Here is a 60948-nt window from a genome sequence, read left to right as displayed (position 1 = left end):
AGTGCTCTAATGAGCCACCGTCAGCCGGACAACTCCGCTGGCTTAAAACACACGTCACATTAATCGTAGAATCATAGTTGTGTTTGTGTTTGTTGCTACAAGTAAACAGGAAGTTTGAGGTCCGGAAATACGGAAATGACGTCATACGGAAATGATGTCGGTCGCGGACCAATCACAGCCAAGAGCGGTCCGTCGGGTCTCCAACATGAAGACGGATAGTTAGAAAAATCAGACGTGTACGAAAAGCTGTCCGAAGCGCTCGGAGAGGGCGTTTCACGACGGATAGGGCGGTCTTATCTGTCCGTAATAGAAAAAATGGAGAGGCATAAATTGGCCTAAACAGTTTATTGATCATTTCATCAGCAAAGTCTTTTTAATGACTCTTGTTCCATCGCACATGCGGAAAAGAAAAAAAAATAATCATCTCAAGATTCAAGATTTAAGATTCAAGAGTTTATTGATATATACACAACGATTACATTAAGCAGGATCATTACAAGTTATAAAATATCAGAGAACCTAATTTCTACATTGATTTAGAAAACAACAGCAACATTAGTTCTTTCAAACCCATTCATGTCAGTGTAATTATAGATTTCTGTCTTTACAAAGTGAAGACTAAATATCTGTGATGAAGGAAGGTCAGTCAGATTGACAGCTGATCTCTGTGCGGAGCAACAACGTCATGAAGAAAAAGTTTGAGCAACACACATTTTGACAAAAGAAGTTAAAGAGTTAAACACAGAATCTTAATCACGGCTTTTAATGACTCAAGTCTATTTGAGACTACACAACTTAGCTGTGTTTCCATAAGAAACCCCAACTCCAGCATAGAGAGGCTCAGTGAATGTGGTGTGGACTCTGTGGAGGAGAGTCACCATGGTTTTAGAGACGCTGTGGAAGGACAGAACACCTGCACCGTGATCCAGGTACACTCCTACCCTGGAGGACACAGGACCTGACACTCGAGTCTTGATGCTGTTGTAACAAAAGTAATATCTGTTTCCAACACAATGTAACGACCAAGATTTATCATTGTATCCAAATCCACATTCAATTGACCTCCCTGCTCTTCTGATATTCTTGTAAGCGACTGCTATTTCAACTCCTCCTGACCACTCCATTCCCACCTCCCAGTAACAACATCCAGTCAGACTTTCTCTACTCAGGGCCTGATCCCAATAAGTGAATCTGTCTGGGTTATAAGAATTAGTCTGTTTTTCTCTCATTAATGCTACACTTCTGTTTCCCTCAGATAATAAGATGTGCATGTTTGCTGTATTTGGATCCAGTGTGATTTCCTTTGAATATTTTAAAAAGTCAGCTGTGGTCTTGGGCTCTTTTTGTAGCAGTAAAACATCCACTTGTGGCACAATCTGTAAAATCTTTGCCTCTGTCTCAGTCAGAATGTCATGTAGTCGACCTCTGACCTGTGACACAGCTGCTGTCACGTCCACAGAGTACCTCAGAGGACGGATCCTAATTCTGGATGAATGCATAGATTCAATGAGTGGTGACAGTGAGGGGTAGTTGTGTAGAAACTGGTTGTGATCCTGTGTGTGTGAGGGCTGCTTCAGTTCATCGTCTTTCCTCTTCAGCTCAGTGATCTCCTGCTCCAGTCTCCCCCGAAGCTCTCTGACTCGACTCAATCCCCTTTCCTGCTGGGATCTGATCTGCAGCTTCACGTCAGAGCTTCTTTTCTCCACCAGACGGTTCAGTTCAGTGAAGATCTTCTCACTGTCCTCCACTGCTTTATCAGCAATGCCGTTGACGGCCTCTTCCTCCTGTTGAAGCAGCTTCACATCTTTCTCTCTGTCCTGGAGTCTCTGCTGCCTCTCAGTCCTTTCTGTTGCAGCTTTATTTTCATCCACATAGCAGAAATAATAGATGCACTGCTGATAAGTGTGGCAGAAGATCTGCATCACATATTTGTGAAGAAAGCCGATGTTCCCCTTGAGCTTCTCAAAGGGCTCCACTAGCTTGTGCTTCTTAAATGGACGTGATTGAAAATGAGGCTGGAGGTGTTTTTGACAATAAGAGGCCAAACAAACCAAACAGGACTTGAGAGCTTTCAGTTTTATCCCAGTGCAAAAATCACATGCGACATCTTCAAGTCCAGCATAGCAGTGATCAGCAGGAGCAGCTTGGAGCCCAGTCTTCTTCAGCTCCTCCACTAAATAAGCTAACAGAAAGTTTTTCACCAGGACAGGCCTTAGTGTGAAGGTCTGTCTACACTCAGGGCAGCTGCAGCTTCCCCTCCAATCCTCATGGTCCCAGATGGTAATAATACAGCTCATACAGAAGCTGTGTCCACAGCCAATAGTCACCGGATCCTTCAGTAAATCCAAACAGATCGAACAGCAGAATCTTTCTCTGTCCAGTTGATTATCTTGTTGCGCCATTTCACCTGGTGCCAGTGACTGTAGAATAGTTTCACTTCCTCTGAACAGAAACAGATCATTGCTCCTTCTGCTCTCTTTCACTTCCTCTTTTACCACATTTGAAGACACTATTGAAAAGAGCAACAGTATGTATTGTCTTACCTCTACTCAGCAGTGATACCACATTGTTTAGCAGCAACTGCTTTTGATGCCACGCTGATAAAAGGAAGCTTCCTTTGATGCCACTCAAAAATAATTCAATTCAAAAGTATCAAAGGAAAAATTAAAAAAAAGGATTTGTGATGAGCAAAAACAAATGAAATGGGGAATACCTGAAATACTAAATGATGACATTCATTCACTGCAAAGATACAGAAAATAAAAATCAAGCCGGGTCCCTTCTGACCCATGTTGTGTGTCAAAGGGTTAACATGTGAGCAGCTTCTAAAGTATACAGAGTTGCTTACTTATTCCACATCCCATATCGAACAAAATTAAAGCACCTCACCTGACCCAGCTAAACTAATCCAACAAATCTGAGACAGCTACACTTTTCATTGACTTAAGGGACAGGGGACATGCAACTACAAAGGCGTTATTGGGCACTAACAAGGTTGTGTAAATAAAGCCTTTAAAAAACTGTAATTTACTGTATCTGATGACCAGCAGAGGGAGCACTCTGTACTTCACATTGGGCCCGACAGAAAAAGCAGCATCAGTTGCTGAAGTTACCAACAGGTCAAAGGTCAGACGTCAAAACAAAAAGATCAAAGCAGAGAGAGGAAACTTATTATGGACAAATATGTGCACCTTTATTGACATGAATACCTGTAAATCATGATACACGGTAATTATATTTACCCGCTGACATTTATCATGGACGTCAGACTATTATACATACATAAATGTTCACTCTTCTTTATTACATTGATGCAAGACACATGCTAAGAGGTCAAAAAACAGGGTTGCACAAGTCATATAAATCTATACAAACAGCAACTGAGGATCACCCATTCTATTTTACATCAATCGCACAAAAGAAATACCTGTTCAAAAGAATTGGAACTTTGAAGTAAAGAAGAGCTTCGTATTAGCTACATACAGATGAGCCCAATACTCACTATTCTTTGATTATCACAGTGGTACTGATATGCTTTTTTGCTGGGCTTTAAACTTGTAAATGAACATAGCTCTAGACGTACTTTAGAAAGGTACGACTTATGTCTATGATTTTACAGTAGGTTGATGATAGCAGAAAACAGTCACAGTCACATGTGTAGCGAGAGCGACCACTTGTAAACAGTTGTAAACACTTGTAGACTACACCATTCTTATCAAATAAAAGGACAATGTGACAGCGGATGCAATTAATATTAGACAATAGCAACAGAAACACAATTTCAATGGCTGCATCCTGTGGTGGTCGTTTCTTGCACAAACCCTTTATAGTGTATTTTTGCCATTATTGCTTTAGAAACTCCATATTGATGTGTTGACATGTATTTATAACAAATGTAACAGAACTCTCCCTTAAACAAGTTCTGAATATATATTTAAATTAGAGTTACCCATCATTAAAATACAGCTCCTGTCATATTAAAATAACATTATACAGATACAAATAAACCCAGAGGAATGAGTCTGGGATTTCTGGATTTGTAAACTCTCAGAGATAAAACGTATAATTTCTTTTGAAAAGTGTGACGGACAGAGCATAGTAGCACACACACAACATCATGCACTTGAAAAGTCGAAAGGTATAACAAACACAGAGCAGTTTTTCCCTCCACCGCAGAGGGCAAACCAGTTTAAAAAAGTCTCTAAACAGTGAATGTCGATCACCAAGCACAGACAGAAAGCGTCACTAATGTGTTTCAAACTACAAGAAATACAACATTCAGCAAACAACAATTCTGAAAGAGGATAATTTTGATAATTTTGTACAACACCTAACATTACTTACTCTATCTACAGTGGTCGTCTTCTGACACCTTTTTGATGGCCATCTTTTTTTTTTGCACAGACAGTTTGATAACAAACTGAGCATAGACTGAAGGTTTACTCTACTCTCCTCTCCTTTCACCCCGTGATTGCCCTGGTTTATTATGCCGAAGTGCCACTTGTGAAACGAAAAGGCTCGGCTACATTTGATTGGAGTACGAGGTGGGACCTCCCACCCGGCTGTACTCAGATGGCTGGCCGAGGTCTCCCTGGATGCTATGGCTCCCTGTCTGGTCAAAGCTTCCCTGGTTGTAGGGCTCCTGGTTAAAGGTGCCGGCCTGTTTCTCAGACGCCCCGCCTGCCAAGCTGGAAGCCCCCTTGTGCCAACCAGTCTCCTTAAAGACAAACCAGATATTTCCAGCCCATAGAACAAAGTTGAGGAACCCAAATACCTGAAGAGAATCACAACAAGGAAGAGCAATATGAAACACTGGCAGATGAGAAATCTTAGTCAGTGATGCACACTCTCATTCATTCCAAGCGTTTGGGACGCACATTCTGACATTCTGTAAACATACCACTGAGGTGTTGAGCCCAGACCAGCGCGATCCGTGCACTGAGCCACACCTGTTGGTCTGGTCTTTGCAGGCAGAGATGAGGAGCTGCACCTCATCTGGATCAGTGGCCAGTTTCACATCAGACAGAGCCTTTGCCCAAGCAGATGAACTGACCAGCCACATGAAGGAGAACACCACTGTCACCACAAAGTCCTGATGGCGAGGACGAGAGAGGAGAAAAACGGCAACAATTCTTTTAACAGTCACTTTGTCAAAAGATCCCCGGTCAGAGGCGATTGTATACTCACAATGAGCGGTGCTCGATTGTTCTCGTGGTATTTATTCTTGAAGAAGATGTATACTATGTTCGCCATCAGAGAATACAGGAAGGCAAAGACAGCAATGGTGACGAAGAACTCTGCGGAAGATGAATAGTCTCCAATGAGGAACACGAGTTCCCTCCTCATGCCCTCACACACGGGTGCTTCGAAGGACACCTGGTACAACCTTGCCAACACAGACAAACTTGCAGGGGTCAATTTCAGCTCATAATATAAATGGTGTACCATTCTATGTTTTACCCAAAGTGTTCTTTAAGTTTATTCTCATCAGAAATATCAGCACATTTCAACACTGGAAAGTAAAAATGTTTTAGCTGACTCAACAAACACGGCGTGTCAAAAGTCTTATTTTTCAGGCACTTCTCTCCTGAAAACTCAGCTGAGATGTCTCACCAGTAGTTACCTTCTTTACTGATTGCAGACAAAGGGAATTGCTTCCATTGCAATTAAGTTTGCTAATCTAACTTCAGGGAACTGAACAGAATAGAAGAGTAATTTTTCTCCATTTAGAAAAAAACTTTCTCAAGTGTTGCTTTTAAACCAAGGATCCGACATACTCCTACATACATTATTTAAAAATGCATTAACTTCCTACATGTTGACAACCAATCCGGAAGTAAACACATTGCTTTCAGTTATATTTGCTATGATGGCACCATTAATATTTATTTAAATATTAAGTTGCTTTATTTGATGCTGAAGTCGCAAACAATAATTTGCCTAAATTGCACAGAAGTATTTATGTTCAAAAAAGCTCTACACACAGCCCTAATCAACAACAACAAATTTGTCGTGCAAGCAAAAAAGACATTGAACACTGACCGCATTTACCTATGTGACTGACATATTCAGGTACTGTGTCAGTGCCAGACACAGGTTCATACTCCTGCCACCACACTTTGAAGACAGATGAACCCCACTCACCTGAAAGGATAAGCAAAGTCGATGCCGATGCTGAGGTTGCTGCTGGCCTTCTCCATGCAGTCCACACTAACCCGCAGCTGCCCAGAGTAGCCCCCACATGTCGCAAAAGCAAAAATGGCAAAAAGCTGCACAAAATAATACAGGAAAAATCAGATTACTGCTACAGTACAACTGGAACTGAGAAGAAAGAAGACTTTATGCAAAGCATCGCTACACTGCCACATTATCCACACAAAACATCATCTTTTCGACACACATTTTTCAACACACTGCTACACACATGAGCTCCTTCAGAGCAGAGCATCAGCTCTACTGAAACTATTGATAAGAGCATGAGCACAGTGCTGGCTCTCAGTTTAGAGTTTTGCAGAGCAGATATTGATCTGACTCATTAGGAGGACAACAGGCCAAAAAACTACTCAGATTGAGATTTGTTTTAATGTGATTACCACCCAGTCCATTTATCCCATAAGTATAGTATATCCATAATGTAGAGGCCTTCTTAAACAAGAACAATGGCTGAACCAGAGGAACGAATACAGCAAGTACAATAACAATTGTTTTTTTAAAACAAGTATAATTTTGAATCAAGTAAATCAAGAAACCAAATGAGTTGGAGATATCAGCCAAAAATAACAAAAGAAGGTAAAAAATCTCCCTAATCTACAAGAAAGACAAAAATCCTCACTATGAAATAAAGAAAACTGGATTACTGAATATCTGCAGACAAACAAAATCCAACAAAAGAGCTCATGCTGGGAGACAAAATATCTAAAAAACGAGAGGACTGGAAGTGAAATTCCCAGCGAGGCGTTGTCTTGCTCTGTGAGTCAACAGTGGCCTTTCTCACTGCCCCTCGAACCCCACCCCTCTCATCAGGTTGATTGATGGTTTTCAGGTGCAGCTCCACCCCTAAAGAGACACAGAGTCTAATGAAAAACCTTCTTGGCTCTTATAGAAACAACACTTTTAGTAAAAGATATAATTGTGTTCGAATAAATAAATGTGAAAACATTTGCACGCATCTGCATGTCTGTAAACACAGGTAGAACATGCAATCTCCAAACACACAAATACACCAACTGAAACATTGAACCTTCTTGCTGTCCACAGAAAAGGTTCTGGCCCAAACTAAACTAAATGATGAGCTGTAAGAGGCTAGACACTTTGTATAGCTGAGCTAAAAATTCGATCTATAATTAATGTATTTATACATATATATTCAATGCATGAAGTGTTTGACATCTCAAAATAGAGACACAGGCAGAATTCAAATTGTAACTAGAGTGGCAAACAGCAAGGATCAGCAGTCACACCATTTAAAGACTTTGCTCTTGGCCATCTCAACAATCTCTCTGCTGTGAAGCCAATTTAACACCAACTGATAGTGTTTTGGCCACATCAGCACATGGACGACAAAAGCAGCAGGGAGCGTGTGGACAGGGCGGAACGAGGACAGAAGGAGTCTCCAAAGTTTCTGTTTGTGCTCCCTTCGCGGTCACATAGGACTTCACCAACCAATGTATACTAAGTTATTATAAGGACACAAACCCACACAAAACACAGTCTTTTACCTGAAGTGGACTTCACAGTTTAACTTTTATTATACACTGTGAATACTTGAAGTGTCGGTTAATGTCAAAAACAGAACATATTGAATAATTGAAGTAGCTCTACATTAGATCCACAAAAAAACATGTGAACAAAGTGGAAAAAATATAACTGTACACATAAAAGAGGGTGAGAGTGTAGAGTTTAATCCAGCTTGTATATGCTACAGGTATCCCAGAAGTATTCTGATTACTAAACACAAGCTGGGAGAGACAGCCCGAGGAAACACTGTGTGTGTGTATGTGTGTGTGTGTGTGTGTGTGTGTGTGTGTGTGTGTGTGTGTGTGTGTGTGTGTGTGTGTGTGTGTGTGTGTGTGTGTGTGTGTGTGTGTGTGTGTGTGTGTGTGTGTGTGTGTGTGTGTGTGTGTGTGTGTTTGTGTGTGTGTGTGTGTTTGTGACTAGTATAATGTTTACTTCTGCTAATCTCAAGTACCTTCAGACCTGGCTGTTTCTGCCACCTTTGTGATTATCATGAGGTGAGAGAGAAAGAAATACAGAGAAGGCAAATATGAAAGATGGAAAGAAAAGAAAAAAAATAAGGAGCAAGAAAAATCCATATAACTACAGTATAACTGACATATAACTGAAATATGTCGACAGTGACACAAGAACTAAACAGAGTGGAGGCTGAGACAGGACTGTGTGCAACATGGACCACTTTCCACGAAATATCCTGTTCACATATAAGCATTGAAGTATTAGCTCACTGGCTTCTCGGTCAAGACACTTGAAAACAGGCAAAAATATTCTTAATTTATTATGGTAAATATGAATTGAAATGATACAGGGCCTTCAAGAGACATCAATATATTCTGAGATTATTTGGAAAAAAAGGGAAAGACCATTTTAAGTACATTTAAATATAGCTATAAATAAAAAGGTTGAGCGGTTTAGTTTTCAACAATGAAAATATTTTATAAGATCACAGCAGGCCTTGTCAAATTAGAAACTATTACAGAATCCAGTGATTCAACATTTCTTTCTGAAATGTGATGGAATATAAGTATGAAACAGCATGAAATGGAAAAGTAAAGTTAAATCAGATTAAATACATGTCCATATGTGGTTAGGGCTGAGGTTGGGTTAAGGTTGGATGTTATTTTAACTTGACTGGAGCCAGTCAGGACCATGCTCCTCTCTCTCTCTCTCTCTCTCTCTCTCTCTCTCTCTCTCTCTCTCTCTCTCTCTCTCTCTCTCTCTCTCTCTCTCTCTCTCTCTCTCTCTCTCTCTCTCTCTCTCTCTCTCTCTCTCTCTCTCTCTCTCTCTCTCTCTCTCTCTCTCTCTGCCCAGTTTTCCATATAAAGCCACTCTTGCCTCAAGAGTTCTCACAAGCATGATCACCATAATCTGACCTGACGCCTGGTTAGCATGAGCCTCCCCTCCTACAGGCAGCTGGATGTGCAGCTTGCCAGCAGCTGGGGGGAACATTTGTCTTCAGCCTCAAAGCGCCCCTTGGCCTCGGGAGGGCGCAATGAGATTGTTCAGCTGTACTCACACGCCTCCTGAGAGATGTGTGTGAGCATGTTCTTGAAGTGCGAACAGATGACAGTGTGAGCATGCCCGTCTCATGCAAGTGTCTACATTCACAGTCTCTGAGGTGTTTGATTAAAATTCATCACAAATCTGAGGCAGCAAAATGTGTACGTGTTTTGTGTGCCTAGTGTTTGAAGCAACACAGCATCGGACAGAATATACAAGACTCACAACTCGCAGCATATAGAATGTAACACTGATACACCACAGATCAATGTGTATGCTGATATCTCCATCATAGTGACCATGTATTATACACTTAGCTAGTATAGCCCTGTCATTTTCATATGCAGTGGTCTCACTCTTGCTTTTCTGTGTGATCCTTGATTTAATATGTCTCTCACTCTCTGGTACATGGTGTGGCGGTTGATTCTTACCATGACTGTAATGCACTTTGGAGTCATGATTATAAAAGTGCAACATCATATTATTACTGGTGCATTCATCTTAAAAATATGACCAGTTGGATTGATTTAATTGATTTAATGCTGTTGTAATTTGTAGTAAGGTCAAATATAATTATTTTAACAGATAAATAAATCTGAGGCAACACATAAGTAGTTGGGCCAATGACTGATTAAAATATTATAATAATTAATTATAATTATTAGCACTTACAACTGCTGGTCATCAAAAATGTTTCTACAAAACAAGGCGGCGTCATTTTTAGCCAGATAAAAAGTCCTCAGCGGGATGCATGAAAGAGACACAATAGTCGTCTTTTACTACAGGTTTAGCATTAACATCATGTAACTGAAATCTCATAATTACTGGGGTTAGTGTCACATAGAGGGGCGGGGCAAGTGTCAATCAGAAGCTCCCCCTTGGACACGAATTCTATGAATAATTTACATTTTCTTAGTCATTTTTTCATGCTTTAAAAAAATTTGTAATATTGAGTTTTGCATGCAATGAGCAGGGTGATTTAGTTTTTTTTACGCCTAATATAAGTGTCCCAGATTACAAAGTGACCTGTCCCAAGTTTTCAAATATTAAATTAAATAAAACACAAAATAAAGAACTCAGTGTAAAAAAATGATCAAACGAATATCACAAATCACAAGGAAAATAAGGTACAAATCCATGAAAAGTGTACGCTACATTACAGTTCACAAGAGTTCAGAGGGTAGAATCATAACAGTAAGGAGGAGTTTGCACTTCTCATTTGGTCTGTGTTTTAACAAAAAAACATTTTTTCTCCTTAATCTCAGTAAATTACAGGAAAAATCCTGCCCTGTTAATTATTTTCATTTGTATTGAAAAATTCTCTGGTACTGCATATTTTCAGGAACTCATCATGGGGCACAATCTGAAAGACACGATCAGATAATTTATCCTATGATCTCCATGTGTGTCAGATTCAAGTGCAGTGTCTGCTAGTTATTTTCTGATAATTGCAACCTTCAAAACAAGCCGACACTCTGTTCACAGTTTTTAAAAATAGATTACCATAGTCTGTCATTGAACAGCTGTACAACGAAACTGTGTAAAAGTGCAACTCCTCTCAGTGGTGCAAAGAGACAATAACAGTAAAAAAAGAAAACAAAGATCAAAGATGGAGGATAATAAGATGATGCTTGTGAGGCTGATCTGGGTCACAATGGGCTGTTTGGGTTAATGAATAGGTTCAGCCAAATGCTGTAAATAAACCAATAAGTGCAATTCCCACATGCTTCCTGCAGCCTCGGGCCTCAGGTGGAGGTTGATAAAAGCTTATCTGTGGCTGTCATTGTGCACAGCTGGAACATCTGCAGGGAAATCCTCACTGGAGTGTTTGTAAGTGATAGGTCACAAACAAACACACAGAGAGGTGCTACACACACGCACGCTTAACAAATTCAAGTATGCATCTGAATCGCATGCAGCTCACTGTGCGTGCAGACTGTTGCATGTGCGTATCTCAACAAACAAATGGTAGAAGAAAATTGACCAGAATAAATGCTCCCTCCTAATTATCACAAACAGTCCCAGATAAACCTCTCTCTCTCTCTCTTCCTCTCTCTCTCTCCTGCAGCTGCCTCCTCTCCCTGTGATTTTCGTTTCGGGTTTAGCCCCTCTCACTTCTAGCTAAGGCCTTTGAACAGGAGTGAGCGTGGCATTGTGGAAGGAGGGTGGGTGCTAAGCCCCACGCCCCTGTGTGTTTATCTGCCTCTCCCAGCTGGGCTCCTCGGGGAACAAGAGATACAGAGGGAGAGAGGGAGGAAAGGCAAAAAGAGAGAGGGGGACAGATACAGGGAGAAATGCCCGAGTGCAGGAATGAAAACCGTCTGCAGCGCAATGAAAACTCTGAAACATCTCCCTGTTTGCCCTCCTCTCCAACAAACACTGAGGAGCTTGGTGCTCATGTGAAGATCAAAGTTTGCATCCAAAACTAAGGCCGATTTGCAATTCAGTCACATATGTAACAGTACAACTTGTGCTATATGTGTTGTGGCTGTGGATGAGGTTGCAAAGATTCTGTCTAAGATGAAGTTGATGCCTCTTCTGACTTGATCACCAGCAACCAGATGTACTGTCTGACTCCATTTTAAAACTAAAACAATCTCCATATCAGTCTTTTAACTCTGCATCAGTAATAATCCCAGTCCAGGATAACAAATCTGAAACTGTACGTCAAGTGACCATTCATGTACATTGGGCATGTGCGTGCGGCTGTAAACAGGAAGCAGATTGTAAATGGTAAATAGTCTGTATCTATCTGTATCACTCTTGATGACCACCCAAAGCTCTCGCTATTCACCAATTCACACACAATGATTCAGTGCATCTGTGTGCACTTTGTCTTGTTAGTTTCTTGATTACAGAAAATACTACAAAGTAAGAGTAGGGATTTCCTTTCTTGGACCGAGGATGAGGTGGCCCCGTTTTGCATTCACAGCTGGTAGTCGAGTCATGACTGATAAGAACAGGAGGATGCCTGGATCTGCGGAATGAGCAATAACAGTAAAATATTCAAACTAACAATAAAAAACCGAGGGCTGTTCGAACAAGAGGACGGGATAAGAGAAGAGGAAAGCGAGCGAGGTAGAGCAGAGAGTGAGGAGGCGAGGATCACGCCAACTGGCAGATGAGCTAAAAGGTGCATTCACTGATGAGCTGCATTTGACATTTCTGTAAAACCTCCTCGCAGATGCAAACACACACACACACACACACACAGCACAACACACACACACACCGTTCACCTGCTCTATTCAAGTCAATAGGAGTCCTTGCAGTGTCAAGTGGCTGCCTCAGGGAATGAAAAAGGCCTCAGATGATCAGCCCCTCTCTGACTGAGAGAGAGGGAAAAATCTAGGACACTCTTTGTGAAGACAGAAAATAAGAGACGGATGAAACATGAGACAGATTGAGAAGGGAGGCATATGTCTTTCAAAGTGCTTATCCTGCAAACCCTATAACCGAACTACTAAGTATGTCCAAGTTTTTTTGTTGCAGTAACAACAATGTCAACAATTTTAAATCAATATTCTGATATTTTCTAACAAGGCTCAGAAGGCAGAGCGAGTCGTCCACTAACCGGAGGGTCGACGGTTCAGTCTCTCCCATTCCCTGTGCCTCACGACTATACTGTACTGTACTGTAATAAATGTTTTTGTTTTTGATACTGCAGAGGAATAGGCAGCTGTCTTTGTTAGCTGACAAGTTTCCCCATAAGTAGAATCCAGCACAGTTATTAACAGCAGTTGGTCCAGGAGACCAGAGTTTGATTCAGAATCAGAATCAGATAACTCAGAAATTGTATGTTTTCTAAGGTGTTTGAACGGGTTATGCATTTTCTGAATCGCTATGACATAGATTGACCTATAGGGGAAAGGGCCACAATGATGAGACAAGATGGATCTCAAAAAATGACTGTACAGTGGAACCTGACTGTGCTGCTAAACACTACATGTGTGTGTTTGAGTGTTCAAGGACAGAGATGATAGTGTGAGCTCTGTCTGTGTGTGTGTGTGTGTGTGTGTGTGTGTGTGTGTGTGTGTGTGTGTGTGTGTGTGTGCTTGAACATGGAGTAAAAATATCTCGCTCTCTCCACTCAGGTAGAAGCAGAAGCATTAGAAACACACACAAACGCACACACACACGCACACACACGCACACACACAGACAGAGTGGGTTTGAGTGAGAAGGTTTACTCCCCTTCGCATGCAAAAAATAAATAAATCTGCTTTTTTTTTTCTGGGGCGGAGAGTCTCTGCACATTTGATGGCATTTATAAAAGTGAAGAAGACAAGCACACGCACACGCACGCACGCACGCACGCACGCACGCACGCACACACACACGCACACACACACACACACACACACACTACCCATGAGGTGCCCCTGTCCTGTCAGTTGTCTTCCCTCAAACTAGTCATTTACTAACAATATTTTATCAAATATTTATGGCCCCTGATTTAGAAAATCCTAGATCAGCCGCTGATCTGGTGATATAGTACTTCAGTGAAATTGATCTTGGCTGATAATCCCACATCTTCACACAAAGAGGTGACATCCTGGAGCCTTCATGTGACAGCTAAATTCAGCAGCTCATTTAGCCGGGGCTAATCCCTGCGCAAGGAGCGCTTTTTGCCCGGTGCAGCCCACATTCATATTTCCCTCTCTCTCTGCTTCTCTCGCTCTGTAAGCTTGACTGACTAGCAAGTAGAAAACAAGCTCCATGTATTTTTGTGACAGTGCCCCTTCTTATTTCTCCTCTTCCCCCCATGGGGTTTCCGTGGCTGCAAAATCCGGTGATACAGCTGGAACCCGCTCAGGGATAGACACCTCACTTAAAAAGTGGGCACACCCAATGGAAACTTAACACAATCCCAACATGTGTGCGTGTGTGTTTCTATTTATGCTATGATTATAATTCTGTGCGAGAATCCACATTTTGAGACTATTATGTCAGATCCTAACTCGCCTTGAAAACAGATGGAAATCACATCCATGTACGTTGATTTTGTGAAAGTTCCAGTTCTACATGCTGTTGTCCATGTTCATACTGCCTCTCAACACCTGTTCTCTCCTATGTACTGTGCTTGCAGCCATGAGGTGCGTATGCGCGCGTGTGTGTGTGTGTATTTGTGTTGTCTTATTTGATCAGACATGTCTACCTACAGGAATAGACAGGTTAACCTTTTCCCTGTCCGAGTCACAAATGGCGGACCATCATCTCAGGGTTCAGAGGGAGATAGAGGTCCAGCTCTGAACTGATGGGTCAGGAAAGGCCACGTCACATAGAAAGTGTTCATCAGCTACAACTCATACCAGATATACAACCAACCCCATCAAGCGTTTTGTGACATCATACCATTACAGGAAAGATGAGGTTACAGAAACCTCAACAAAGAACCATTATGGCACTTAATGGGCCAATTATTTAAATACCAACTGAAATAACAACTCAGAATTCTGTAGTCAAGGTAACTGGACTGTATTTAGGTGGCACTTAGTCTTATTTGTCTGTTTCAGACTCTTCATTCACTCCTGAAATATTTTCATAGAGTCACATTCAGTAGTTCACATGAAAGGTGCGACAAATAATAACAAAAAAGGGTACAAAAGAAAGAAGATCCAACCCAGTGGAATGAACAGCTGGCCAATCATGGGTCAAATTCGCTGTAAAATGCACAATGTGTGTGGGAAAGTTAGAGATATGGTCACATTCTAATCCAATACTGGAAAGAAAAGCCAAGGCATATTTGGAGAATTGAAAGAATTATTACCATAGACACAAAACTCCAAAAGCACAAATCACAACAGAGCTGAAGTGACAGATAAGACTGTAGACTCCCGCTCGCTGAGAACTGCATGCCCATCATGGGAACACACATCTACAGCTGAAGCTATGACAAAGTCTGTCTGCCTCTGAGAAGATTAAATGGAAGACCAAGGTGGTGGGCAGTGAATTAATGGTGCAAAAGTCCCTTGACCATAGGTGAGAGGCTGGGAACATAAAGAGAAAAAATATTCTTACTCACATTTACGGTCAATTTAGAGGGTCCAATTAACCTCGCACCAATCTGCAAGTCTTTTGACCATGGGAGGAAGCTGAGTACCCAGAGGAAACACAAACAAATGCTCTATACTGATTATAAAAGTCAGTGCTCACAGTCACCTGCCTGACACAGGGGGACAGAGATGTTTGTTTTAATGAATAGTCAAAGCTCGATGCCATCTTTTGAATAATTTAAGAGGAGTAGTGTTTTCCCTCAAGCATCAGCCCTCTTGTCAAAAAGAGATGAGTTATTTCAGATCAAGTGCCTTGCGATCGCTGTCAGCAGCTGTCGCCAATCTCTCTGCATCTCCCTCCTTTTATTTATTTTGCTTTGCTGTGTGCCTGTGTGTGTGTGTGTGTGTGTGTGCCTAGCACTCTGTACTACCGTTATTGTGAATATTGTGCAGCCCTTTGTGAAAACTCCTTGTAGCACATTACTAAGGTGATAGGTCAATAGCAAAAACACAAAATGTGGCAGAGAAAGAGAGAGTGATTGTTTTTTTCTAAGAAGACATAAGAAGAGATAAATCTAATTTAAGAAATAGCACTGGATCAAAAATCTATTTAATCTGTGGTGTGTTTCACTCATGTGAGTGTTTGACAAACAATTCTACTCTTGCTCGGTTTATAATGTGTTACTGTTACAGTATAGAGGTATTCATTTTGTGTAACGTTTGAAAATTAGGGTTCCATGCACAATGTGAATTTGCTTTGTAAAACAAAAGATGTCTGTGCTAATGAGAAAAATATTATATATTTCATGATGAATAAAGTAATAGGTCTCACATATTTACTTAATACAATGTTGTTATAACACAGCACATCAAACAAAAACAAAAACATTGTGAAACTGGTGTTGTAATCAGCTGATGATTTATCTTAGGAGGAGCTGCTCTTCTGTGGAACTAAAACCAGTCTTAATGATTTAATAGTGGTACCGTCAGTTGCAGGGAGAGAGAACATCAACCAGTGCAGCTGATACTGACTTTAATAATCTAAGGTTGATTTAATCTAGTGACGGTGGCAATGGTCATTTAATCCAGAGAAAGCAACCGTCAGCGTTGGCTGTCAAGTTGTGTTAATCCAATCTCACCTGCATGATTTAAGCATGGTCTTTGCAAACCAACTCAGGTCCAAACTGTGTTGGAAACCCTTGTGACAAATGACCTTCTATTGTGGTACAGGTTCATCTGGCACACACACAAACAAACTCTCTGCCCACCCCGAGCAAACTAAAGCGGCGTACAGTAGGTACTGAAGATGACATCAGAAGACAGTGGGTCAGTCGTGAGTTTGGGATGAGAGTCAGATCTCATGTCAGACTCATTGGTTGTGACTCATCAGTCAGAGTCTAGTACAGGAAGCCACAGAGTCGATACAGTGCTAGCTAATTTGCACTGTGTGAGATGATACAACGGCCACGACAATGCTTCAGTGCATAACAAATGCATGTATACTATTTGCATCATGTGCTCAATCAACTGAACAATTTTTGCTCTCTCTCTCCTTCCATCCCTCTCTCGAACACACACACACACACACACACACACACACACACACACACACACACACACACACACACACACACACACACACACACGCACACTGGCAGTGAAGAGTTTGGGCACATCTCAAAGGACAGCTTCTGCATGAGTTGGTACATGGTGGAGATGAGGAGACCTTACAGCTGTTTGGAGCAGAATATGCCAGCCACTGACAGTGTGCCAAACAGGACAAGAACGGCACACACAGAGAGAGAGAGAGAGAGAGAGAGAGAGAGAGAGAGAGACATGAAACCCTCCGAGGGAACCCACTCGTCTCCTGCAACATCCTGACCAAAGTTAAACAACCTTTTTCTGCCATGTTTGTCCACATGACCAGTCAGCCGCACAGACGAGGGTTCATTGTTATTAGCAAGGTAAATGTCAATCGTCGCCGGAACAAAAGCCTTTAGTGCTTGGAGCCGTGTAAACAAACCACACGGACAGACATGTGTTTTTCTTTGCTGGTGATGGTAATGTGGAAAGAGATTCACTGCAGGCCTTTAGGTAATGAAGCATGATTGTTATAAACCCACAATACAATGTTTTCATGGTTTCACAGACTCTTCAGTCTGAGTTCAGCTGCATGTATCTCAGGCTGTTTGAATGATTATCTTAAAAATAAACAGCGATAAATTGGTTCATATATTGATACATTGTAGGGCAATGTGATATTATGTGAGACTATCAAACACATCATTATATACGCCGCTTTCAGACAGAAACACTGAAGTCCGGACTTTTTCCTGAAATCTTCCATATGTTAGCACGCAGATGTCCGAAGCAGATGCTCTGGACTTCTCCGGCCAGCCCCTTAGTAAAATGTCCAGAGAAGGTTTGAATGAGCCAGTGTGAGAATTCAGTAGGAAAATGTCCAGAAAGGTACAGTGAGTAGATGGGCTGATGATGAGACGCAAAACTGAAAAAAAAGAAATCTCAGTGCCTATAATCTCCAAAAAGTTACGATTGATTGTGGACATTTTTTTTGGACTACTTCCTGGAAACCTTGCCTGTGTGTGCTGCTCTGTTCGCCAACTCACTTGTCAAACACACACCTAAATTCTGAAGAGTTCTCCTGTATGTTGGAAAACCCTAGTTATTTTGCCTTCCTTGCTCATAACCACTGTTTCTCCTCTGCTCAGCATCACCTGCCTGCTGTCTACGTTTTCCTGCCACACTCGAGTACTTCGGCTGCATTAACCCTGGAATTCTGGGACACCCTTGTTGTTTGTATTAAACTTTGCTTGATATATTTAATAAGATATGATTATGATGCTTTTAATGAGCTGCTAAGATAATATTCCCTTCCTATTCCCATACTCCCAGCATAGTCGGATTGTGTCTCACATTAATATTACAACTTGTTAACACTCAAACCCAGGGCCGCAATGTCAATGTTGAAAAAACCTGTGAAAACTACAACATGATGTTATAATGGGATTGAGACGTACAAATATAATGCAAGTGTTGGAAAAGTCCATGTGTCTTAATTAGGTAATAACTTACTGTGAGTATGATCTTATTCAGGTTATGGTAATACCAAAAAATGTTCATGGCAGTGTTTTATTTTCTCACTTCATATAAGAATAATGGTGTCCATGTTAACGTCCATCCAATGTCAGACTGATAACCTTTAAAGTTAAGTATAAATACATGTCTTTTACTTCAGCTTGTGTGAATGGTTGCAATGCTAAGGTATTAAAATTAGGTTCTCACATATATTTTTATTTTCATTGCAGGATCATCAAAGCAGGAATACTGCAACTCTTTTTCTAGAAATGGCCCTGCACCTTAGTGAGCTCTGTCAGGTGAATGATGGATCAGTGTGTCACCAGATGTCAAAGGACAGTGGGCAGTCATGCTCATACAATCACACATGCTGCCCTCTGCCACACACACACACACACACACACACACACACACACACACTCGCACACACACACAACATGAAGACACACAAAGGGAGCTATGAACGAGTGTTATCTTCATCATACAGATGGTGCTCTGGATCGTCCGCTTTCTTCTTTGGCTCTGATCCACAAATATCACAGCAAATCTGGTCATACACACAAAACAGATGCACTCGGGAGCTCACCTCACTTACAGACATCTGCCCCATCTCAGCTAAAATATCACGTGTCTGATGACAGTGGGTTTGAGTGAGAAGGTTTACTCCCCTTCGCATGCAAAAAATAAATAAATCTGCTTTTTTTTTCTGGGGCGGAGAGTCTCTGCACATTTGATGGCATTTATAAAAGTGAAGAAGACAAGCACACACACACACACACACACACACACACACACTCACACACACACACACACACACACACACACACACTCTCGCCTGCCCACACACACACAAACAAACACACACACACACACTTGTTTGTACGTATATCTTAGTGAGGACACTCATTGACTTAATACATTCCCTAGTCCCTTACCCATCCAAACTAAATGCCTAACACTAACCCTAACCCTTAACCCTGAAAAGGTGAGGATGTGCTCACTTTCAAAAAAATGCCTTATCCTTAAAATTGTCCTCACAAAGATATAAGTACAGGGACAGAGAGGGAGAGAGAGAGAGAGAGAGAGAGAGAGAGAGAGAGAGAGAGAGAGAGAGAGAGAGAGAGAGAGCGAGAGAGAGAGAGAGAGAGAGCCGAATACCCTCTATGGCTAATTTCTCTAAACTCACATCAAAGAAAATCACTTATCCCTTTTTTTCCTCAGGCGTCTCTGCACTGTACAATAAACACGAGAGTCCACACACGTCACCCACACAGACAGAGGTAGTTAAGCTTTGATTCAGTCAGTACGAGGACACCCCGTTCTCCCAGTTCATCCCCCCTTATATATCGTTTCACTCGGGGGAAAGTAGGACAGTATTTCTTGCTGGACTGGCACACAAAACGGAGGGGGTTTAGCGCAATAACGCATCCAAAATACCCACAATTGAAACGCTTCATAGCGGGTTTCCAGTGCCATCTAGTTCCCATGGAGCTGTGGATCCTTACATACACTTGAGCCATTTCCTAATGGTGAATTTGATTGCGGGAATAAGGCGCCCACACCGTGAGGAAGGCGCACTAACAACGCCATTTACGCGCAAAAGCCAGCAGATGAGATGAACTTTAAATTTCGCCACAGAGGTTCAGGAATTTATCAAGAAAAGCACTTAGACATTCATCACATCATATACGTTATATTATATAATGTGATTTCTTCATGTATTTACATTGCACAGTTAAGTTATTCCATGCAGAAAAATCGGAGGTTCAACTCACCAATTCCAAAATCCTAATAAATCCCAGAGGTAATTTCAGCACCTGGAACGTCCCCACGGATACAAGCTGCAGGAGACACAGAGGGAGGGAAGCAGCGCTCTCATTTATATTATCAATTAATGACATGTTGGCCAATTTAGCGCATAATTACGCACATCTCTGCGTCAAAACCACCTTTCATTAGGTTAAATTACGCACCTGATTGGCGGTGTCCATTTCAGCAGGATGGTGACTTCTGTTCCTCACTTGGTTGACTGAATGTAAACAATCTCAAACCAGAAGCCAAGACCAGATTGACGAGGAGACCGTGGCGCGTAACAGAGAGGACGCTCTCGGCTCTGTTTCCGACTCTGAGCGGAGAAAGCCGAGCGCTCTTCGTTTTTTCTTCTTCTGGGGGACAGACTTTGCTGTGGACACAGGCTCGGATTGTCTGACGTTTTCATGTTTTTTTTCCAGTGTGAGGGAACAAATTTGTCATTTTATTTTTGTATCTGTTTGAGTTTTCAACTTCCAATACATCAGCATGATATTAAGCTCAATTTACTGTGCCTATACCCTATGCCCCTGTTTGTCTAAAGGCTTTAAAGTGTGTTGTTTTAAAACAATAAATCCTTTGTCAGCTCAATGGGTCATATAATAATAACAATAATAGTAAGAATATGAACAACAATAATAATTATTATTATAATAAATAGCTAGTAATATTCATAATGGCTGCAGCCAGAAAAAATCCACTAAACAAAAAGAATATTAATTTAGTATCTTTTATGCAAGAGTGAGATGACTACTTGCTCACGACACAGAAATAAGAAAAAAGAGTTGTGTCTCAGCGATAAGAAAGGCCTCTCGTTGCATTGCACTGAACTTTGAAAAAATGTTTCAGAATTCTATGGAAGGAATGAGCTAAGATTGACAGCAGAATGTGAAGATTTACAAAGATTATATCACAGATATTTAGCACCGTGTTGCAGAAATCTACCAAAATTACCATGAAACAGAAACTTGGACTATGGGCAGAAAAGGTCTCTGGTTCGTCTCTGGTTCGACTCCACGGAGAAACAACAAAAAGACGAACCTGGATTGATCTGTCCAAAAATCCAAGAGGATTCTCCCTACCCTGTCTAGTGCCCCTGAGCAAGGCACCTTACTCCCCCAACATCTGCTCCCCGGGCGCCGTACATGGCTGCTCAATGCTCTCTGTGTCCTGCACCAGATGGGTTAAAAGCAGAGGTTAAATTTCCCTCCTTGCATGAGTGTGCTTGTGCATGTCTGTGCATGTGTTTGGGACAAATAAATAAATGTATCTTAATCTTAATCTTAATCTTAACACCACTGTGAACCTCAAGAGCTGATAGCTTATCAAACAGATGTAATTTCATGTGTAAAATATTCTGGCAAATCTGTTTTTAATTTGTTATTTAATGCTATCAAACGTGCAAGATGGCGGTAGACATAGCCGTGATATTTCAGCTTTAGTTTTGTAGAATGAGAGGAAGTGGAGACTTGTCATCCATCTTTATTTTGTCTATGGTTTGGAAACATGTCAACAACATAAATTTCAGGATGTCCCTAAATTTACATAGCTATCTGTTACTGACACACACACACACACACAAACACACACACACACACACACACACACACACACACACACACACACACACACCTGCACGCACGCACGCATGCGCGCACACACACACACACACACACACACATGCACATTCAGGTAACTTTGTAGGTCCCCCTTTGATTGTATAGTTGTTGTTTTTGTTCAGATTCAATAGAAGCTCAGTCAGTTAGTCATCTAATGAGTTTGTCCAGGCAGAGAGACAGAGACAGAGAGAGAGGGAGAGAGAGAGAGAGAGAGAGAAAGAGAGAGAGAGAGAGAGAGGGAGAGAGAGCGAGAGAGAGAGAGAGAGAGAGAGAGAGAGAAAGAGAGACTGGATCTCACTGCAGGCAAGATCGAAAGCGAGGGGGGCTTCCTTGAGTCTGCTACGCTGATGACAATTCCTGTCGAGCCAAGTGCAAACTGCTCTGACAGCGTGACTAATTTTACAGCATCTCCCCTATCGCCTCTTCATTTATACTCTTTCATTTCCCCCTCTCCCTCTAATACATACACACATACGTACACACACAAGTAAACACACTCCCTGCCTGAAGGGTTCTGTCCATGCGATTAAGGAATCATTGATTTTGATTGGCTAATATTTTCACCATAGGAAATCAGGATCAGAGCAAGAAGAACGAGTCTCATGTGCATTTCATCTTTTTACTTAGGATCTGATTCCGATAATGAGCCGAAACACTCTAACTGGATTTCATGGCCGCCTGTCGTTTGACCATGTGAGATCATCAACATTTTACGCAGATAAAAGACTGTAGAGAAATAAATCTTTGCTATTTGGTGACGTGACCTTTTTTGTCAAATTTAAATGGACCTTCGTATGCCTACCCTAGTATGCCAAACTGATATAACATGATCTTATGAGCATTTAGGAGACTATTGGACTTTTACCAAACAGCAGCTACTATAGCAACATGTGCCAATTACAGGAATATAAAACCTCAATAGTCACCTCATTAACACAATTATTTTGATTCCGTTCCTGTAATCATTGTGAGGTGAACTGACTGAGAGCAGGTGACAGGGGAGTTATGACATGTTTGCTTCTTCTTTTACCTTTGTAGGGCTAAATTGATTGATAGCCCAATGTGAGAATCTAGCCTGTGATGCCAGGAATCAGCATGTCTAGGCTGAACAAGTCCACATGGTGGTGACTCAATGTTCTTCTCACAGATCATATGTCATGGTCTTGCCACCAGACTCTCGCCAGTGAGCTCCCCTCCAGGTCTGGCTCCAGGAGAGGGACCTGCTTTTTCCAATCCGGGGGAGGTTTCACCTGTTTAATCAGCATTTTTTTTCCAAAGGAAGTGTTACTCCTTCGTGTTGAAAGGCGGCAGTTGAGGTCTTCTGTTGGAGGTCTAACTGGGACAAGACCCTGTGGTAGACCCAGATCTCGCCTGAGTGACAACATATACCATATGGCTTAAGAAAGCCTCAGGATCATCCAGGAAACGCTGTGAAGCAAGGCTAGGGAGAAGGACACCTGGGATACCCTTCTTGGGCGGCTACCTCTGGCCCAAAACCCGGGCCCTTAGATGATGTAGCTAATCATCTCTCAACCTTTCTAACTAAACTTTAAAATAGAGTTTCAAAATATGTACAACTGGTTCTTAGCCGCAAAACCAACTTCCTGTCCATTCCCTGTCACAAGCCTGTCACTGAATGTGTATGTGCTGAAGCAACCTATTTTCCTTGCTTGAGGGGGGAAACTGGGAATAACCTGTCACTTACAGAGACTGGTGTCAAAATGCATTTCAAGAAACTGAATGTGTACTGCAGAGTCAGGCAGGGACACACCTGGGTACTATAGCTAAAGGCCTGTGTGTGTGTGTGTGTGTGTGTGTGTGGGGGGGGGGGGGGGTGTGTGTGTGTGTGTGTGTGTGTTTGTGTGTGTGTGGAAAAGACAGCGCACAAGAAGAAATACAGCAGTGGATAATAAGCATGGAGGGTGATGCAGAGTACGGTTGAGGACGCATATTATTCCTGCAGGACATGCATGCATTTTGGCCCCGAGGCCTCATCACACACATCCCAGGGCAGCAGAGCAACAGTATTGGAGCAATCACCATTCTTCTTCTTCTGGTTAAGCCTCTTTCATATTGTGACACACAGAGGAACTATAGCAGAGATACTAGGTCAGCCAATTATCCATCTCATCCAACAATGCAACACGCCGGGACCCCACAGCAATTACTGCTGAGCTGGAGCTGCTGCCAGAGCATGTCCACATCCTCTGGTGCTGATGCAGTTTCAAATGCAACATTGGTTACAAATGCTTTGTTGCAGAAATGGTAATATATCCTAAAACATCCATGACAAACAGAAATGCAGACTTTTGAATCTTTATAAGCGCATGAAGAGACAAACTTATCCTTAAAATGTTGAGATAAACAAGTCATTTAGGTGAACAACGACAAAAAATATGTTTGAGGCTCAGGCAAACCTGAACATGCTCTGCTCATTACCCTCAGTTAAATGTCACAGTTGGCCGAATTTGGATGGATTCATATATTTCACACTCGTTCGTTAATTAAACGTATCCTTCTACGTCTCTGACGACCCAAAGCAATGAAACGTGATTAGATCCAGGAACAAAAGACGAGCTTTAGAAATATTTCTGGGTAAAATGGCATTAGCACTGGTCTCATTCTGCACCGGTTAGACAGCGTACATAATCAGGATTAACTTGAGCATGATAGAGAGAGAGGGGGGGAGGAGAGAGCATCATGGGAAGAGAGAATTCATCCACAAAGTCACTTTTAGACAGAGACAGATAGCAACACCGGTGTGGTTGTTGTCATGTGATGAAGACACAAGAAGCACTTTTGTTTTCCATGACAAATGAAGCTGCTTTAGTTCGGTCAGTGGCAGCAGGGTTTACCAATACTCAGACGTCTGTCAGTAGCTGATCTGACTGGATGAGGGATGAGAAAAGACCAAACTGCATCCCCAATGTACACCTGCCACCTACCCCCTCTAATTCCCCATGGCTGTACATAAGAACTCAAGACCTCTGTTTATTTTCTGAGGTGTATGTAATGAAAGTTGCTCGAAAACAACTCTGCCTTCGTGCTACAAAGATATTGAACAACTCCGAGATAACAAACGTTCTCATCTGATCACAGGTGCTACTACCTTCGCCGAGGAGGTGATGTATTAATTTTATGTTTAGACATTTAGGCCAGAAACGTGGTGTAAATGACGACATTTTGTGTCGAATATGAATGTCGGGACTTACTGACACTTGGATGACACCACACAAGCAGTATGGAGGCATTTTATTTCTCTTCTGTCGTCTTTTTTTTTTACGTTTAAGGATCTGTCACCAACTACTACGATTGCATTGGTTTTGGCTACAATGCTGTTTACACCGGAAACTCCAAAAGTGTTTTGTGGACTCAAACACTTCACCCATAGATCCATCGGCAAAGAGGTGACTAGATAATGAGTGCATTTTATTTTTTTGGTCAACTATCCCTTTAAGGGCACGGTAGGGCCTTGGCAGACGTATGTGCTCTACTGAGTGTCATTCTGCTGTTGTGATCGACCTTACAGTTGTTCCTCAACACGGTGGCTCTCTGATCCTCTTCACACCTGGTATTCACATGCGTCTTGGGTGACTCCATATCTCCACATGCGTCTCCACTGACCACTTGTAATATATCTCGCATCCTCAGTCTATATGCTTATAAACAAGAACGTCAATTGTGTTTGCAATCCAATTGTAATGTTGTCTTTATCCAGTCTGACTATGAGAAAGGTAGCGGGTAAATGAGGGGATATAAGTGCGTCAAATACATAAAATAACTCCAGAAAGTACAGTAGTAATAAACAATACATATAGTCAAAAGAAAATTGTGAAAATCATCCAACAGAAAGGCAATGAAAATGTTCTGAATCAGGGCCACAACTTCAAAAGCACGATCACCTTTAGCTTTTTAACGGATGCATGGGGCAACCAGTAAGCCCTGGTCAGAGGACTTGAGTGACCTACTTTGGCTGTAGGGATGGAGCAGGTCAGCAATGTAAGCAGGGGTCTGACCATGCAGTATCTTGAAATTAAATGTACATCTGATGGGAAGCCAGAGTACGGATGATACGATGCCTGGGTGTGATGTGAGAGGACCTGGGGGACCCGGACAACATTCTAGCAGCAGTGTTCTGGACCACTTGAAAATGGTCCACAGAGGATTTACTGAGGCAGGATAAAAGGGAATTGCAATCATGAAATAAAGGGGTGAATGATCTGCAGCTCTGCTTGTAAAAAAAAAATGATAATTTTAATTATAAAAAAGAAAATCAACATGTGACAGCTAATGTTGATGTGGCTTGTTTGGTGCTTCGAGATGCTGACCAGTTGGAGAAGGTTGTATCTATAAGCATGCAGCTGTGAGCATATTAACAAATGATTTATGGAAAATCCCAGAGGTGCAAGTGGCTGTAGACACTAAGTCTTGCTTAAACCCATCTACTTCGAGTTCCTCACACTTTGTGGAAGTATTAAGTAAATACGAACCACTTTCAATGGCCAAAGGAGCCTGCCTTTTGTCTGACGACGCATGTAGGGAGAATTTCCAGCTGTTACAGTGGATGCATGTGAAGCAGCTCTCAAGAATTGTTAGATTAACATTGAGGAGAACTGGTAAATATGGTTGGTATGACTGTGCTGTAGATTTTGTCCTCTGTGTTGTAACGGACAGAAGGGTTTTTCTTCACGCTCTCACACGTTGGTGTCTGCTGTTAAGTGAGAACGTGTTCAAGCTCACAAGGGCTTGAATACATTTTCAGTCCAGAGTGAACTGATCACAGCTTGTAGGCAATAACAGCATCTTTCATATCCAGTAACACAGGCTAATGTATAAAGCACAAGAATGCAGGAATAATTAGGCGTTGACACACACTCTCCTTGGTGTTTAAACCAACCACTGGGATGGTTTAAACATCACCGGCCCATTTTACTGCCCAGGATCCATTGTCCGTCAGCAGTTGGAGGACAAAGGGAAATTAAGGATGATAACAGACTTGTGCAATGTGTTGCTATGCAACTAATCCAGCAGGCACTGGGTAACAGGCGCTGTATTTTTTTGACAATGACGGCCAATTATGGGATGCCTGTACTGTAGTGAATGCTTTCCACTCAGTTCACTGTTTACACGTCTCGATTGCTGCAGTGCTGGTGCACAATGTTTACTGGTGCACAGCGTTAACTGGATGTGAACATGAATCACACTTTCTCAGTCTGCATAAAAAAACAAATCCAACCCATGAGCAATGTTCATACCTTCAGGCCGTCGGTCAGAGGGGACTGACGTTACATAACATGTATATGCGCTGCTGTAAGTTTTGCCATGAGTAGTTTTTGTGTTCTTACATTAAATACAAACCTGTATCATTATAGTATCTGAGGCTCTGACCAAATTTCTTTGCACATACCATTATGAACTAATATGTTATTTATAGCGCCCTCTGTAGTCACTTTAAGAGCCTTACACTTTATATATATATATATATTTACAATAGTAGCACAATAGCATCCATTTTACTTTGTCTAACAATGCACTAGAAGTTAGAAATTAAAAAGCACCTGGAAAAAAACAACCTGAGGAAGATACTGTGCAGTGAACATTATGAACTCAAAGAAAACGAGAAAAGCACTCTGTAGAGTGGATACATCCACTAAGGGCCAACAGTCCCCTCAAGAAACCACCTTCAAATCCTGCAAACTAACAGAGACAGAAAAATAAAAATGTATTTTTATCAATACAGTTATGAAAATATACTGATGTAAACAACAGCGACTTATTTTCGTTCTGTATTTATGCAAGGAAAGCTGCATACATAATCCCATCTTGATTATGTGAGATCACAAATCAACATATTTCATGCATTATTGTAGTGATTCAGTCAAAACAGTTTGTGTCCTAAAGACAGAGTAACTGTGTCATATGTTTTTGTGATAGCTTTTGTTTTAAACAGCCCAAACAGTTAAATAAACATCTTGTACCTATACTACATTGTAAACATATTAAAAACTAGAACAGTTTTCTAATAAATAACAAAGACACACACATTAAATAGAAGGTACATAATTTATTCTTCTATGAATGTAATACTAATCAACATTTGACATCTCATAATAAAAAATAGGTCTGCATTTTATTACATTTTAAAGTGCAGTGCTGTATATACAAACTAAAAAATAATATTTTTATAAGCTCTAATGCATCATTGGAAATTGGATATTAAAAGGGAAGATCCACACAGACAAAAGCTGCACACCGCGCTTTCATTTAACTTTAATATTCAAGCATTTTTTGCTCTACAGCTGGCTCCCTAATCACTGTCATCAATGTGGGTGTCCTCCATCTGCTGTCAAAGGCTGCACATATGTTGTGACATCGTTAACTGGGGTGCTGTCAGAGAAGCATCACAACATCCCTGTGAGTAAATGTATTTCATTGTTTTAAGCTATACAAATTAACTCCTCTACACAAGACAGATTTAACCAACCAAGAGCAAGGTCACAACAATAAAAAACACCTGGAGGGCACCCTTTGAACTGGCTATCCTTTGCTTATAAATGTGTTTCACTGCTCCATGTCATTGTCATTCTGCAGAGTTTTCATTGCCAGGCCCCACAGTGTCACGCTGGAGATAAACTGCCCCTCAGTGGACCGGTAGGAGCCACTACTGGTTCTGCCCGAAGATGTAAGTGAACTGCAGTGATTGTCCGGAGGAGGCAGGTAGGGCCTTCCCGCCAGATCTCTGCCCATCTCCAACGACATATTCTCATTCTCCACATACGGACCGTACACCACCTCCTGAGACAGGTGGTGTTTGCCCAGCTTTGTGTGGTCTGCGGCAGCCAGTGCTGTGTTTTTCTCATGGTGGTTGGAGGAGAGGAGGTGATGTGGTACCAGGGAGCGGAGCTCTGGAAGGGGGGTGGGGGTTGAAGCTGGGCTGAGTTGCATGCTGGGGGAAGGAGTGTCGATATGTGGTGGTGACGGCTGTGGTGGTGAAGGAGGAGGTGGTGAGGGTTTGTCGAGCCCTGCGTGGGGCATCATGGTGGAGAAATTCTGCTCACTGGCAGAGGCAGGAGATTTACTGTGGCCGTCAGGTTTGGAGAACGAGGCTGCTCCGTCTGAGCTACTCGGCGCCTGCTCAGAGGTGTCTGTGACCGGGCTGTCGTCTGGAGCACCCTTGCAGTGCATGTTGCTGTGTCTCCTCAACATGGCAGAGCGGGTGAAACTCTTGCCACAGGCGTTACAGATATAGGGTTTCTCCCCAGTGTGAGAACGTATGTGACGCTGCAGGTCCCCTGAGCCAACAAAGCATTTCCCTGCATTGAAGATACAAATAAAGTTTAAAACCCCTTGCACACTTTAGCTATGGTCCATACAGAGATACGTATTAAGAGAAAGTAGGCGGTGAGCATTACAGGGTGAGTTTAAAATATGCTCTCAATCATTTTTACTTGAGCCCGACGATACAGATTTTTTGGGGCCGATGCTGATACCAAAATTAGCAAGTAAAAAAATGTCCAAAACTCATATATCAGCTGGTATTTATATATAAGAGAAATTGGCAATGATTCTAAGATATCTCAAATGTAACTGAGGTTTGATATTTGACATGTTAACAATAAACATTAAATCTAATATATAGGACTTCAATTAAGAAAATATGTATTTTTTTCCATAAAGTGCAAACATAAATGCACATATTTTTAGCATTTTTTATTCTGTTAAATCAAAGCGGATACCAATATATCTGTGAAAAGCTCTTATTTTTAAACTCTCAGTTAGAAAATAAACCTTTCCTGTGACACCAATTTATTAAGAATCTATAAATGATTGACCCTATTGCAGGAAACGATTAAATATCTGAAATTCATATCTGGTGGCCACAGGTTTCTCAAACTTCTTGGATAAATATGTTTCAAAAGAATAAATAACTTCAAATAATACTACATTTATGTTCCTTTTAAGCTATTTTGACTTTAACAGACCAGTATGGGGAAAAAAGATATGAATGAATAAGAAATAAGAATAATGTCAAACAGAACAGACTAAGCCATCATAATAAGTTAAGGCTTTTGAACAAGGTTATATTTTTCAATCCTAAACAAAATGATTTAATGTTTTTAACACAACTACGTCTCTATTAGAACCTGCAAAATCAAGACGTGAAAACCAATTTTCCACTAGAAACAGACGGCTCCTTACCACACGTGGCACAGCTGTGTGGTTTTTCTCCAGCGTGGCGCGTCTTGTGCTTCAGAAGCTTTCTGTGCGTGTTGAAAGATTTTCCACACTGGTCACAAGTGAAGGTCTTGTCTGTGGCGTGAGTCCTCTTGTGCTCCTTGAGATTGCTCAAGTTGTTAAACCCTGAGGGATAAACATGTTGCAGAGAGTTTAACATCAATCTCATGAACACAAAATGTTTCGCAGTTTTACAGATAGCTGAAAATTATTTAAGTTTATGGTTTATCTTATAAAAAAGGAGATGAGTTATGTTGAGAGATGTCACATACCTCGACCACATATATCACAGAGATGTGGCTTCTCTCCTGTGTGGACCACTTTGTGACGGTGGACATCACCTGATGCTGTAAAGCTGAACATCACAGATAAACATTATGTTAAATAAAATATCTATACAGGTGAAAGGGGAAATGGGGGAAAATGGAAATTTAAATGAGAAAAGGAGATAAATAGGAGATTCTTTACCTTTTTCCACATAACTCACAGATGTACGGTTTCTCTCCAGAGTGTCGCCGCAGATGAGTCTGTAAATTTCCAGCCTGTAAAGCAATAACTTATATCAATATTATCTGGGCACCTAAGAATATCTTTGCAAAATTTTAATTAGAATAAAACACCAAACTGTACCTGTGAGAAGTATCTCCCACAAACATTACACTGGAAGGGCTTTTCACCTGCAAAGACAAACAGAGACTTCCGGTCTAAAAATATTGATACGATAAATCATACAGAATCGTTGGCTTAACTGATATATGCTATTTTGTAATTATTAACTGTAAATACCAGTATGTGAGCGCTTGTGCAGTTCCAGGTTGCTTGGGTGCTTAAAAATCTTCCCACACACGTCACAACAGTACTGCTTGTGTCCCGCCTGCTGCTGCGGCTTCAGATTTTGCTCTTCTAGGGTCACAGGTGGAGGACTGGGTTGTCGTGGCTCTGTCGCCGTCTCAGGAACCTTCCCCTCGCCTGCAGTCACTTCCTCAGTAGGAGCAGCTGGCGTCTCAGTCTGGACAACAGGCCCCTCTTGATGACTCTCTTTTGGTAGGCTGAGGACGGGCTCGCTGACAGACTCAGCACACATCTCCTCCAAAGCTTTCTGAGACCTCAGGTAGTTGTATTTTTTCAGGTAAACAGCCTTCTTGGGGCGCACTAGCCCGTTGAGCATGGAGTCTGCTGAGTCACAGTTGGGAGCATTTAAATTGTCTGAGGGTGTGAGAGAGGAGACGGGGTTCTTCTCCACTGCCACAGATGTGATCGGAGGATTAGGCTGAGCTGTGTTTCCAGAGCATACAGGTGTGTTGTTGCCTCCCTGGTTTACCCCGAGCTGACCCTGCTGCTCCTCCACCACCACCACCAAAGGACCTGGGCCTTGATTTGCTGCATTAATTGTCTGAATTGCGCTTTCTTTGAAGTACTGTTTACTGTAGAAGTTACGGAGCTTGTAGCCATGGACTAATTGTTTTTCTACAGGTGCCTGAGTGACACCAGCTGTGTAATAGTTAGAGCTGCTATTAGGCCCAGAAACTGGCAGCCTTTTGGGGTGGTCCAGGTCAGTGCCGAGGCCAGGCCTCTGGGATTCAGAGGGACAGTGGAGGTCGACATCGTGAGGAAGACTGCTTCCCAAGAGGCAGTCGTGCTCAGAGCTCAGCATGCCTGGGAGGGAAAACGATGGGATCTCCACTGGTGGAGGACAAGGCTTGAGGAAAGTGTTGCACATGCTCTGCACGTTTGGAACCTGTAAGCACTGAGCAATGTCCAGGAGCGCTTGTACGTTATCTTGATTGAGGTCGAGGTGAGACGTGTACATGTAGTCCAATATGTGGCCGATGCCACTGACATCCTGGATAACCAAGTTAAACACCTCGTTCTTTTGACTGGGGGAACTTTGGAACAAAGACCTGAAAAGATCAGACAGTGAAAAGTGGGTATTCACACATATTCAGGTGGCAGGAGATTAACTATTGAAGGTGCTCGGAGCTGGTATTAACATCCATCCTGAGAAATCAAATCACAAGAGGACAGACTTCCCACTTGGAATTTAAATGACTCCTGAATGTGCCTCCTGTAACCAATTCTGATCGGATATAACTTCCCACTCTTTATGCAAATAATCATGTATGTAATTTCTGATTGAACACCAAATGGTTTACTTTTAACCCATTCTGAACGTATAGATGTGTCAGAGTGAGCAATAGATACAGGGAGTGGCTGATTTTTACTGTTGAATAGGATACTACCCATTTGGGGGGGAAATAAACATAATCATGTGTCGATCAGTGTTGATATTTTGTAGATATCAACAGATGGACTATGAGAAGAGTAAAAAACAAGTTGTACTTGTTGTGAAACTGTCGCGGTTCATATGTGGCTCTGGATGCATTTGCATTCACACAGCTGAAAAATGTGACCACTCCCGAATGTGGTCTGAGAGATCGGGTCTCGAGACTCAATGAGGACAAGTTTGGAGTGAGCTTTGCTGTGACCACTTGTGATTGGATCCCTCAGGAAGGCTGTTGCCACCAGGCATGAACGTGGTCATATAAACGCACCTGAAGTAGGAGCTGAAAGCAGCCAGGACATTCTTGTGGGCTTTGAAGCAGACGCCTTTGACCACCAGCGTGCAGTCACACAGCAGCCCCTGAATCCTCTGCTCCTGGAGCTGCTGCAGGAGGTACGAGCTGTGACTGGACACAGTGTCCATGGTCCCTCAGCTCCGACTGCTCCATCAAAAACACACACACACACACACACACACACACACACACACACACACACACACACACACACACACACACACACACACACACACACACACACACACACACACACACACACACACACACACACACACACACACACACACACACACACACACACACACAGTTATTAATTATCCCTCTGATCTGCTACCTGTTTAAATACAAACTGGTAAAAAGTCATGCAAAGAGTTCTGCCAACATTGTTCCAAAAGTAAGTGTTCAGAGATATACTATAAATCATACAGGTCCTACAGCCAGGCAGAAACCTGTGTCTGTGCTATGAGACCACCCATGCAAAAATTGGACGAATGTCCCAAACAGGCGAAACACAAGCTAAGCTAACAAACTAGCCCCAGGGATGAGAGATGTCAGTCTAACTAAGAACTGTCTCCCCCCCACTGGAAGTCTGATGTTGTTCGTTCACATCAGTGACACAGATCAGCCCAGACCCGTGTCCAGACCTGTGTTGGAGCAGCAGCATTTGGTTTCCACCTCTTATTTGGATGATGGGTCACCTCTCGAATGCGAGAATTTGGCGTCACTTCCGGGTGCAGCTTCTTTTTCGAGCCACCGAAACACGAAACGGGGGCGAAAAAAACAACATAGTGTCGGAGAATGATTGTGTGACGTGTTTTAACTTCACAAGACGTGGCTAACCTGCTAAACGATTGTGTACACAACCTTTCAGTGAAAGGGCGTTTGGATGGTATTTTACTTCATCGGTCTCAGAACCTTTCCTTGATTGCGTTTGCACACGGAAGACTATTAATGCGGCCACAGCGTGTCCCCGCCGTCACGTGTGTTTTGGAATGTTTCAGCCGTTGGAAGAGAGCAGGCGTGTCGCAGTTTTAAATGAGATTTAGAAGCAAAACTAGTTTAACGCAGAGACTCGTTTATATATGTTAGCTTAGCGTAACACTCGTCAGCTTTGGATAACGATACTCGTCTTTCTGTGGCTAACTGTAGCTGAAACTGTTGCGGACAGAGCGGCGTCGCATGAGGATAGCACCGGGTTTGTTTTGAGTCGGGATCATCTCGGCCTATTAGTGGCGTTAGAAAATGGTGTTTTTCACCTGTAACGCCTGCGGTGAGTCCCTGAAGAAAGCTCAGGTTGATAAGCATGTGAACATGTGCCGGGGCTGCCAGGTCCTGTCCTGCATCGACTGTGGAAAAGATTTCTGGTAACGACCGAGTGTTTCCTGCCTCCCGCCTGTTCCTGTTTACTCACCACTCACATTGTTACAGAAGCAGTTTCATGTGTGCTCTGCTGTCTCTCTGTGAACAGGGGCGATGACTACAAGAACCACCTTAAATGCATCAGTGAAGATCAGAAGTATGGAGGCAAAGGCTTCGAGGCGAAGGCAAACAAGGGAGATGTGAAGCAGCAGCAATGGATTCAGGTGAGAGAGGCACAGAAATGATTTCCCATCTGTGTGATGAAATAATAAAAGTAGTGTTTGTGTACGTGCGATTTTTAAATCTAACTTGACATTTTTCTTGACTGAAGAAAGTCAACGAGGCCATGGACAAACCCGATATCAGTGCGAAGCTAAAGGACGTGCTCAAACAAGTCAGCGTGTACGACAATGTCCCAAGAAAGAAGGCCAAGTTTCAGGTCAGAGTTTCTTCCAACTACACCATACATTACTTACTTCATTGAGGTATCTGGTGGCCAGGTGCGTCATGGTTTTCATGTTGTATCTCTCCCTCAGAACTGGATGAGGAACAGTCTTAAAATATCCAACACCAACCTTCACGATGAAGTGTGGAACATCCTTTCTGCAGCCGACAGTGTAAGTTCAGCTGCTTTAAGTTTTCTATTGTTGTTGCTTCTATAGCTTATTACTTGTGCATATTTTTTCTGTCAGCATAGTAAGGTTCACTGATCAAATCCAGTTTAAATGCAACAATTGGCTCTAAAATCAATATAAACATGTCGCTTAAATATACATTTTTTTGCATCAAGGTAATATCAGATGTTGGTTGATAGTTAAACTCTATTGGAATAATTTTCCAATTTGTAAATTCACATGTTGCCAAAAATAATATGCATGACAGCCATAGTCTCTTTACAGTATTTAAAGATGGTTGATACGTAGTTTTGATCTGAAGCCATTAGATAAGGAAACGGCATATCCTCCTTTATGTGATTTTCCTTCTGTTGTTTGGTGCAATAAGTTATCTCAAGATATAGAAAAAATAAGATTCCAGTGTCTTCAACCTCTAAGTTAATTTTCATTCCCAACTCACAACCTGACAGGCTCCAGAGGTCCCCCGGCAGACTAAAAAAGAGGAACAGGCAGCGCCTGAAGTCCAGATGCAAACTAATGGGAATGAAGAAAAAAATGGAGAGCCAGGTGTTGAGAAGAAGAAGCTGAACAAAAAGGAGCGTAAAGAGGCCCGTCAGCAGAAGAACAGGAAAGCTCAGAAAAACACTGAAAAAACAGACACACAAGATGGAGAGGGAGACCAGACAGGCAAAAATAAGAAAAAGGACAAAAAGAGAAAGCGCAGCAATGAAGAAGATGAAGAGCAGAACGGGCACAACGCTGAAAACGAGACGTCCAACAAGAAAATGAAGAGTAAGTTGTCTGTGAAGATTCTCAGTCATCCAGGTCATGGTTATTCAGGAAGGGTTGAAATGAGGGCAACTGGCCTAAAACTTCTCCTATTTCACCTTTCGTCCGAGAGGCTTCTTCGAGTAAGTAAAGGGAAACACTGAATCCTGCAACAGAGGACAATGTCACATAACTGCCTACACCACTTTCCCTTTTCAAGGAGATTTGTAACCATTCCTTGATTAAGATCCCATAAAGAGGTTAAAGTCCTTGGGCCCCCCAGCACCCAGTCAGAACTCAAGAATTATTTGGATGAGAGGTGAAAATCGAAAACTAAATCCAGTTGCCCTCAATTCAAGGTTTACACATGTTCTGTTCATTTTACTGTCTGCAAATGCTGTATATGGTTGGCAATGTTAACATATAGATATAAAATAACATTTACAGATTAAGTTTGAGCCTCCAAATGTAGGTCAAGAATTAAGGTCTTAAGGAAACGCTCAAATACTAATGTCCATCTGTAAAAATTGGGCACTTTTGATTATGTATTTAAAAAAGTTTATAATTGACACATTCCTCCTCACCAGTCTATGTTTGAGTTGACGTGTAGGTTTGTGTATTTCAGGATGCACTTACAACACAACTTTTCTTCCTTCTCTTTCCCAGTTGTTGAAACAGCAGAGTCTGCTGAGGCACAAATGTCAGAGGACACTGAGGACCAAAAAGCCCCCAAAGGTAACGTGGTTTGGTTCATGTTTTTGAACAATGCCTTGTTAGAGATACATGATGGTGTTAAACAGTGAAGCCACCAGGTGTCAGTGTTGTTGTTTCTTTGTTTGAGAAATGACCATCAGTGAAAACTCTCCACACTAGAAGACAATTGATGGTTCTGATCATCTTACAGGCAAATTCAACTGGAAAGGGAATATCAAGGCTGTGCTGAAAGACTCCGTTGACCAGGAACTTCCAGTGAAGAAACTCAGGAAGAAGGTGAGACTTGTGAGACATGGGTGCATTCCGAAAGTCCAAATAATCTCCTTTCCTAACCACTTCCTTGACCCTAATGGAATATGTCAAGAGGTCAAGGAGAGATGGGAAGGAGAAGCTGTAGGAGTCGAGAAGAACCACAATGCAGAGAAAATCCGATAGATTTTTTTTTGAGAACAACTTTATCATAACAGAAAATGCACGCAAAATGTACGGTACTCTGCTCTAGGCTGTGCACTGACGATTATAACAAAGTTTCCCATTAAAACAAAATAACACGTCTTGAGAAAGGAGGTCTTCAGTTCATATAGAGGGAACATTTAAATCATCTCTTACAGTAAAAAACAACAAAACAGATTTGATAAAGAATTCAAATGAAACTAACAGGACTGAAATGTAGAAATAATGTGAGGGATATAGTGGAGAAAACCTTGTATAAGTAGAGAGAAAAAATATTGTATCCATTCCAAAGTCGAGGGATTGAGAAAACATTTATATTTAATACTAATGAGAATATAGTAATCAATCAGCTTGTTGATCGTTGTGACTCTTGACTTGACAATTGTGACAGAGAAGAAATCAGGAGCTCATACAATCATGTGAGGATTCACATCATTTCTGGATCATGTCATGAGAACATGGGTGTTTCCAGGTGTAAATATAATGTTGCATTGCTATAAATGTTGCTGCCGCAAAGAATTGCAGGACGGCATTTTCTTTCTTTCCAATCCTTTCATAAAGGATTGTTTGATGTTTCCTATACTTAAGAGAGAATTTGAATAGCTCTTATAATGATGGTCGCTGAAATACCTGATCATTTCACTCAGTTAGGAAGGCTCCTATGCAAAATGGACGATTCGAAAGCACCCATGGAGTGTTTTACTCTGTAATTCTTTGTTTGCATTGCATCTCATCTAACTTCTAAACCCTGCATGTTCCTCTGAACTTATCTTTTGGTTACATTTTTTTTTTGTGTTTTACACAGATTGTGGCTGCCTACTATTCGTTCACTGCTGATGGAAATTTTAAAACTGAAGAGGAGGTTCTGGCACTATTCAACAAGAAGATCACTAAAAATCCCACGTTTAAAGTTTTGAAAGACCGAGTTAAACTTGTAAAGTAAACTTGTGTATCTCACACCTCTGGCAAGATGTTGTTCATAGACTTTTAAAATTTAAAGGAGTTCCTTGTCTGTTATCCTCCTGGGGATGTTTTTATACAGATGGCATAATCTTGAAGATTAAACCATTTTATAAGTGATAAATGCGTCTTGTTTCTGATTTCAGTGAAGCCGGTTGGCTTTACAAACTATCCCAGAACGCGTCTGTGTTCTTTAACGTATAAAATGACAATTGTGATAGACAATGACTCTCTTCTACATTCCACGGCCACAGTAAGGCTGGGAAATGGCACCTTATCTGTGGGATTGGATGTTGGAGTGGGGGAAGGGAAACAGGAGAGGTGCACCCAAGGTGAATTTGACTCTCACACGGGACGAAGCTAATGCACATTCCTCGGCACCCCGAACGGGGTTCACTTGGCTGTGGACACAGAAGCTCCATAGAAGCAAGATGTTTGGTGTCAGCATCAGGTGAAGTTTTAATGCTGTCTGATTTTCCACCGCTAGAATGGGCAGCCTCTTTACCCTGTACACACACACACACACACACACACACACACACACACACACACACACACACACACACACACACACGGAGCTACAGGAGGAAATCTGCCCAGCTTTATGAAGCTCTGCTAATCCCAGCAGGTTCAACACTGATGCTCATTCATCACACTGCTTACCTGTAATTGTATATTAGATACTTTGGGTATTAGTCAAGCTGTTACTCAGGTTTGCTAGTATTAAAATGGTGTTTTCTAGTCTACCGTTGCACTAATCCAGACCCCACAGGATTCTCAGAAAAACTGAAACTGAGCCTGTCTCCACTGTCGCAAAACAAATCTGGGTCTCCACAGCAGTCTCATTTCCACCATTAAATACGTCATGATGAACTGTGACCACTAACTTTTGTTATGAAGGGTCAGTTTGATCCTTGAGCATTAAACTTAATGGCAGCCATAATTATTTGAAGAATGACTTATCCAAGTTAGTCGGTAGGCTACCTGGGATATTAAACCCAAAACAGAGGCATTATAGCGTCTGAAAGAAACTGTCTTTGAAAAGAAAAGTTTGATTAATAAGAAAAATAACATGCTTGCATAGCTGCTTGTTGATTGTCTTGTCTGTGTAACCAGTCCTTGCTACTTGTGGAACTGTTGGCATCAACAATTATTGAATTGAATGAAAATGGATAGCATTATGTAGCTAGATTTACATGTTCTCTGTTTGCCATGTAGTTACTCAACGGTTATCATCCTGCCATTGTTGTCTTGGTTTGTCTCACTGTACTGTTGACTTAACACAACTGAAAGCTTTGTACAGAGTAAACCTACTGGGGGCTGCTTGTGCTCTGATCTGGTTGTGATACAAATTATCATGTAGTTCTGCTCCTATGTACCGGGCATCTATGGATGAGTTTTATCTGGTACATCTGCTCTGGAACAAGACCCCGTCCCTGAGTGAAGAGTTACTGATGACTCAGTTGCCTCCACCTGTTTGTGGAGCAGGAGTCACATGTTTCCTTACAGGTGAATACAGAGAAATTAGTTGACCCCATTAATATAAAAAAAATAGTCCAATAACAATGACACCTCTCAGTGTAAAAAAAAGAAGAAGCTGAAACTTCATTATTACAGGACTGTTATATTACTTTACAATTGTTTTGTATTCTACCTAATAAACTGTTATAATAATAATATTATTATATTATTATTATAATAATAAAATAATAAAAGCGATCAGCTGTTTAGCTGTTGACAAGTGAGGGATCAACCTCCACTTGAAGTATTATTCACTTTTCTTTACCACACACATCTTGCCTTTACCTGGAAAGTTTTTAATTGGGAGTAAAGTGGGACAAAGGTATCGGCAGTGTCCGATTCTTGCCAGCACTGTGTAAAGGTAGACGTTGGAGATAAACTCTGGAATGGAGCCAGCTACTATGCATTCTACAAAGTTGATGAGGAATGGGAGCAAATAGACTTGGGCAGACGTCTTTTTTCTGCAAATATCCTCAGTTACCCTTTTAAGCTTATATACATTTCCCCAGCCTAGTGGTACAGTTTTGTAATGCTGTTGGTATCCACATGATTCTTTAAGACTATAAATAACATTAACTGTTGGGACCTGATTGAAATGGATTTTTGGGGCAGATACCAATATGTCATCTGACATATGTTAAAAAATGTCAATGATTAATGTCAATATCAAACCCCAATGACAAAGACATTTAACTGAGGCTTGATATTTTACAGTTTAACCATAAACTTCATGATAAATAACCACATATAATCATGCAACACAAATAAGACCAAACATATAGAAGTCTAATTTATATAATGTTTTCATGTCAGAGCATATAAACAATAAGCTGATAAAATATATTATCGACCATGCCTTAATTGAATATGTTCAAATTACTAGTTACTGCCTTGGTTATTTATCTCAAGTGACTGTATTTAACATGGTTTTGTATATTAAAATTTTACTTATTTTCACAGGTAACAAATATAGATTTGCACCAAATGATTGGTATAATGAAAATACGCTTAGATTTCAATACATTCTGAACTCAAACGTTGTGTGGACCTCCCCTTTACATTTTAATATATAAATATATGTCCTATTGTTTGTAAATAAATAAAATGTTTATTTAATTAGGGCCCGAGCACAGACATCAAAGGTGTCTGGTGAGACCCTATTGAAATTGTAAGGATTATTAGGGCCCGAGCACTGATCAAAGGTCAGGGAGGAGCCTATTGTTATTGTAAGGATTATTTATTATTCATCTTCTTCTTATTATTATTCAGGCAAATGAATTGGCTTTTTGAAGGCTTTAACATGCTCAACTTCTTACCAAAATTTTTCAGAAAGTTAGAAAGTGGTGAAAATGTACGTATTATGAAGGAATTTTCAATGGGCGTCGCAAAATGGCTCAACGGTGCCCCCGAGACCCCTGGAACGTGTTCACATTGACCGGTCTTCACAAAAATCAATATACAGGTGTATCATGACCAGACAAACAAAAAAGTCTTTAGGTGCAATTGGAAAAACACAACAGGTAGCCTGCTATCTTGCATTTAGTGGCCATTTTGGCCATATTCCACATTTTTACTTTGATGTACTTGTACCAGGGTTTTCATCGGATCAACGTCAAATTGAGATGAGTGTCATCACAACAAGATGGAGATAAAAACTGACTGACGCATTTTTTTTTAGTCACACGGTGTGACCGTGGCGTGGCATCAAAGCTTGATTACACGCCATGAAAACACGATGTTCTGGCTATTAAAACACGATGTCCTGTACATACATCGACCATGAATCCTTTGATGCTGAGCCGGTCAAATATCAAAGGAATCTTTGTTTTTATTATTATTTTCAGGCAAACGCATGCAACGCTTCAAAATGCATGTGCTCGGGCCCACTCAGTGCTGCTTTGCAGCCCTAGAAATTTTAGTTATTATTATTATTATTATTCATTATTATTACACATTGACCGGTCTTCACAAAAATCGATATACAGGTGTATTTATTATTATTATTATTATTATTCAGGCAAATGAATTGGCTTTTTGAGGGCTTTAACATGCTCAACTTCTTACCAAAATTTACAGAAAGTTAGAAAGTGGTGAAAATTTACGTATTCTGAAGGAATTTTCAATTGTTATTGTTTTTCTATAACTAAATTTGTATTAATAAAGAGAAGAAGAAAAATACAACTGTTGATGTCAAGTGCGTCATAGAAAGGCGACTCTGAATCTAACAGGAAGTGTCTTCAAGTGGTCCCTTAGCTTTCAGGGCTGATGCTAGTTACTGATAGCATCAACACCATGTTGAACGACAGTGAGCTGTCAACACTGCGGAACAGGTTCAAGAGAGATGCGGAGCTGCTTATGCAAACAACGACAGCGGGTGACGAAGATGAAAAGAGTAAGACACGTGTTGGCTGACACTATTAGCCGGGTTTTCTGTCAGAGCTAACGTCATAAACACAGTGTTTACTGACGTCCCGACTGTACATGCTAAACACAGCCTTCTGACTAACTAACAGAAATGTCAACGGCTCAAACTGTTGACCGAACAGTGTGTCGTCATCACGGTGTGGAAACAAAGTGACCGTTTCCCTTCACGAAACTGTAACGAGCTGCAACTAGTGATTCACTCAGAAGTCAGTTTATTAGGAACACCAAGCTTAAGCTAATGCAGCCTGATGCAGGAGACCTGCAGTGAACCACAGTGTGATGAAGGATGACATGTGTTTGTGGAAGCTGCTGGATGTGTTTCATGGTTATAGTTTACTGTTATCAAGCCTGTACCCTCATTGTTACAAAATGGGTTAGACGCAATAATGGAAAGACTTTCAAATATAACACAACACAAATCAACAGCATCACACACACTGTATCCTTCTAAATAACCGTCAACACTGAACAGTCAAAACAAACCATGGACATTTTAATTTTAAAGTTTTGTTCACGGTTGGACTCCTTCATTAGTTTTATCGTGGCGTATTGTGGCTGAGTTTAGCCAATAAACAACAGACTGTGTGACTGCAACATTTTAATTCTAAAAGCGGTTTGTATGCAGCTTGTACAGTGGACGATTGTTCAGCTCTGAGGCGTCGACTGGCAGATACCCAACAATTCTTGATTCTTTTGACTGTGAGCTGTGTCAGCCCAGCCTCATAGTACAAGGGAACTCTGCTCCTACGCTGTCTCTTGTCCAAGGGCCATCTCTTTGCCAGTGAAAACCGATCAGTGTAATACAAGCAACAGACCAAGCATTTGTTGAGCGGTCATCCCTTTCATATCAGCGTCTACGATTATTCCAGTGTGCGCCAGTGGTCTTTCAGGTGAGCTGGCTTGCTATAGTATATCTTGTAAACAAGATGGACCACTGGGCAAACCTTTCATTAAAGATGCAGGTCAACTATTTGTCTGGGGCACGGAGGCATGGAGTTCATTGTGAACTCCGCACAGAGCAGAGCAGCACTTCATCAGCCAGCAACAAGCTCTGATATGTTTAATTAACCAGTAAATTATAGAGATTAATAGCCCTTGGAGAAGTAAGATTATCTTCTGGAAAAGTCTCAGATTCACCTCTTAAGCTCCTGAAATTCGAATGGTTGGGATTTGGCATATTCTATTGAAGCAGGACAAGTCTCAGTTTGTAGTAAATAGTGAACTTACTGTAATTCTTTCACTGAATACTTTAATTTGAATTTAGTGTGTTTTGTTACATCATACTACTCTGCTAACTTTATATTTTAACCATCTAATCAATGGTAAAATAATGCAAGACTGTCTAAAATTGAGGGCCCGTGGATTGTTGAGGGCTAATTAAACGTGATAAGCTATGAATGCATTTCCTATGATCTGTACTTAAATTTCTACTTTCAAAGTTGTCATGGATTCAATTGTGCTCTCAAAGTGAACACATGGATGAAGCTCCAACTCTAAGACTTTATGACATTGTTGTTTTCGATTATCTTTCAGGTCCGGAGGAAAAAGATGCCAAACCTCTTCCTCGCATTAACAGACACAACGTTTTCTGGGTCGTGGCATCTATAGCTGTGACCTACTATTTTGAGTTCCTCCAAAACATCATGGAGAACGATGATATCAAAAGGTGACTGAGTTATGCAGACGACTGATGAAACTCCCTCCCAGATTTCATTCACACGTCTCTGTACCCTACTTTATAAACATACAGCTAAGCAGGTAAAATATGACATGTATGAGGTCAATTGCCTACTGTGACTTATCCTTAGTTTCGTTACTTTCTCTAAATAACCTTCACACAGAGAGCCTAATCCTCTGTTGCTGTTGAAGGTGGACGCTCATGTTAAAAAAACAAAGTTCACATGTTTTTGTTTTAGTTTCTCAGTAAAAGATACCAGTGACATTTGATACAAGTGGGAAGTTTGTGTTTCATTGTTAACTTCACCATTTGTAGTTGGACAGCTTCAGTAAATCTCAGCAGATTAACTTCTGATCTTCAATAACCTCCTCCCTCTTTCTAAACCCTATTTTTTCCAGCTGGTGGTTCTATGTGGGTCTGGTACTCCTTGGGATCTGCCTGTCGCTGGCCATGTTTTGTATTGTATACCTGGAGTGGTTCAAAGGGATCCAGAACTATGACCAAGAATATCCTGCCATTCCTCCACTCGCCACCGCCGCCTTTATTGCTGCATCATGCAGGTAAAACACACAAAAGACGTAACTGTGAATTGCTTTAACAAAGTATTTTATCCTTTTAGTTTATTACCAGGTAAAATAAAGGACGCTGTATTTGAAACCAAACAAGAAGATCAGCATCAGATGTTTATCACAACATTTGATATACTATACATCTCCCTTTTTGAATGTGATAATCTAGAAGATAACGTTGTCATGACGAGAAATAATGTAGTTTGTTGGTATATGCCCCATAATCCAGTATCTCACAGGCTTCTAGCTGTCATGTTGAGACACAAAAGTAACAAACAATTGTCTAAAATTGTATTAAAATGCTTAAACATCAAGATTTTGTTTCAATTGAACTAAGTAGTCAAACCAAACCCATGCCAAAACAAGCTGAGACTGTAAACCATGACAGTGTAGGAGGAGGCAGCTGTTTTTTTTGTGTTTCAGTATTTGTGTGTATTAGTAAGTAACATGTGTCCTTCTCTCTCAGCTTTAACATAGCACTGTGGCCAGTGTGGTCCTTCTTCACTCCACTCATCCTCTTCACACAGTTCATGGGTGTGGTCATGCTCATATCTTTGCTTGGATAAATGGGAAAGGTGAGGACAATACTTTTTTTTTGTGTGTGTTCTCTTTTTAATGACAACTTTGCATTTGGACATACATTTTTGGACTCATACGTGGCATAAAATTTAAACTTTAATTTTATTCTTGAATCTCAACTCATAATCTTCTCTATTGTTTTGCAGCTGAGGATTGACACCATGCAAACCTCAATACTGAGTTGTGTTTTTATACTTTTCATCCCTTGCTTACACATATTTTATGTTCAACTCGCCCATATCTACACTCCCAGTTTACTGAACCTCACACTCTCTCTTGAGAATAAAACACTGGTGGCAACACAGGAAACACACCTGTATTTTAACAACTGGCCTTTTTCCACAGCAAACATCTTGACTTCTTACAGTAGCGAAAGCACAGGTGCTGGCCAATGGCCGTAACACTGACAGTATATGATACGAAAAAACAACTAAATGGAATTAAACCATAATTCATTTTACTACACACACCTGTTATTTCCTAACAGATACATGTCTTCTGCGATGTTTGCCTGTTGTGCCAATCTGTATAGAAGTGTGTGTGTGTAAGCATTGAAGAAAATCTGTTGGACCATTTATAGCTGTTGAAAAGTAAAAAAATATAAAACAAATTGTCAAGCAGTTTGTGGTGAGTTTAATAATTTCTGCTTATCTCCTGTTAAAATGTTTATCTTGAATAAAGTTATGTAAAAAATTTCAATATCTGTAAAATTGTTGCTCTTCATGAAACTGCATCAAACATGCACCAAGCATCTGGTATGCACACAGACAAATCAAATCAAATCAAAGTTTATTGTCACATGCACCAATGACAGCGTCATCGGAGCAGTGAAATTCTTGTGACCCGGCAGGCAGCATCTACTTAGTAGACGGGCTTTACAAAATAAAAAAATAACATACCATATAACATATATCATAGCAAAATGAAGCAGCAGTTTACCGGGTGAACGAGTGGAGAATATTAAATTAAATAATATGAATATATGTGAAGTAAGTGTATTTGTATGGGTAGTGGAGCAGAATGTACATGGTTACTGTTCAGAGGGTCAGTGTTGCTGATTCAAAAGCCTTACGGCCTGGGGGAAGAAGCTGTTTTTGAGTCTGGTAGTCTGTGCTCAGATGCTCCGGTAACTTCTGCCAGACGGCAGAAGTTAGAACTGTGAGGACTCCACAGCCTGGATGGTCCTTGATGATCTTCCGTGCTTTTCTCAGGCATCTTGTGTTGTAGATGCCTAGCACGGAAGGGAGATGGCAGCCGATGTCTTCACCACCCTGTGCAGGGCCTTGCCATCAGCAGCAGAGCAGCTACCATACCAGGCAGTAGTGCAGCCTGAGAGGATGCTCTTGATGGTGCACCTGTAAAAGTTTGTCTGTTTTTGCAGCCATGCCAAACTTCTTGAGACACACACACACACACACACACACACACACACTTTCTTTCTCTCAGCGTCTCCCTCTCTCTCTCTCTCTCTCTCCCCAACTATGGCTTTAACCACTGTCTCCAGCTCCTTGGTTTTTTGGAGGCAGGTCTCTTTCTCCACCTTCTCACTCCTGAGCTGATCCTCCAGAGCTTCCCAATAAGGCCCTAGTCAGTCTCACTCTGCTGGATCTGAGTCTGCATGGTCTCCAGTTTTTCCGTGAGCTCAACATTCTTTTGCGAGTCCCCCCGCAAGTTGAACCACTTCTTCTCCGTAGCTTCAAACACACTCTCAAGCTCCTCGACTCTTTGAATGCAGACGTCTTTCTCCAACCGCTCACTCCATCGCTGCTTCTCCAGAGCCATAATCTGAAGTTGGTAACCATCACTGTTCTGCAGGATCTCAAATTGCATGGCCTTCAGTTCTGTCATGAGCTGATTATTCTTAAAGGCCAGCGCGGCCTTTGCACTTTCAAAAGTGTCTTTTCGTTCTTCTTTTTCCGAGGTGACAGCCTCAACCTTCATCCTTAGGTCAATTAACTCCTCTTGCATGTTCTGCACGTCATCCTGCTGCTTTTTGAGGAGATTGTTCAGGAACTGTATAAACTCTGAGTCTTCTTCCTGCATCACCTTGGCCTTCCTCAATTTAAGCTCCAATGACACAATTTCCGCCTGCATCTGTTTAATGTAATCATTCCATCTGAACTCCCTGCTGTTCATCAGGGCCTTAAGAGTAAGGTTCCTGCATTCCAGCTGCATATTGTCAAACTCTGAGTCTCTGCTGTTCACTAATCAAGTCTTTGTTGCAGTTGTTCTGTCACAGGGTTTCTGTTCCTCAGTCTGTAGAGTATGACTGTAAGTCACTTTGTTGTCTTTGATGTCTTTGATGTTGATGATCTCTGCTGCAATGTTGCTGATGCCTGGAAACATGAATAACTCTCAAATCCTTTGATGTAATCCCTTCATATGTCTTTTAAAAATTATATTTATATTTCAATATTAAACATTAACTATGCCATATAATAATAAAACAACATAACCTATATTAGTATAATAAAATATATCACACAGTATGATGTAATATATACAACCCCAAATCAGAAAAAGTTGGGACAATATGTTACATTTAAAATTTAAACTGAGAACAGGGATTTATAAATTATCTTTGATCTTTGTTACAATAAAAACAATGCAAAAGCACATTATTTGATGTTTGACCTCATGAATTGTATTGTTTTTTCAAAATTCACATCTCTCATGTGGGTTTTTCATTTTCATTGTTATTAACTAAAAATTTGGGAAAAATATGGAAGTACTGGATCATTGAATACTATATATTATATTACACACTACCTTGAATAAAGGAAGAGGGAAAAATTAACATGCCGCTTTTATAAATGTCTCTCTCGAACCGGCAGCAAGCACTAGGTACACATTAAAAATATCTCGGGAGGAATTTCCTAGTTTACCAACTACTACAGCAAAGTACAATATTAGAAGTGTAATTGCAGCTTAGGCCTCCGTTAAAACCAGAAGCTAAATCCAACTTCGTGACTTAAAGCTTATTTCAGACTAAGAGGACATTTTAAATATTCTTCATTTTCTGACCTCTTTTCACACAGTAATATCGTTCAGTAATTTCTATTGGGGTGACTCAGGGAACAAACAGTCCTTGCAGGTGAGAACCCATCATAACCAATCAGCCTTGGAAAGCTAAGTGATTATGTGCAAGTTCAGTAACCAGATAATCAGTTTAAACAGACAGTGACGGGCTGTATTTACCAATAACTCCTGCCTGACAACTGCAGACCATACATCTCTTTAGTTTATCTTTTTTTAATACTTCAGCAAGTCAGGAAAGGCATATTTCCCCCATTTAGAGAACTTAAATGACATAGATGTCCTAAATTAGCCAAAGCATGATGTCCCACATAATCAATCATACTTGATAGAGTGGGACAACAACAAAAATTTCAAACAAATTGTAAACAATTCAATGCATCCATGCTAACTTACAGTGAAAGTCTGTTGATTAGATTTTGATTGGAGGGGGAAACAAACATACTGGAGTTTTAGTGTAAAGGACTTAATACATCAATTATTACAGTTTTACTTTGGTAATGCAAAACAGCACACTCATGCTGCAGTATTACATTACCACAGTAAAACTGTAATAATTTATGTATTAAGTCCTTTTGCGCATTAATATCAAACATTTGCAGACCGTATTAACTGAATTTTAAAGGCCTCTTAGTGACAAAAAACATCTTGTCATATTTATTTATTCTTCCTCATAACACACAGAAAACAGAACAACTTATGTTGGACATAAATTAGAAAAGGTTCTGCCATTTATATTATCTCCTAAAATCCGATAATAGACGTTCAACATATGGTATATTTAATCCCAGTTGTGGATAAACCTTACATATTCCTATGAAACCTAACATGCACATTAAAGGGTGTCCTGAATTTAAAATACATCTCCAGATTTATCATGATGGAAAATTAACTAATCTAAAGCAATGATGCCAAATGAAAGCTGACAGTGTTAGCTTTCATATGTTCTAAGTTAGTATTACCACTGCTGCATCAAGCATTTAAATCTGTAGCTGTATTAAAGTGAAGCTGCATGGACTTATCTTAATCACATATTTCATAAGGTTATCATTTGTTTGGTAAAATCTTCAAAGTATCTTTATACTGTTAGTTCAATGTAATGCAATATGTAGTAAACACATTTCCCTCTGTAAAGGAATACAACGAGATGGAAACAGTTCTCCATCCATTTCTTTTACATAAAGCTCTTATACAGGGAGTCAGGGTGTCAATGATTTGCCATCAGTGTCTACTCAGTGGGGCTTGTTGTGATGCTCCTCAAACAGGGAGGTGGGAGGATGCTTCCAAATGCAATCAAAAATGTTCAGACTTTATCAGTCGCCCATTAAACTTATTTGATAACAGGTAGATGAGAGACTACTTTCTTTATCGCGCTGATTGTCTGTGATCAAGACATCGATACTCAGCGTTGAGATGAGCTGTTAAAGAAACTCGATCAATGATTCAGTGCACGTGATGGTGGTGCAGAGAGATACGCATGGTAAACAGGCAACCCGTTCGCACCTATCTTTTTTTTACTTCATATTTGCGAACGGCTCGTACAGGGGATGTCTGGTGTCTGTTGTAATCGTCCGCGTGCAACTGAAGGAAAATAAACCGATTTGATGTTTGAATTGTTTTTTGAACAATTAGAACAGAATGTGTTGAATGTCCGGCCTGTCGTGGCGCACAGTCATCCATAGCGCTCGGCAGATTGAAGGCCGCCTGCAACACCTTTAATACTCCTCTGTTAAAAAAAAGAAGATTTTATCTCATTTTAAACTCAAGAGACCACAGCAAGACTATACATGTATCTATTAAAAAGGGCTTGTTCAAATTAAATGAACATGTCGGTCTATTCTTCAAACTTTTAATCTTTCTACCAAATTCAACAGAAGCTGAAAGCTGCCCCAAATGTAGTGATGCAGATTAAACAATCTGGACTGGTATCTTTTAGCTTTTCCTTAGATGAATCTAGTACTTTAGTGTGAAATACATATTAATAATATGAAGTATTAGTAATAATATATACGATATGTTACTAAGGGTAGTGGCATTGATAGACGAACGTGTTTTTCACATTAAGATTTAACAGTTTTTTGTGCTTTAATTAACATCTGAAAACCTTTTCCATCAACTTGCCCCAACTGCTTGTAAACGTGATTAAAACACTGCTCGAGCAGGATGCCTCAGCCCTCAGGACTCTGGAGGGGACCGCTGCAGAATATAGGAGCTATTGTGAAGCCATTACGCTTCATGTAAGCCTATCAATGTCAGTCTTTATAATCAGTGTAGTTTTGAAATTGATTTTAACCATAGGCCTGTTAATCTATAAAGGACGTGCCTGAAAAGGCCTCCGATAACAATCCACTTCACACTGATGACGTGTCAATCTATGTGAGCAGACTTTCATATGCTGATTGTTTTCATCCATCCCTGGCTATTTATTGAATTACATCCCCTCACAAGAGGCCATTGTGAATTTGACCATTGAAATCTGATTCTCCTTTTTTTTAAGCAACGTATTTAACCATGTCTCCACCACAGCTGGACAGAAGGATTTGAGGAGGTGGCACTTGGATTTGAGGCGCACTGAGTCAGGACAGGTCACTTCCCTCCAGTCTGCAGAAATCGCAGATTTGTGAAATGTCATCCTGTTTTTTATCTAGACTTTAACATCCGATAGCCACCCTGGGAGGATTTCAGCAGACTTGGAAAGACGCGCTGGCAGCTGCTCTTAAAAGGTGGATTTAGGCGCATATCAGGTTTTTTTCTGTTATTGTGGATAATTCCGTGCTTGGTGTTTTTGCTGCTTTATGCGGTGAATGGTTGGCACGTCGAGCCCAGTGGTTTCTCTGAATCATATGGGGGTTTCAGGAGGACGGGGGCCTGGGATCACCGAGGACTGAAACGCAATCTCCCATTTTCAGTGACTCAGCGAGGCGCACGACCACATATTTCAGTTTCAGGGTTTCAAGGTGACAATGGCATCTATCAAGTCCATCCTCGGCGAGGCCGGACACTGAAACTATGCATGGCCACTGAGCCGAACCTGGAAGATTGAATGAACATGTTTGGCACGGTACCTGTCCGTCTGAATCCCCACCTTGTGGCAACAGGTTACGCACCTCAAATGCACATATAACGCGCCGCTTTGACTCTCCTCTTCTCTCGGTTCTGTGATTTTTCTACGTCTCCCAGCATGGTGGAACACAGCGGCCTGGATATCATGTGTCTGAACAAGTACTGCCACAGTTCCTCCTCGTCCTCCAGCTCCGAGCAGGACAAGAAGACCTTCGCCAAGTTAAAGCTCAGCTTGTCGGGGGACTACCCGAGGAAGAACGCGGAGATCCTCAGCGGTCAGTACGGGACCAACCTGCTGCTGATCGGGGCCGCGCTGATGCTGGCCATCGCGCACCATGACCCCTTCGTCAAGGAAGAGCACTTTCTGTCCTTCGTCACCTGCCTCATGAGCCTGCAGCTGATGTGGATGATGTGGTACATACTGGTGCGGGACAGACAGAAGAACACGCGGACCGAGAAAGACGTGCACGCCACCACATGCTGGATAAGAGGTGAGGTTGTGCCATTACGCACGGGGTCTCAGCAGTAAATGCGTAAAATGGCCACAATTATTGTACTATCCGTGTGTGTGGAGACTACAGAGGTGTATTGTAGTATGCATAAGTCCAAAAATCGTCAAGTGCATGTGATTTGAAAAAAGTCCCACATAAATTCGATTTTTTTTGTTATTAGTGATGGTAATAACTTGATCTCTACATCTTTTTTCTTTCGGTAGGTGGTTTGACTCTCCTTGCACTCCTCTCACTTATTATGGACGCTTTCAGAATCGGGTATTATGTTGGCTACCAGTCTTGTGTGTCGGCTGTGCTCGGGGTATATCCTGTCATCCATGCAACTCACACCATAATGCAGGCAAGTTTACAGCCCCACTTTCATTTCAATAATGTGATAATCTTTCAGCAGTATTGGACACTGTGTCTTTTTGTGTCCGCGCACTGCTTAACCAGGTAGGTCTATGGATAATGTGCTCTTTGTTTCTGAGGCGAGGACCGAGCTGCTGCAACAATCTAATCCTATCTTTGTCCCTGTTATCAAGTGAATGTACTGCATATGATAAATCCTGCTGGTAAAGGGACTTAAATAGCTAATAAGTGGGTTATTCTGTTTACCAAACATGTTTAAATGAGTTATTGTTTGGGTAATGTTTGTTTTTGCCTCTTACATTTAAGTTCTGTGTCTTGTGTTGGTGTTCAGGTGCATTTTCTATGGTTTCACATCAAGGATGTCATCAAGAGCTTTGAAACATTTGAAAGGTATGTCAGTTTTTTAATGAAACAACACTTAAAATAAATCTTACAATAATGAACATTGGTTTCAGAGTCCTGAAATGTGTAAGAAGTGAAAAAAAAGTGCAAAATATGAAATGTACATCCACAGGCATACAGACTAATGTAATCAGAATACTGCCACATGCCAACAAATGATGGGTCATCAACCTTGTTTGCAACTCTTTGCTTCCTCAGGTTCGGTGTAATCCACGCAGTCTTTACAAATCTCCTCCTGTGGTGCAACGGTGTGATGTCAGAGGCCGAGCACTTCTTGAACAACCATATGAGAAGACTTTCTGCCCTGGGCTATGGAAACCTCACTATAGGTAAGGGGCCAAGGGGTCGATTGCTGGCTTGTACCTGAAGGAAAAGTACGATAGTCCACTTGAGCTCTCACGTCAATGGATAAAAGGAAAAGGAAAGAGAGGAGGGTTTGCGAGGGGAAGGGAGGTTAGCACGGCAGGCCCGGCAGGTCTTGTTTTGTGTCGAGCATCTCTCTATTAGGTTTCAGGAAAACACTGAGTGTTGCTAGTGCCGAGGCCCCCTTCCCGGCCCTTTCCCCACACTTCAGCCACCACCACCCTCCTTGGCAACCCCCCACTTGACCTCAGACGGCTTTGTCCCCAGGCTGCTTAGTCCCAAGGGTGCTGCAATTACAGTAACTGATACATCTAAGCCTAGGGTTGGGGGGTTCGCTTGCTCCTCCTCATATCCGGCTGACTGTGAGGCTGGCTGCACCCTGACTGTTGTTCCCATTTTAATTAAAGGGTGCAGGACCATAGCAGAGGGGAGGGGAGGCAGGGTTTTGTTGAGATGGTCTCTATAGGGCAACAGCATCACTATCATATGTTGGGTAGAGCTTTACAAGGAGTGAGTAAGAATAAAACATGTATTGTCGCACATGTCTAAGATGCTCAGGTTTTCAGCTAATGAGGGAAATTTAAATCAAGAAAATATGGCCAATGATTACTGACCCCCGTGGGATAGAATAAAGGTTATTATGGAGTTCTCTGCTGCAAAAGAGAATCTATACCTTTATGATTTAAGTTGTAAAGTTTCATTGAACAAAAAATACTTTAAATTCAAGTTTTAATTACAAGTCTCCAAACATATCAAATAAATAATAAGTCAAGAATCATTTCATAAATACCCCAAATATTCCTTAAATATGTATCTTACGGGCAGGAATTAGTAGTATTTTTGATACATTGAATTGTCCAAATACAAAAACAAAGTAGTTAATTTTGATACATGGCATGGTAGCTGTATTTTGTAGTACAAACAGGGTATTCTGTATTTGATTTAAAAATACATTTGGATGTATCTTTGCCCATCCCTGCTTATAGAGCATTCCTTTGTTTTGAATTTAGTTTTTCGGCTTTATTTTTTGTGTTGATCCAAATCACTGGGATGGCATTAATGTAGAGCAGTGGTGTCCAACATGAGGGCCGGGACCTCTACAGCAGCTCCACAAGTGATTGTATATTCTTATAGTCCACCCTCAAATCCTTGCTTATTTTTATACGCAAATCACTGAATAATTCGACATTTTCACACCTTTAAAAACCACTTCTTCGAAAAGAACTAGTTTCAAAGTTTTGTAACAAGTCAAACACCGGTTTGAGGGGTTAACTTATGCGCTTCCGATGCCTGTAATGCTCACTGTATCAGGTTAGTTACCTCTGCCAAGGAGGTTATGTTATTACCCATGTCCGTCTATTTGTTGGTTGGTTTGTGTGTTTGAAAGCAAGATTACGCAAAAACTACTTGACAAATTTCAAGTGCTGTTCTACTTTTCAGACGAGATTTGTCTGGAACAAAAGGATATCAACACACAACAAATCAAATCTCTATTTCATGGCCTTAGAGTTAAGCTCATAATAATGCCTAAATGTGTCCAAGACCTCATATATGATGATAGTTCTGCTGTGATGGCTACTCATTGAGTGTGATTGGTGGATCATGATAATGGTGATGGCTTGTGATTGTGGATCTTACTGGTGGATCGGGATTGTGGTGGCAGCCGATCGTGGACTATGATTACAACAAGATATATAATAATTATATACTATTACTGACAATAACTCCTCAGCTAATTTGTCATTGCTGCCCCCTTCATCTCACATTGACCCACTTCTCCATTATGTTACAAATAGTTTCTTCTAATCAGTTTTATGAGTTTTTGCTTACTCTTGCTTAGGGTAAAAACAGAGGACGTCGCACCTTGTTAATATAAGACAAATTTTGATTTGTGAATATGGGCTATAGAAATACAATTGGATTGATTGATTGATAAATTGTTGGATTGATTGATTTCATTAAACACAGTATGATACCATTTGACCAGTATACAGTGAAATTCCAAAGTATTTAAACTAAAGTAGTCTATCAAATATATACTATTTATTTTATCTTATGTTTATGTTTATTCTAACTCTATGTATGCTATATTTTTCTTAGTCTGTACTGTATAACGTCTTGATGGATATAGGTTTTGTTAATATTGTCTTTCAAAATTGACAACCAGGATTAATGTGGGATGGAATAAAAATGATTGTATGTGTTGCTGTTCTTTTCCATATCTCTAATGCCGGTTGTTATTTGTTCTGCAGCTCACTCGGATCCTCTCTGTAACTGCACCACCAGCACTTGCTCCATGTTCACCAGCAGCCTCTACTATCTCTATCCCTTCAACATCGAGTACCACATCTTTGTCTCTGCCATGCTCTTCGTCATGTGGAAAAACATCGGACGGACCATTGACCTTTCTTCGAACAGGAAAAGGTTGGCCACAAAAACCCGGGGCCTGTCCGTGGGCCCTCTCCTGGGTCTGCTAGCCCTGGCCAGCACTATCGGGATCCTGGTGGTCTACATCACCCATGTGGAGTCCCTTCAGACACGTCAGTCTGCCATTTCCATGTTCTACATTTACGGCATTGTCATGCTACTGTTCATGTGCTTTGCCGGGGCTTTAGGTCTTCTCATATACCGAGCGGACCATATACCACTGGACACTTCCAAGAACCCGTCGAGACAGCTGGACACAGAGCTGCTGTTTGGATCCTCTATCGGCTCCTGGCTCATGTCCTGGTGCAGCATTGTGGCTGTGATGAGTACCAATAGCAGCCCTCCTTACCTGTGGACAAACTTCCTCTACTCTCTGCTGATTGTGCTGGAGAAGTACATGCAGAACCTCTTTATCATAGAGTCTCTTTACCGCCAGCAAGGGGACAGAGAGAGGGAGGACCCAGAGTTACCGTCTTCTCCCGAAATCTTCTCCGTCACCTCCTCTTTAGCCCCGCCGTACAATGGCATCATCAACCGAGCTTATGAGACGCCAGAGAAAGCCTGCGTTACCATGGAGAACGAGCAGGAGGAGAGCGGGCAGGTGTACAGATGTCCAAGGAAACCCTCAGAGGTGCCACTGCCTATCGGGAGCAAAGTTGTAGAGCCTCCAAATATAAAGAGGCAAATCCTGAAGAATCTTTCTGTCTTCCTGATAATGTGCAACATCTCTGTAAGTATATAAACTTATAACCGAATGCCAATAAATACATAGGTCCATCCATCTATTTTAAAGACACGAGTAGTATATGTTTTTAGAGAGGAACTGTATTAAACCTGCTGTGGCCACACTATCAGTGCAGCACTAAAGTTCAAAACAGAGCTATGAGGAAGGTGAATATAAAACTAAGATTCATCAGGTGCCTGCCGGAAACAACAAATGAATGCTAATGTTGTAGTGTTTCCTCTAGAAGCATAAATAGGCACCTGTTTGTGAAGACGTTACCTTGAGCAGCTTTAAAAGTTGATAATATGTCTGTATTTTGTTTACAGCTTGTCAGGCTTCTGCCAATTAGCTGAGAAATCTGCAAATGCAAGTATAATGAATTCTGTTCCATTCTCTCCTCCAGCTATGGATCCTTCCCGCCTTTGGCTGCCGGCCACAGTACGACAACGGGCTGGAACAGGAGACTTTCGGCTTCAGCATATGGACAACAGTTCTCAATTTTGCCATCCCCTTGAACCTTTTCTACCGCATGCACTCAGTTGCCTCCCTCTTCGAGGTGTTCCGCCGGGTCTGACGTATTTGGCAGATGACTGACAATGCCAGGTAACATGCACAGGAACACTTGTCACCACCAGCTCCCCGAGAGTGTCTCATAGCGCAGGTCAACCGTTCAGGAGGCAGTCAGGGTCACACTCCAACAGACTTGAAAACAAGCCACGCAGGCACACAAAAACGTACATCCCTCGGTGTGGAGATGACAGAAGAGGACAAACCTGTTCACCTGCGTTCCTTGAAGAAATGCCCTGTAAAACACAGGGTCTATTAAAGATGGTGATGAACAAAACCTTTGGTTTCAAACGATTTAAAAAGACCTGTGTACTTTTTGTTATATAGTCACATATCAGTAGAAGTTGTTCTTATTGGCGCATCCTGCAAAATGTACTGTACATACAGCAAATACCACACAAATATATTGTACTGTTTTATATATGAAATTGTCAATGAAGAATAGAGTTCTCACTTGATTTTCATTTCTCAAAAGTACAAGTCACTGAAACACCTTTAGTCTCATGCATTTAATAAGGATAAAGTGCTGTACGTAACAAAGCCATGACGGCATGTTTTTACCACACGACACACATTTTATCTGTATTTAAAATGTGCATACTCTTTATGGATATGGTTCTCATGTTCTTTACTCAGTAGTTCAAGTAGTTTAATTGATGTTATGCAACACTTGAGCTACTGGAATAGTAAGAACCTCATGGTGTGTTTAGACCAAAGTGAAGCCAGTTTTTCCCATGGCACAATTACATGCAAGGTCAATGCAACAACATGAATATGAAAATACCTGTCTGCACGAAATGAAAGTGTCTCATCTTGGGTGAAAAATACGCATGGAGCTGTGTCGCGAAAGCCTTTCAGGAATCAGGAATGGAGGACTAACTTATTATATATATTATACACCTGATACCACAATATATACGAAACGTCTGTAGTTTATAGAAAAAAGGAGTTGGCTATTTTGCAGCCTTTTTTCTACTTATATGAACTGAGTTATCTCTAGCATTAGCTAACTTATCCTAACCTATTTAGTTAGTCAGTATACCAATGACTCCAAAATCAGCCCAGAAATCCCTACTCATGTGAGAATTCCGCCTGAACACACAATTATAACAGCACTATCTTTTGAATAATTTTTATGAGTTGGATACTAGTTCTCAGAAGAAGCTCCTGCATCTCTCAGTCATTGAACTTTCATCCGTGTCATCCTGATAGTCAAGTTGAAGGTTTAAGTCAAATATTCTACAGCACTGTTATAGACTGTGATTTGTATCCACTTTTATTGAAAAGTTCAAGACCAGATACAACATTTACTGTCATTTCCAATTTATGAACTGACCACATGTTGAGTTCATGTATGTGAACATGAAAAGATTCTGGTTTAACATGTTTGGAAAGATTAATCTTGTATGTGACCAGTTCTTTTAAAGATTCTCCGTCATTCCACCTCTCGTTCAAGAGACTTCTTCAGTTCTACCAGGTGAAACGACTTTAAGAAACACAAGCAAGCCTGGTAGCCTGTGTAAACCTGTACAACTCCTAGTTCCAGGATTATTACACCAGAGCAGATATTGTGTGTTTACACTCTAGGAATCAGCAATGAAAACATTACAGTCTGATATAAAGCCCAAATATATTGTATAATTGTACTGGTCAATGTGTTAATCAATGTTAAGTTCTCAACCTGGTGCTACCGGCTGTATGTATCCTCGCTATGTGCCAAGTTGTGTTAAAATACTTGTGTTTTAGGTGCAACTGTAATATTCTCTGTACATACTACCTTGCCGATCAGAATCACCCGGAAACTGGGATATGATTTGCGAGATTCCAATGATATGGTGCTCATATGTAATGATTTGTACTATAGTAATGAATGTATATCGAAATAAACGATAGTTGACTTTTTCATATTTTCTATCTCTTTTGTAGAAATTGCCTGTTTCCATTTCACAGTTGGGTCTTCTCGTTGCGATTGTAATACACCTTTACACCACAGGATGGCGCCACGTAGTCAGGTATTTTGAAGGATTTGAACCGATTTGAACTGACAATGCAAAAGCTCATATGCTATCGGGGGCGGCAGCTTGCATTTTTGTGCCATGACATGTTCTTGAGAGAAAGTGCTTTTTAAAAAAAAAATCAAGTCACAGAAACACAAATGTAGGAAATAAAACGAAAAAAGCATCAACTTTACCTCCAGGCTGTGACTTCATATTACAAAATAATGGTCTGTGGGTTTCTTTATCTTGACCACAGCTACAATATTCTACATCTTTACGCTTTTTGGACAGCAGCATCAAAGCAAACGCGCACATAACCATCATACTTTTGATTAAAGCACATTCATTCAGTGGCTGTGGTAACATCTGCATGGAACGAAGTCGTTGTGTTAGAAACAGGTTGCCTGCTGACACGACATCCTGAGATTATAGGTTATACTCCAGAGAGTTTGGCATCAGGCGTCGGGGGGATTATTTTGACGTAGAGTCAGAACGATTTGACAGGCACACAGACAAGTCTAAAAATAACCGGGAGGTCTCAGAGCCGTAAACGCCGCCGCTGCTGCTGCTCCACAGACTCACCACAGCGCACGACGCATGGCGCGGAACTCCTGGCTTTAGTGACAACCGAGAGTGTGAATGTGACTCACCTATTCACACACACACACACAACTCTGAAAAAAGTGGGTGAGCTGTGACCTCAAGTCTGCGGACATCCGGGGGATATGCATGTTTAGAGATACTCCGAAACAGATACATTTTTCCCACTAGTTTAAAATATCCAACTGGCTTTTTTCAATTTAGCCGAACACATTAAAATGAGCCGTAAGCGTTTTTTTTATCTGAAAATCAATAAAAATTATGCCTGAAAAGACTGTTATGTTGAGCCAGAGGAGTATGACAGATTATGGTGCTGCAAGTATGAATCAAAATTGTGCTCATTAATGGTGCAAGGCAGTAAAACAGTGTCGGAATCATAGGAGGTTTGAGATAGATAGATAGATAGATAGATAGATAGATAGATAGATAGATAGATAGATAGATAGATAGATAGATAGATAGATAGATAGATAGATAGATAGATAGATAGATAGATAGATAGATAGATAGATAGATAGATAGATAGATAGATAGATAGATAGATAGATAGATAGATAGATAGATGGGTAGATGGATAGATGGATAGATAGATAAACAAATAAATAGAAATTCAATGCTCAAGGCTGTCTTCTGTTTTCAGAACCATGGACAGCTCTAAGTGCTTGCAGGGCTCATTTCTATTTACAATAAATGTGTGTACGTTGTCGTTTATTGATATCTTGTGTATATATACATATATATTTGACAGGCATATATATATATATATATATATATATGTAATCCTCACAAAATGTAATCCAGCTCAATTATATGTCACGTTCAGGACTGCCGCATTATGTGCCGCAAACATAGACAGTGCGCACCAGAGGATAGATTATACACAATCAGAGAAACCTCTCGAATTTGACTTTGAAATCACACAGTTTTATTTGGGCTACATAATTACACAATTTTCTTCCGATGAAAACCCTCAAATGTTGAGGGTTTCCTCACACTCCTATAGAACAGCGCACTGTCGTGCGCAACGACACGCACAGAGGAGGTGTGATGGAGTAAGAGCCCAGCCCTGGTCAGGTTAGTGTGCGTCAGGCTGTGAGGACTCCCTCCTCATCCACACAGCGCTCAGGGTCTCTCGGACTAAGGGGTCCACTGAAGCAGCCTGTAGGACAGACATCTGGACCGGCCAGGCTGCAACATGCGCTCGCCACTGCCTGCTGCGCTTCAGCCTCTCAGCGCACCTGGCACGACGCTCGGCTCAGTTTTAACGCGCTCTCTCCTCTCCCTCCGTCTGTTCCGCACTTCTCATCAGGCTTGTAGCCGAGCGGGTCAATGGGGACTATGCAGTGAGTGGCTGATAACTGCACCTGTCCCCGCGCACGGAGCAATGCGCTGCAGTTGTACTTGAAAAGCCACATGGAGAACCCAGCCAAGTACCTCTCATCGGTGCAGGGCATTGACTCTGTGCCGGCACCCCAAGGAGAGATTATGTGGAACAGCACCGAAACAGAGGCAACAAGCGAAGGAGGAAAGGATATGGTGGTGCGCACGGTGACGGGTTGTCTGCTGTCCCTTCTCATCCTTTCGACCCTCCTGGGGAATATACTGGTTTGTTCCGCGGTTTTGCGCTTTCGGCACCTTCGGACAAAAGTCACCAACATTTTCATCGTCTCCCTGGCTCTATCGGATTTATTCGTGGCCGTCCTGGTGATGCCGTGGAAAGCTGTGGCAGAGGTGGCGGGTTACTGGCCCTTCGGCACTTTCTGTAACGTATGGGTCGCTTTTGACATTATGTGCTCCACCGCCTCCATCCTCAACCTCTGCATTATCAGCGTGGATAGATACTGGGCCATCTCAAGCCCCTTCCGCTACGAGAGGAAAATGACCCAGCGAGTTGCCTTTGTTATGATAAGCATCACTTGGACGTTGTCTGTGCTCATTTCATTCATACCGGTCCAGTTAAACTGGCACAAAGCCAGAGCTGACGACATGGCTGGGGCGCACAACTCTTCCACGAGTTGGCCGATGGAGGAAAACTGCGATTCCAGCCTGAGCAGAGAGTACGCTATATCCTCCTCTTTGATTAGTTTCTATATTCCCGTGGCGATTATGATTGTGACTTACACCCGCATATACCGGATTGCACAGATACAAATTAGGAGGATAGCCTCCCTGGAGAGAGCAGCAGAACACGCGCAAAGTTGCAGGACCAACAGAATCGAGTGCCAACACCACAACACCTTGAAAACGTCGATCAAACGGGAAACCAAAGTGTTCAAAACTCTGTCGGTGATTATGGGTGTCTTTGTGTGTTGCTGGTTACCCTTCTTCATCCTGAACTGCATGGTCCCGTTCTGCGACAGGCCAGCCACAGACCGGGAGGCGGGTCTGCCATGCGTCAGCGAAACAACTTTCGATGTCTTCGTGTGGTTCGGCTGGACCAATTCCTCCCTCAACCCCATCATCTACGCCTTCAACGCCGAGTTCAGAAAGGCCTTCGCCAGCCTCCTGGGTTGTCGCAATTTCTGCTCCAACACGCCGGTGGAAACGGTAAACATTAGTAACGAGCTGGTCTCATATAACCAAGATACCCTCATCCACAAGGAAATTGCGAACGCCTACGTCAACATGATCCCAAACGTTGTTGAATGTATTGAGCACGAAGAGACCTTCGACAGGATTTCACAGTTTTCTCACAACAA

The 60948-nt window shown here is 41.4% G+C and overlaps 7 protein-coding genes across 7 annotated transcripts in view; 4 read left to right on the top strand and 3 right to left on the bottom strand.

Moving 5' to 3' along the window:
* Positions 1-776: 776 nt before the first annotated feature.
* Positions 777-2402, bottom strand: LOC133000380 (tripartite motif-containing protein 16-like protein). The gene is made up of 2 exons (XM_061070301.1): positions 2099-2402; positions 777-1855 (listed from the first exon to the last, which is right to left on the bottom strand). Exons 1-2 carry the CDS (start codon positions 2400-2402, stop codon positions 777-779), a joined length of 1383 nt encoding a protein of 460 aa, XP_060926284.1.
* A 2120-nt stretch (positions 2403-4522) lies between these two features.
* synpra (synaptoporin a) lies at positions 4523-20413 on the bottom strand. Its single transcript, XM_061070464.1, has 6 exons — positions 20300-20413; positions 20102-20167; positions 6145-6269; positions 5188-5386; positions 4901-5092; positions 4523-4774 (listed from the first exon to the last, which is right to left on the bottom strand). Exons 1-6 carry the CDS (start codon positions 20315-20317, stop codon positions 4523-4525), a joined length of 852 nt encoding a protein of 283 aa, XP_060926447.1. The 5' UTR covers positions 20318-20413.
* Positions 20414-27947: 7534 nt separating this feature from the next.
* On the bottom strand, positions 27948-33261 carry zbtb49 (zinc finger and BTB domain containing 49). The gene is made up of 8 exons (XM_061070230.1): positions 33213-33261; positions 32542-32709; positions 30776-31890; positions 30620-30666; positions 30458-30531; positions 30262-30344; positions 29954-30115; positions 27948-29067 (listed from the first exon to the last, which is right to left on the bottom strand). The coding sequence occupies exons 2-8, from the start codon at positions 32691-32693 to the stop codon at positions 28316-28318; spliced, it is 2385 nt and encodes a 794-aa protein (XP_060926213.1). The 5' UTR covers positions 32694-32709; positions 33213-33261; the 3' UTR covers positions 27948-28315.
* Positions 33262-33535: 274 nt separating this feature from the next.
* Positions 33536-37560, top strand: lyar (Ly1 antibody reactive homolog (mouse)). Its single transcript, XM_061069851.1, has 8 exons — positions 33536-33932; positions 34037-34151; positions 34259-34366; positions 34464-34544; positions 35012-35333; positions 35976-36044; positions 36214-36299; positions 37282-37560. Exons 1-8 carry the CDS (start codon positions 33811-33813, stop codon positions 37417-37419), a joined length of 1041 nt encoding a protein of 346 aa, XP_060925834.1. The 5' UTR covers positions 33536-33810; the 3' UTR covers positions 37420-37560.
* A 3636-nt stretch (positions 37561-41196) lies between these two features.
* On the top strand, positions 41197-44824 carry tmem128 (transmembrane protein 128). Its single transcript, XM_061070228.1, has 5 exons — positions 41197-41349; positions 42915-43047; positions 43458-43619; positions 44095-44203; positions 44354-44824. The coding sequence occupies exons 1-4, from the start codon at positions 41223-41225 to the stop codon at positions 44192-44194; spliced, it is 522 nt and encodes a 173-aa protein (XP_060926211.1). The 5' UTR covers positions 41197-41222; the 3' UTR covers positions 44195-44203; positions 44354-44824.
* Positions 44825-50424: 5600 nt separating this feature from the next.
* On the top strand, positions 50425-55659 carry otop1 (otopetrin 1). Its single transcript, XM_061070649.1, has 6 exons — positions 50425-50797; positions 51022-51158; positions 51501-51559; positions 51770-51900; positions 54187-55091; positions 55489-55659. Exons 1-6 carry the CDS (start codon positions 50425-50427, stop codon positions 55657-55659), a joined length of 1776 nt encoding a protein of 591 aa, XP_060926632.1.
* A 4003-nt stretch (positions 55660-59662) lies between these two features.
* Positions 59663-60948, top strand: part of drd5a (dopamine receptor D5a) — a 1383-nt gene continuing 97 nt past the window's right edge. Inside the window, exon 1 of the mRNA XM_061070420.1 lies at positions 59663-60948. This exon is cut by the window's right edge and continues 97 nt beyond it. Coding sequence (XP_060926403.1) covers positions 59663-60948 — 1286 coding nt within the window.

This window comes from Limanda limanda, chromosome 4 (assembly GCF_963576545.1).
Source record: "Limanda limanda chromosome 4, fLimLim1.1, whole genome shotgun sequence".
NCBI lineage: Eukaryota > Metazoa > Chordata > Actinopteri > Pleuronectiformes > Pleuronectidae > Limanda > Limanda limanda.
Note: the sequence above shows the minus strand (reverse complement) of the source record. Positions and strands in the feature narration are given on the sequence as shown.

Coding starts and splice junctions, on each gene's coding strand:
- LOC133000380 (XM_061070301.1), bottom strand. CDS start 2,402: ATGGCGCAACAAGATAATCAACTGGACAGAGAAAGATTCTGCTGTTCG. Junction 1,856..2,098: donor TGGACTTGAAGATGTCGCAT/GTGATTTTTGCA, acceptor ATGAAAATAAAG/CTGCAACAGAAAGGACTGAG.
- synpra (XM_061070464.1), bottom strand. Junction 6,270..20,101: donor TTATTAGGATTTTGGAATTG/GTGAGTTGAACC, acceptor TATTTTGTGCAG/CTTTTTGCCATTTTTGCTTT. Junction 5,387..6,144: donor GACTTTGCTTATCCTTTCAG/GTGAGTGGGGTT, acceptor TGTGTTGGCAAG/GTTGTACCAGGTGTCCTTCG.
- zbtb49 (XM_061070230.1), bottom strand. CDS start 32,693: ATGGACACTGTGTCCAGTCACAGCTCGTACCTCCTGCAGCAGCTCCAG. Junction 30,667..30,775: donor GCACAAGCGCTCACATACTG/GTATTTACAGTT, acceptor TTGTCTTTGCAG/GTGAAAAGCCCTTCCAGTGT. Junction 29,068..29,953: donor ACACAGCTGTGCCACGTGTG/GTAAGGAGCCGT, acceptor TCTTCAATGCAG/GGAAATGCTTTGTTGGCTCA.
- lyar (XM_061069851.1), top strand. CDS start 33,811: ATGGTGTTTTTCACCTGTAACGCCTGCGGTGAGTCCCTGAAGAAAGCT. Junction 35,334..35,975: donor GTCCAACAAGAAAATGAAGA/GTAAGTTGTCTG, acceptor TCTCTTTCCCAG/TTGTTGAAACAGCAGAGTCT. Junction 36,300..37,281: donor TGAAGAAACTCAGGAAGAAG/GTGAGACTTGTG, acceptor TGTTTTACACAG/ATTGTGGCTGCCTACTATTC.
- tmem128 (XM_061070228.1), top strand. CDS start 41,223: ATGCTAGTTACTGATAGCATCAACACCATGTTGAACGACAGTGAGCTG. Junction 43,048..43,457: donor GAGAACGATGATATCAAAAG/GTGACTGAGTTA, acceptor TATTTTTTCCAG/CTGGTGGTTCTATGTGGGTC. Junction 43,620..44,094: donor TTTATTGCTGCATCATGCAG/GTAAAACACACA, acceptor CTTCTCTCTCAG/CTTTAACATAGCACTGTGGC.
- otop1 (XM_061070649.1), top strand. CDS start 50,425: ATGGTGGAACACAGCGGCCTGGATATCATGTGTCTGAACAAGTACTGC. Junction 50,798..51,021: donor CACCACATGCTGGATAAGAG/GTGAGGTTGTGC, acceptor TTCTTTCGGTAG/GTGGTTTGACTCTCCTTGCA. Junction 51,159..51,500: donor CAACTCACACCATAATGCAG/GCAAGTTTACAG, acceptor GTTGGTGTTCAG/GTGCATTTTCTATGGTTTCA.